This window comes from Miscanthus floridulus, chromosome 6 (genome assembly GCF_019320115.1).
Source record: "Miscanthus floridulus cultivar M001 chromosome 6, ASM1932011v1, whole genome shotgun sequence".
NCBI classification, from domain to species: Eukaryota; Viridiplantae; Streptophyta; class Magnoliopsida; order Poales; family Poaceae; genus Miscanthus; species Miscanthus floridulus.
The window spans coordinates 110,645,612-110,715,656 of record NC_089585.1 but is presented as its reverse complement, the minus strand read 5'-3'; the positions used below and the strand labels follow the sequence as shown (position 1 = coordinate 110,715,656).

General features: G+C 46.3%; 7 protein-coding genes across 7 annotated transcripts in view; 4 read left to right on the top strand and 3 right to left on the bottom strand.

The window, feature by feature from the left end:
• The window catches only part of LOC136459038 (la-related protein 6A-like), a 5,148-nt gene extending 4,187 nt beyond the window's left edge, over positions 1-961 (top strand). The window contains exon 10 of the mRNA XM_066458939.1: positions 523-961. Coding sequence (XP_066315036.1) covers positions 523-650 — 128 coding nt within the window. The 3' untranslated portion in view covers positions 651-961. The remainder of the gene's footprint in view (positions 1-522) is intronic.
• A 3,421-nt stretch (positions 962-4,382) lies between these two features.
• LOC136459037 (uncharacterized) lies at positions 4,383-5,384 on the top strand. The gene has a single exon (XM_066458938.1). It carries the CDS (start codon positions 4,411-4,413, stop codon positions 4,942-4,944), a length of 534 nt encoding a protein of 177 aa, XP_066315035.1. The 5' UTR covers positions 4,383-4,410; the 3' UTR covers positions 4,945-5,384.
• A 2,883-nt stretch (positions 5,385-8,267) lies between these two features.
• On the bottom strand, positions 8,268-11,621 carry LOC136459035 (basic leucine zipper 6-like). Its single transcript, XM_066458937.1, has 4 exons — positions 10,736-11,621; positions 10,498-10,588; positions 8,878-9,004; positions 8,268-8,657 (listed from the first exon to the last, which is right to left on the bottom strand). Exons 1-4 carry the CDS (start codon positions 11,191-11,193, stop codon positions 8,515-8,517), a joined length of 819 nt encoding a protein of 272 aa, XP_066315034.1. The 5' UTR covers positions 11,194-11,621; the 3' UTR covers positions 8,268-8,514.
• A 13,864-nt stretch (positions 11,622-25,485) lies between these two features.
• LOC136459034 (uncharacterized) lies at positions 25,486-30,702 on the top strand. The gene is made up of 3 exons (XM_066458936.1): positions 25,486-26,824; positions 26,909-27,003; positions 30,253-30,702. The coding sequence occupies exons 1-3, from the start codon at positions 25,558-25,560 to the stop codon at positions 30,358-30,360; spliced, it is 1,470 nt and encodes a 489-aa protein (XP_066315033.1). The 5' UTR covers positions 25,486-25,557; the 3' UTR covers positions 30,361-30,702.
• A 7,473-nt stretch (positions 30,703-38,175) lies between these two features.
• On the bottom strand, positions 38,176-39,248 carry LOC136459033 (RING-H2 finger protein ATL39-like). The gene has a single exon (XM_066458935.1). It carries the CDS (start codon positions 39,078-39,080, stop codon positions 38,346-38,348), a length of 735 nt encoding a protein of 244 aa, XP_066315032.1. The 5' UTR covers positions 39,081-39,248; the 3' UTR covers positions 38,176-38,345.
• Positions 39,249-45,107: 5,859 nt separating this feature from the next.
• On the top strand, positions 45,108-48,231 carry LOC136461008 (uncharacterized). Its single transcript, XM_066460495.1, has 5 exons — positions 45,108-45,484; positions 45,591-45,828; positions 45,913-46,091; positions 47,891-47,997; positions 48,155-48,231. The coding sequence occupies exons 1-5, from the start codon at positions 45,108-45,110 to the stop codon at positions 48,229-48,231; spliced, it is 978 nt and encodes a 325-aa protein (XP_066316592.1).
• A 17,180-nt stretch (positions 48,232-65,411) lies between these two features.
• On the bottom strand, positions 65,412-68,584 carry LOC136461007 (transcription factor PCF7-like). The gene is made up of 3 exons (XM_066460494.1): positions 68,530-68,584; positions 67,021-67,212; positions 65,412-66,939 (listed from the first exon to the last, which is right to left on the bottom strand). Exons 1-3 carry the CDS (start codon positions 68,582-68,584, stop codon positions 65,639-65,641), a joined length of 1,548 nt encoding a protein of 515 aa, XP_066316591.1. The 3' UTR covers positions 65,412-65,638.
• Positions 68,585-70,045: the final 1,461 nt, after the last annotated feature.

The window sequence follows — 70,045 nt, the reverse complement described above, 5'->3', positions numbered from 1 at the left end:
TTGGGTCGACCCAAAAACTTGCCATTTTATGTAATTTGGGTGAGGAGGAAATGAACTAGAATGTCATTCAACCGTAATTAGTTAACTGACCCAAAAAAACACCATTGGGTACCCCACTTGCATCCTTATCTATGCCATTGAAACTTGATGCTTAGTTAATTCTCATATTCTTTCTGCAGAGCACTGAGATGGTTTATGTTCCTGCTATTATTTGTCTAAACTACAGCTTGTTCTGTTTTGTCTAGAGTAATGACCTGGAATTCCATAGGTTATTTTTTTACAATGTCTTGTAGATGAATTTTTAGCATGGTTATCTTAAGAACACCTCCTGTCATCTGCACAAAACTTTGATTCTCCCCTGTGATTTCGACAAACATGTAAAAAACAGCAAGTAGCTGCTTGAAATTTCAATAATTCATAGCCATTCTCAACATATCCGAAACCAATTCCTCACATATATGTTTTGTATTTCTGCTAGTGTGGGATTGATATAATTTGTTTTCTTTATATTATGCATATCAGGAAGTTCTGGTTCTGAGTCATTAAACAAGCCTATTCCTGGACCGAGAATGCCAGATGGAACAAGGGGCTTTACACTTGGACGTGGTAGATCTCTTCCACTACAGAAATCTGAGAAGGCTGAAGAGTAGAGCTACCCAAAGGCCTGGTAAAGAACCTTATCCAAAGAAGCTGGGTAAAATCTAACAGAAGACCTTAAAAAAAAAACTGAAGAGCATCCAAGCTGTTCTGCATGTAATGGAACACAGAAGAAAGGGAATCTGGGAATGACTTGTTCTCTGCAAGGGATGGAACACAGAAGAAAGGGAATCTGGAAATGGCTTGTACAGAAACGCAATTTTGTGTGGGATAGTTCTGAGTTCACTCGTTTGGAACGCAGTATAACCTTTGCATGTTTCCCTGATTTGCATTTGTGTCATATTATCAATTTAGGCTTTGTTTAGTTCCTCCCCAAAACTTTACACCCTATCATATCGAATGTTATGACACATGCATGGAGCATTAAATATAGACTAAAAAATAACTAATTACACAGATTGTGACTACTTTACGAGATGAATCTTTTAAGCCTAATGGTACTATAGTAACACATGTGCTAATGACAGATTAATTAGGCTTAATAAATTCGTCTTGTGGTTTATCGACGGATTCTATAATTTGTTTTTTAATAGTACGTGAACATCTCATACGATATCTCCATATAATATCCGACGCGACATCCTAAAATTTTACATCTGCATCTCAGGCCTTATCATGCAGCATCGCCGCCCTGGCTGTTTGCAATTTGTGCGGCCTGGGGCCGTGACCCTGCACCATCCGGGTCTACCACGTGGGGAGCCTGTTCTGCCGTGAGGCGTCTGGCCCCTCACATGATTAGGGTTGAAAAAAATATGAATAGAAGACACGTAGGAATGCATATGCAGAACAGATTAATAAAAAACATAGGAATTTTTTAGGAATGTATTTGGATGTGTTGTAGGAAACAAGAAACAATGAGTTGGATGTTTATCTTTTAGCGCTTTTCCTCGCGAAAAAAAAAGTTTTCTAAGTTTGTCCTGCAAACGATTCCTGCGACTCAATACATAGGAATGATTGTCCTGCAAACGATTCCTGTGATGTAGGAATGAGATCAACCACACGGGGGTGTTTGGCACACCTCCTTGCAGCTCTGACTCCTCACTGTACAACACTGCAGTATCACTGTAGCGAAATGTCTTCTTGCTACAGTGACAAACAGTGATGCTACATGCTACGAGAGGAGGAGCCGGAGCCGCCCGAAACTGCACGGGGGCCTTAACAGCTGCACGGAGTCACCGGCGCACTGAGATCAACCACAACAGCTGCACAGCGTGAACATAGTCGGGATAATTTGCTGTCATCAGTCATGGTTTAATACCATGGGCCTGTTTGGCTTGCTGAAATTTGGCTGAAAGTAGCTGAAAAATACTGTTCTGAGTGAAATATTGTGAGAGAAAAATACTGTTCTGGCTAAAAAAAAACTAAACAAATTGAATATAAGGTAAGGCGAACGGGGCGGATATAAGATAAGGCGAACGGGGCATGTCCGATCTGATCTAGCACAGCCTGTGACCCTAGGGTAGTAAGAAAGCATTCACGTGATCACGTCTGATCGTTTCAACCTAGATAATCTAGATTGCAGCAACCAGGGATAGCCAGCAGCTACGTAACCTACACCCTACGTGCATGGCCGGCGCTGCAAGCCTGCACTGCTGCTGTTGTCGGCTACTATTATGATGTCTGGTGTGCTCGAGGTGCAGTTTTATTGAACATTTTCATCCTGTTGTTTGGTAAACTGGTGAATTGTGCGCGCGCGTGCGTGATTCTTGACACTTGACACCAATCACACCACCAACGGCTTTGCCTAGCACGTCCCTGCGATGTGCGAGCCAAGGCTGTCATAATTCGATTATGTATTTATTTATCATGCTATATGACTAGTCACTCGAATATATACAACAATTATGGTTCAAGCTTGGATCTGTTGCGGTCTCGTGATTTACGATCTTTTTATCTCACCATATGCCATGACTCTATTGACGACCAGCCTGTTCGGTTAGCTGGTTCGTTTTGTTGCTGGTTCGTGAAGAAATACTGTTGGCTAGCTTGTGGGAGAGAAAAATACTATTCTAGCTAGAAATTTACGATCGTTTACGACGAGCCAACGCCAACGAACAGGTTGCAGGCTGATTTTACGATTAGTCAGTGGAATCTACAGTCTATGTGATTATCTTACCGCAGGATAACCTCAATGCATGCGCGGCGCAATGTAGCAGTTTGCTGCCCGCCCACCACTTTTTCCCCGGCCCCGGCCGCGCCGCCCGGTCGGCGTCCCCCGTCCCGGTGAGCGAAAGCGAACGAAGAGCCCAGGCCCGCCATGGGTATCATCGCCCATGGCCCAAGCCAGGCAGACCATGTGCGGCACCGGAAAACACGGAAGATTTCTCTCTCTACAGATTGCCGGCGGATATGATTCCCGGTAACTATCGCAGCCGAAGACGGGGGTTGCCCATTGACGCACACCGGTGTAGACCATCATGACCCAAGCCGAGAGCCCGAGACCATGCTCCTACTACGTCGCCCGTACAGTGTCTGCATGCACTGCAAAGCGCCGCAGGACCGCAACGCGACCAAGTTTTCATGTGCGATCCTCACGTCAGCCTTTGATTGCTGTTCCGGAAGCGATCATTTGACCGCTGGCGTGGCAGTGCCTAGGACTGTAGGAGCACCAGCACAGTAACAGTAGTATTGAACTATTGATGCCAGCGGAAACATTGGACAGTCACTGTGCTCAGATCTACCCTGCTGGGTTCTTCTGGCTGCTGTTTTCACCATCCGGCCATCCCTCCCTCGTCCCTCCTTTTTTTTTTGACAACACTCGTCCCTCCTGTCTAGCCCCAGTCAAACACTGTACTGTATGAAGCAGTAGCAGCCGTCATCGGCACTGCTTGATCAATTATCACGATTCACGAAATGGAGCAGTGCCATTCTGCAATGGATAAGGACTGAAATTTCTCTCAGCGTCCTGAGAGGCTGAACCTGCACCCACACCATGGCAATGGCAAACAAGCCGACCCTTGGAGCTGCTAGGCGCCTACAGGGTACAGCCCCCCCTGCCTGTACCTGGACGATGCAGAATTGATATCGTACAGACCACAAAGACGAAAAGCAATTGCTGCTCAATCAATCAGCTCGGCTCCCTTCAGCAACAGAAGCTTAGTCTGAACGTCTCAACAGTTTCATGCTTTCCTCATCCTTAATCCATGCTTGCTCCCAGCAAAAGCAATCTCCGATCAGACCTATGGATGGCGCGATCAGGAACCATGAATGCTGCTGTCGAGTGGTGTCCGGTCCACATGCCGCGTAGTAGGTGCGAGACCGCCCGGTCACCTGGCCCTTGTTTAGATCACCTCCAAATTCCAAGTTTTTTTACTCTCTCTCCATCACATCAATTTTTAGCCGCTTGCATGGAGCATTAAATGTAGGTAAAAAAAATAACTAATTGCACAATTTAGTTGGAAATCACGAGATGAATCTTTTGAGCTTAGTTGGTCCACGATTGGACAATATTTACCAAATAAGACGAAAGTGCAACTATTCATCGGATTGAAATTTTTTGCAATCTAAACATGGCCCTGGCCCTCAACCCCTCATGGCCGACACAGCTCACTCACTGCTCCGGAGCTGGCAGCCTGGCACGTCCCACCCTCAAAGGCTATAAAACAGAGCTCCTCGCTGCTCAATCACATGCCCTGCCATGATCAGTGATCTCCTCTCTCTCTCTCTCTCCCTCCCACTCCGGCGCGTACCTGTAGTCTGTAGAAGAAAAAAAAGCACCTAGAGCTTGGCTACAATTTTGATCCAGACACGTACATGGATAGCAGCCAGCAGCAGAAACAAGACGGCGTCGACGTCATGGAGGTGCCGGAGATCCACGGCGACCTCCTCATGGAGCTCCTGGACGCGTCCCTCGCCGCCGAGAATGCAGGCCACCAACAGCTTGGTTTGGCGGCCGACGTCGACGACGACGGCGACTGCTGGATCGACGACAGCCAAGAGAGCTACGACATCCACGCGCACCAGGACTGCGAGGACTGCGGCCTCGACGGCGGCATACTGCCCGACTTCGACGAGTACAGGGGCTCGCGGCGGCTGAGGTCCCCGGCGCCGTACGTCGTCTTCGACCACGACGACACCCTGGAGTGGGCGGAGACGGCCGATGCCGACGACGCCTTGGACCCGTTCACCAGCGAGTGCACGGGGGACGACTGGTACATGGACGGCCTGGTCATGGCCATGGAGTGGGAGGAGCAGGACGACGGGGGGAGCGGCGGCTTCCCGTTTGAGCCCTGCTACGGAGGGGAGGCTGGCGCGGAGCAGCTGTATGCCAGCCCGTTGTGGGAGTGAACTCGGTTTTGTACACGTGTCAGTGTCTAGTAAATCTGTGCCGCACTGCCGCCTACTAATTACTACTACTTCCCCGTACTTACCTTGCGCCGTTTTTGCAAATTCAGCGCATTATGAATTTGGTGAAGAGAACAGGACTTGTGTGCCTTTTGTGGTTAGTTTTGTGTGGCTCAGAAGTATTTTTAGTTTTTTTTCTTTATCTTCTTTTTTTCTTAAAAAGCTTTGGACTAAATGGAGTGCATTCTCTGCATTCAGGTAGTATGCTTGACTGTCTGCAGTCAGTTTCAGAGCTGTGTTCAGATGGTTTATGCTCTCGAATCAAAACGGAGAATGCAGTGTATATATACGGTATCACCAGTCTTTAGACATTTTATTAGTTGTCGATATATACTTGTGTCTTGGTACAGTTTACTGTTTAGTGTTTCAGGTGGAGAACAGCTAAAACCCGAGCAGGCGGGCACACAGAGAGCCTGCAAGAATAACAGTAACTCTCGTAGCATACTTTGTAGCAGTAAAAGGCATAGCTTGACCCGGTCAATCGGGACTGCGCGTCTGCTCCACCGCGCGAATCGTTGTACTTGTACGTCGTCGGCCTGATTGGCCGGTTCGTACTGTTGATTGGTTTGTGTGAGAGAAAAATACTAGGGGAGGCGGCTGATTGGGTGGATGTTGTTTATGCTCTTGATGAGATGGGTGCCGCTGCCGAGCGTCAAGGGAAGCGGGAAGATGCTCTATTTGGCTCCGGCGCTAGTCGGCGGCGCCGCGTGGCGCGTCTATCCAGCGTGGCTTCTCGCATGTCGCTTGTATCCTCCGCCCCCCCCCCCCCCGAAAACCGTGAGCGTGAATGAACACATAGCACCCTGATGCAACAGAGTATCGCCTCTACGATAATGATACGTATGACGTACGCCGTCCTCCGCTCATTTCCGGCATCCGCTCAGTTCGTTCCGTCTCCTCCCCCCACCGCGGCATGTCCGCACCACGCCGCGACGCTCCTCTGCCGAGCCACACCCCCACGTCCCAGCCCCACGCACGTCGCACGAGCCGCACGCCCCGCTGCCTCACTCTCCCTCATCCTGCTCTGGTGTGGCGGCGGCCCCGATGCGACCACGCGGCCACCCCTGGAGACCCCTTCCTCTTCTCCGGCCAGCCACCCCCGGCATCAACTACGCGGGGACGGGGGCAACCCCCGGCGCGGGCGCAGATCCGACGCGGGGCGCGCGGCCCTGCTTCAGCATAGGACGCACAGCTCCGGCATGGGCGACCAGCGCAACCTCCTCCTCCCCTATGTTACTCGACCCCCGGTGGCTCCTTCCCCCACCCCAACGTCCTTCCTCCCACCCTGGTGGGGCCCCTCTCCCCACACCGGCGTCCTCCCCCACCGGGAGCCCTCAATGTCCGCGGATCCGGCGGCCATGGCGCTCACGACACTAGGCTCTCTCTCTCCCCCTATATTGCAATTATATGTTTCAATTGTTTCATACGTTTCAAAGGTATGTTGCATGTATTTCATATTGATGTTGCAAAAGTAGATCGGAGGATGTTGCATATGTTGCAATTGTTTTAGAGGCATGTTGTGAGAGTATGTTTCGAGTGTTTCAGCGGTATGTTTCATATGTGTTTTCCGGACGCATGTTGCAATTGTGTTTTATCTGAATGTTGCATATGTTCTACACATATGTTGCATGTGTTTTATTTGGATATTTGCATATAGTTGCAATGGTTTTCAAGTGTGTTTTCCAAGTGTTTCAACTGCATTCAGAAGTATGTTGCAAATGTTGTATTTGAATGTTTCAAAAGTAGATCGGGTGTTGTATCTCCCTCCTTGCTTTTTTCTGTTGCCTCGCCCCAGTGTCTCCTCCTCCCCGGCGCCGGTTGGGCATCTGCCGCCCCCTCCCCTCTTTTCTCGATGCCGGTGATGTTCGGGGTGGTGTGGGCCCCGCGTGGGTGCACATACGCAGGCGGGGCAGGTGACTGGGATCGGTCCCCATGTGCATGCGAGCGTGCGAAAGGGAACGGGCTTCCCGTGGGCGCGCGTGACGAGAGCAGGCACGGGTGCTACGTTCGGATGGAGCGGGTTCGGGTGGTCCCCGTGTACGCCTGATCGTGGGCGAGCGAACCGCGCGGGTGTACGGAGGTGGCGCGGGAGTGGCGTCCGGACGCGCCGTCTGTCCGAACATCCGGCCGCTAGGATTCTCGTCTCCTCTAATTATCAGATTAATCATCATTAAGTGAATTCAGACAGTGGCGGTGTCAAGGCCCAGCCACCCTAAGGCCTAAGCAGCCTGGGTTCCCTTGGCGCTAACACCTTAGGCCCAAGTGCCAATTAAGGCCGAAATCTCCTGTGTACAGAGAAGAGGCCGCCATTGTTTGTCAAAAAAAAAAAAGAGAGTGATAGGTCTTAGACTCCGTTGTTAGTTACTACTACAATGTCATAAATACTTGTTTAGTCTATGGCACAACACTTGCATGTTAACTTCTCTATACCAAATAATTATACGTGTTACAGTATTTCTATATAAAAAAGAATGTTTGTAGACAAAATACAAGTATTGATATGTCAAAATGTTTTAGTTAAAATATATGAACTTGTCTAAAGTAACAACTTATAAAATGTAATGGCATACGATTTAAATATTATTTAAAAACAACAAAACATATATTTGTCACTATGGTATTCATGTATACTAGGTATAAATAGTGACAAGTAGTATTTATGTTTATTTTGAATTTAATAGTGGTAAAAACGGGTAATTTGAACATATATTAGTATACTTAATGTTATTTGCTTCTTTTCCATAATAGCTTACATAGATAATCTAGATGTAAATTTGATGAATATTTTATTTTACTTTTTGTAACAACAAATGTGGGTAATTTAGATATAAAAATTAAAGGAGATACTTTATATTATCTTTCATAATGACAAGTGTGGGTAATTTAAAAGCAAAATTTGGAATGATAATCATATTTTGATCTTGAAAAGGTTGTACAAAATAGATTTTGACCCTTAATTTCTCCTACAATATGTTATCATTTGCTAAAAGTTCAATATTATCTTAGACTCTAGGCACTTTGAATATAAATCTATTGATGCAAGTTTTATGTTTTAGAATAGTATATAATTTGAATAATTGTTGGTGGAAATTTGTGAAAGTATTTTTTCCTGTATAAAATATGCTAATCATTCTGAGGGAGACAGAGAGAGTATAACCAACCAAATAAAAAACTATTTGCAAAATAATTTCAAGTAAAAAACTTTGATACAAATGTTAGTATGTTACAAAGAAAAAACCATACAAAAATCAAGAGCTATCCAGATTTCCAGAGATGTGACGCTTCAAAAATGATTTACATGACAGATCAGTTTCCCTGATGACTTTACCACAATTTGCACAGTAAACCAAATCCAAATTAACATACAAAGAATTAATGCACATGTCAATGGAAGAACCAGAAGAAGAAAAAGAAGAAAGAAGAAAACATCCACAGAATCTGAAAAAAGAAATCATGATGCAATGTTCCCTCCATGTTAATGATACGGCGGACTGCACAGCGGACAGGCATGGATTAGCTCATGAGTTCTTTCTCTGCGGGCACCGGTGGCGGCGGCCCGTGGTCAGAAGCAGCAGCACCGGCTGCCATCTTGAGGTTCTGCTGCTCGTAGACCTGGCGCAGCCTCTCGATCTCCTTCTTCAACGCCTCTTGATGAGCTGAAGAAAGGTATATATACTCAGTGTTCTTCGTTGAAGCATGCATGATGCATAAATCCATATATATCCCCTATCTTTCTCAGTTCTTTCTCAGTGGTACGAATCATTAGCTCACGAAGAAAAGAATCATGAGCGGACTCCTAGTAATAAATTATGATGGACTACCCTAAGTAAAGCATGCCATGCATTCTCTTTAAAAAAAAGCATGCCACGCACTTACCGTCCTTGAAAATCTTGTCCTGAGCAAGAGCTGCGATCCGCTGCTTGAGGTGGCTATTGCCGACGGTCAGTATGGTCCGTTGTTGATCCAGAAATGCCACGCGGGGAGACAGCACGGACACCTCGTTCTGCAGAGCAAGCAAACAAACAAACGATCGATTTACATCTTCCAGCAGAGCAAGCAAGGAGCAAGCACCTCCGACGAAATTCAGACACGAAACTGTTGGCGATCGAACTTAAAGGACCATCTCCTTTCTGCTTTCCAAAAAAATGAAAACTACTTGCTTGTTCATGGATTTGTCAAAATTTCCCCCCTTGGCTTTAGGTTCCAGGTTCAGCACATGTGCAGCTTAAGCCTAAAGCTGAATCCGGCCAGTCTTCTAGAACAAGCTCAGCGTACGGCCACGGCAAGTTAACAGAACCGGACAACTGCGGAACCTTTGATCTGTACCTAGCTAACGCCATGTGCGCAGCAATGAATAAAGAACACTACTACTGCTTCGACCCCATTGCTATTAACTATTTTATATGTTTCATCCAAGCATAAAAGCCATGCGAATTGCTAATTAACCAACCAACCAACTAACCAACCGGATCTTGCGCAAGGAGGCAAGGCTCGTGTTCTACCAGCTTGGTGCATGCGAATTGATCGATGGATGGATCGGTCGAGCAGCCACAGGCCACACAGGGACCACCACCAGGGCGGCAGGCCATGCAGATTGCAGAGGCATGTGCACTTGGATCATGGCACTACGTGGGGTTGGTACCGCGCTCCGGGCCGGGTAAAGACATCGGCGTGCTTGCACGGCCACGGGACACGGGAGGGCTAGCTTCCATGATCCATCCCGGCCGCATGCACGCCAAGGGCCGGCCTTCACATGCACATGGGTGCATCACTTGCGACGCTGTTGCTATTGCTAGCCAGCCTGTGCTGCCGCTGCTGCCGATCTATCTATCTATCTACCTCGCTGTTGGCTATGCATGTGCTGAGATGAGAAGTTAATCGCCGCCTCTCTCGCTCCAAAGTTAATATATATGATATCGATCGTGAATTATGCTGGTGCATCAAGTGAGCATGCATGTCCTAGAAGTAGGATATATGGTTTGTAGGTCTCTGGGTTTGAGAATCGGTGTTGCTTGGTGTTGGCGCACAACATTTTTTTTTTTGCAGTTTTTCTCCTTTCTTTCTTTACTTTAATAAAATGGCTGAATCTATTAGAATTTCTTGGTATGCAGAGACCGAAATAATGTTTCATCTCGAACCAAAGCTTCCATCATCTAATGAGAGAGTTTCAAACCACTTTGTTCCACAGCATATGAATGCAGCAAATGCATCATGCATGCGTGTCTTTATCGATCGAGTACGTTGACGGAGCTGGCAAATTGTGTTTACACAATTGCACATGTAATTTCTTGCGCAATTTTGTAACTGGGGGCCATGTGCAGTTCTTTCCACGTACGCATGCCTACATCGATCGAGTACATCTGACGGAGGTGCCAAATTCTTGTCCATTATATATGCATGCTAGTGTTTACGGTGAAGCTAGAAATTCTTGTGAATTATGCATGCTAGCAATGGTTTATTTATGCTGGACAAGAATCGTATCAGTTTCACGTATACCTGCAGTGTCGTGACGCTGCGCTCGAGCTCGGAGATGTACTGCAACTTCCTCACCCGCGACCTCTGAGCTGACTGCCGATTGGCAAGGATCCTGGCCGAGAATTTCCGCGCAAGCAAAGCCCGTTTCGATCAGTCTACAGATCAAGATGGATTTCTTGCAGAACGCATTGTTTGGCTGCCCACAAGGCGCATACATGCAATGCATGCATGGTGGGCTCGATCGATCGGCCTCACTCACCTCTTCACCCTCTTGGGGTCCCGGATCAGCTCCGTGGAGGCGGCGGCAGCTTGCCCCGCCGCCGGCGCCTGTGCGTCGCCCGCGGCTTCGTTCTGCTCGCCGTCGCAGGCATTGCCGTTGCCGGTGGGGGTGCCTCCCGCCGGTGCACCGCCGACACGGTTGTCGCCGTCGCTGTTCTCGGACCCCGGCGCGGACGACGACCCGCCGCCGCCCCCGGCCTCGTCGGGGAACATGGACATGAGCTGGTCGTCGTCCAGCCTGTCGAACTCGACGGCCGCGCCGTCCGCGGGCGCCACCTCGACGAAGGCGACCGAGTCGCTCAGCGACCTCCGGTGCGCGCCCCGCCGCGACGCCGCGAACTCGGCGAAGTCATCGGCCCACGCCGCCGCCGCGCCGTGCTGGCCCCCCTCCGGCCAGTGGTGCACCGCGGTCGGGATCCTGGGCGGCAGCTGCGCCATGCACGTCCGGCCGATCGATCCGCACCGCACCCCTCGCGCGCTCGAACAATGTGCACGGCGGCTCTCTCGATCGTAGCCCGCGCGGACCAGTGCGCGCTCGCTAGCTCTTGCGATAGGCGCCGGCGCCTGGAGCTTAGTTTTATAGTGGTGTAGTAGCTACGACGCACGGCACCACCGTCCTGGCCCCCCGGGTAGCTTGTGCCGGGGCGGGGGCGAGGGGATGGAGACGGATGGGAATTGGAATTGGAGGGTCACATGGGACGAGACTTTTGGAACATGAGGACAGCCTGCGCCAGCTAGCTCCTTCCCCGCTCCTCGAGCGAGCGAGCGAGAGCGAGGGCGATCCAGTGGAGTGGAGTGCGCTACGCCTACGCGTTGCGCGGGAAGCTGTTGGTGGGGTCGGCGGCTCGTCCGTTTCAAGTGGCAGCGAAAGCTGAAAAGGGGTAGGCGAGGCGCCGACCGCCGGCGCCGATCGAGCCGAGGCATGCAGGCAGTTATGTAGGTGGGCAGGGAATCCCCCCGTCCACGTGCCGCTGTCCGCCCGCCGCGCCCGGCGGCCGGCGGATCCACCGCTCGCGTCTTGCTGCTTGGGCGAGCGTGTCGAGACTGCGGGCGCTAGAAATGGATCAGCTAGCGGTCGTTGTCGCCCAAAAATGTCCGCGTCACTGTCGCCAACGACCGCGCGCGGTGCGTAGCACGGGGTGGGGGTCTGGGGGATCGTGTGTGTCCGATGCCGCCCGTACTTAAACCCATAGCGATTATTTAAGCGTCTCGAAGCGATTAGGCAATTAGCAAGGGAGAGCGATTACACGTCGTTGTTGATCACATGCCGGGACACGAGCTTCGTTTTCATGCAGGGCGTGTCACGAGGATGAGGATGCGCTCTGGACCACCATGGCCGATCGAGTGATGACCGGCTTGATTTGTTTGGTGGTGAGTGGTGAGCGGTGAGCAGGTGATTCTTCATGCGGGAGGTGAATCGGGGCGGCGGCCGGCGGAGATGGAGGGAGCTGCGTGGTGAGTCGTGAGTGCCTGCCGGTAGAAGAAGCAAACGATTCGGGTCCTCGTCGTGGCGTCGCCTGGAGGTTGGAAGCGCGCGCGCCCAGGGCTCACTTGCATTGCATCCCTGATCCCTCTTGTCAGATGGAGTTTGCGCTGCGGTTATGGCGCAGTTTGTTGGACCGTGTCAGAGATCTACGGAATAAACAACGTACGTGGAAGCTTTTGCGCCTAGAAACTACTGCGCGCTCGATCGTATCGCTCCGTCAGACAGCAGCAAGTTCGCAAATCCCCTCGGGATCAGAGATGTCTAGGGCCTTTCAGAAACTACCGTGACTCCGTCTTGTTCCTCGCCGCTCGGGCTCTGTACTGTATGCGCTTCTTTTTTTTTTTTTTGAAAAAAGTATGCGCTTTAATCTACCCACGCCATTCTTAGCTTCTTGATTAATCAAACTGCGTCAGAGATGTGGAGATACCATTTCACAGCGTTTCTGAAAGCCTGTGTACGGATGTTTGTGCTGGTGCCGCATACTCCGTATAAGTTAAATCCGTCTGATCTGTCGGGCTATTATTACTTGCATAAGCTACAGTACGCCAAAGTCGTGGAGCTGAGCAGGGCCATTAGTACTCTAGTTTTAGCTTTGGCGCATGGCTTGCGTAGATAGAAATGCGGAAAGGTAAAGGAATGATGGGTGAATATGGTTATATATTCCCTCCATTCTAAGTTAGTTCACTTTAGTTTTATTTACTTACTATAAATTGAGATTTTCTAATTTCTAATTAAACATATAGAAAACTGCACCAAAACTAGATGTTTTTTTTGTAATTAAACATCAAGTTAGTTCATTAAATTCTTTATGAAGTAAGTCTTGATGACGCATTTATTTAAAACCTGTGGATGTTAATATACTTTTTAAAAAACTTAGCCAAAAATTAGATGTTTTTGACTTAAAACAAAAGTAAAGTGAACTATAGTTTCATATGGAGGAAGTACTGTTGATACTCTCTCCGATCCGCCACTTCAGAGTTTAGAGTATGGTCAAAATGGAAAATTTGGAGAACTAAAAGTATATTTTGAATGTCAAGTTTTAAGTTGAAAGTCCCTTTTTTTTATGTATTTGTGAATTTGTTGCCATGAGAATGGTAAGGATATTATATTTCTAGTTTGAATTTGTGTTTGTGCTGTTATTAATCAACCTTACCATTAACGAAGTCATTACAAGCCCTATGCCTGTATCAGATGATCGTGAGTAGAAAGGATCTTGATTCATTAACTACTAGATTCATATTATGATGATAATAATGGTTCCTACTAGTATTTATTTTGGTGAGCTTCTTCTTTATGAGTCATGAAATTAATAGGCCGCCACATAACCGCTTTGATGATGTCGCAACATTTCTAAGAAGAGAGAGAAGAAGTGAGTTTTATGTGAATGAAACTCTCTTGGCACGATTATCAACTCTCTATGAGTCATGAAATTAAATGTCTATAAAACCATACAATGGAACTCTCCATTGAGAGTGTATGTTTCATCTGTGTTTCATTTCATTTCATATGATATAGCAGTCTTGAAAACAACGCGATGAAACTCCCAATTGAGATTGGCCTTATGGACAGATATAGCGAAGGACGTGAGGGAAGCATCAATACCTTGTGGCATCAAGGACAGGCTGATAGCCTAGTGGTTGGAGCGGCGGTTTCCATTCCACCCACCAGCGTTCTATTCCGGTTGGAATCAGCCGGTGTCTCACCGGAGCATGCCCCCAAGATTTACCTCCTCGCACGGTGCAATGGGTTAGAACGACGTGCTCGTCCTATATGAATCCCTGCGTGTGACTCCACGTGTAGTTGATCTCACTAGAGTCTAGAGATGTGATCTTCAAGCCACATATAGTCGTAGGTCTTGATATATGTGTAGGGGTGTGAGTGTGTGCGTGTGTGTTCTCTCATGTTCAGATACTACAACGGTAACTAGTTAGGAATGATAAAAAAAACTCCATCCCATAAAAAGAATCATTATGTGATTCGTGTTGGTCAACATTCTTATATTTGATTAAATTTGTAGAAAATATTAACAACTTTTATATATATATATATAAATTTATTATGAAATTATTAAATGATCTATCGAAGATATTCATTATGTATAAAAAATATCAATATTTTATTATACATTTGATCAAAGTTAGAATGTTGATCTTTTTTAAAAGCGGGAATGATATTTTTTTGACGAGGGTAGCTTGCAGCATCTCAAGCCGAGTAAAGATGCAGTAAGTTAGTTTAAAAAAAGATGCACAGTAAATTTGGCTTGCACCGCAGTGACTACACCTACCTGCTCCGCGTACTCCATATTGCATGTGTAGTCAACTTCTCTTCTGTCCCTTCGCATTCCTGTGTCCGTGCTACAGGTAAACTTTTTCATTAGAGGCACGGACCTGTTACACCACATAGACTCACTAACAGCTGGGCACTATCCCTACTTGTCAAAGTTAGAATGTTGATCTTTTTGAAAAGAGAGAATGATATTTTTTGGACGAGAGGATCTTGCAGCATCTCAAGCTGAGTAAAGATACACTAAGTTAGTTTAAAAAAGATGCAGGAAATTTGGCTAGCACCGCAATTACTACACCCGCCTACTTGAAAGGTCCTAATATGGCTAGAGGGGGTTAAATAGCCTATTTAAAATCTCTACTAGGCACTTGAGCAAATGATTAGTACAACAAACTGCGTAATCCAATTTTGCTCTAGCTCTACAAGGGTTGCAAGCCACATATCCCAATAATTCTAGTTGCTATGATCACTAGCACACACAACAAGTTAGGTCACTTTGCTCTTGGTGTAATCTCTTCTCTTTCTTGCACCATAGCCCTTCTTCTTTATGAATTTTTCCATCTTGCACACAAAGAGAGCCATAGCTTCATCATCAATATCACTAAGATCTTCATCATCACTTGATTCTTTTTTGGACTTTCTCTTGTTCTTGGATGATGAGCTAGCCTTGAATGCCACACTCTTCTTCTTCTTGTCTTCTTCCTTCACAAGCTCTTCACCATCACTATTGTATTGGTCCTCGGTCATTACATCACCAAGCACCTCATTTGGAGTGACATCCTTCAATCCACCTCTAAAGATGATAGTTCTCAATGTCTTGAATCTCTTTGGCAAACACATCAAGAACTTCTGAGAGAAGTCCTCATCCTTCACCTTCTCACCCAAACCCTTGAGATCATTGATGATGACTTGTAGCCCATAGAACATCTTCAGAATAGACTCATCATCCTTCATCTTGAAGTTTGATAGCTTGTCCTTGAGCATGTAGAGCTTGGCACTTTTACCGTTGAAGTGCCCTCATATGTTTCTTCTAGTCTCACCCAGACCTCACTTGCCTTCTCAAGATCTTTGATTTGCTCAAACACCTTTGAATCAATGCCGTTGTATATTGTGTTGAGTGCTATGGTATTGCATTGCTTATTGATCTTGTCATTGTCGGTGAGATTGGTAGGGTCAAGAATCACAAACTCATTCTCTACCACATCCCACACCTTGTCATTGATTGAACCAAGGTACATCTTCATCTTTCTCTTTAAATAGTCAAATGATGTGCCATCAAAGAACGGTGGTTTACCTCCAACATGGTTGAACACAATTTGAGCCATCTTTTGACACCGAAGGTTGTTAAGCCTTGATTAAACGGTGACCACGGCTCCGACACCACTTGAAAGGTCCTAATATGGCTAGAGGGGGATGAATATCCTATTTAAAAATCTACAAGATCACTAGAGCAATTTGATTAGTATGACAAATAGCGAATTGCAAACTTGCTCTAGCTCTACAAGGGTTGTAAGCTACCTATCCAACAATTCTAGTTACTATGATCACTAGGCACACAATTTGCTAAGTCACTACTCACTAAGAGCTCTCACACTTGCTACACTAAATAGCTCAATTAGATGAACTTAAACTACAAAGCAAGCTCTCAATTCTAGCTACACTAAAGAGCTTGCTACAACTAGTTTGCGGGAATATAAATGAGTGAGTAGGGTGATTATACCGCCGCGTAGAGGAGTGAACCAATCACAAGATGAATACCAATTCAATCACCGGGAGAATACCAAAGGGCAAGAGACAACCAATTTTTCTCCCGAGGTTCACGTGGTTTGTTGGCACGCTAGTCCCTGTTGTGTTGACCAACACTTGGTGGTTCAGTGGCTAAGAGGTGTTGCACAAACCTCATCCATACAATTGGACACTGCAGGAGCCTACCCACAAGTGAGGTAACTCAGTGACATGAGCAATCCACTAGAGTTACCTTTCGGCTCTTCGCCGGGGAATGCACAAGACCCCTCACAATCACCAACTCATACCGAAGCTCCTTTACTGCTCCAAGCCATCTAGGTGGCGGCAACCCCCAAGAGCAATAAGAAGACCCACAACCAACACGATCCCAAGTGCCACTAGATGCTCAAACACAATGAAAATGCACTTGGATCACTCCCAATCTCACTTTGGATGATCAAATCATAAGCTAGATGAGTGGGAGGTGTGGGAGTATGCTCACAAGGTGTATAAACAAGTCAGAGAGCCAAGAAAGTGAGCAAGAGTCAGCCACCACGCTTTTATAGAGACCCAACAACTCAACTAGACGTTATACCCCTTCACTAGGCTGTTTGTGAGGTGACCGGACGTGTAAAGGAGTGAGTAGGGTGATTATACCGCCGCTTCGAGGGATGAACGAATTATAAGATGTAGACAATCCAATCACCAGGAGAAATCTAATCACACAAGGGACATAAGTTTTTTCTCCCGAGATTCACGTGCTTGCCGACACGCTAGTCCCCGTTGTGTCGACCAACACTTGGTGGTTCGGTGGCTAAGAGGTATTGCACGAACCTTGTCCACACAATTGGACACCGCAAGAACCTACCCACAAATGAGGTAGCTTAATGACATGAGCAATGTACTAGAGTTGCCTTTGGCGCTCCACCGGGGAAGGCAGCATCTCAAGTCGAGTAAAGATGCAGCAAGTTAGTTTTAAAAAGATGCATAGTAAATTTAGCTTGCACATCAGTGACTACACCCACCTGCTCCGTGTACTCTAGATTGCATGTGTAGTCAACTTCTCTTCTGTCCCTTTGCATTCCTATGTTTGTGCTACAGGTAAACTTTTTCATTAGAGGCACGGACCTGTTACACCGCATAGACTCACTGACAGCTGGGCACTATCCCTACTTGTCAAAGTTAGAATGTTGATCTTTTTGAAAAGCGAGAATGTTATTTTTTGGACGAGAGTGGCTTGCAGCATCTCAAGCCAGAGTAAAGATGCAATAAGTTAGTTTAAAAAAATACAGTAAATTTGGCTTGCATCGCAGTGACTACACCCACTTACTCCGGTAGACACGTACTTCAGATTTTGTCTGTAGTCAACTACTCAACTTCTCTTCTATCCCTTTGCGTTCCTGTGTTCGTGCTACATGGAAACTTTTTTATTAGAGGCACGGACCCGTTACACCTCATAGACTCACTGACAGCTGGGCACTATTCATATTTGGAAAGTTAGAAGGTTGATCTTTTTGAAAAGCGAGAATGATACTTTTTTTTACGAGAGTAGCTTGCAACACCTCAAGCTGAGTAAAGATGGAGTATAATTAGTTTAAAAAGATGTAGTAAATTTGGCTTTCACCACCTACTCCGGTAGACGGGTACTGTAGATTGCGTGTGTAGTCAACTACTCAACTTCTCTTATGTCCCTTCGTGTTCCTGTATTCATGCTACAGGGAAACTTTTTCATTAGAGGCACGGACCCATTACATCTCATAGACTCACTGACAGCTGGGCACTATCCCTACTTGGCAAAGTTAGAACGTTGATCTTTTTGAAAAGCAAGAATGATATTTTCTGATGAGAGTAGCTTGCAGCAGCTCTCAAACCGAGTAAAGATGCAGTAAGTTAGTTTAAAAAAGATGCAATAAATTTGGCTTGCACTGCAGTGACTATACCCACCTACTCCAGAAGACGCGTACTCTAAATTGCGTGTGTAGTCAACTACTCAACTTCTCTTATGTCCCTTCACGTTCCTATGTTCGTGCTATAGGGAAGCTTTTTCATTAGAGGCACGGACCCATTACACCTCATAGACTCACTGACAGCTAGGCACTATCTCTACTTGGCAAAGTTAGAATGTTGATCTTTTTGAAAAGAGAGAATGATATTTTTTTGGGCGAGAGTATCTTGCAGCATCTCAAGCTGAGTAAAGATACAGTAAGTTTGTTTAAAAAAGATGCAGTAAATTTGGCAAGCACCGCAATGACTACACCCGCCTACTTGAAAGGTCTTAATATGGCTAGAGGGGGATGAATAGCCTATTTATAATCTCTACAAGGCACTAGAGCAAATGATTAGTACAACAAACTGCGTAATCCAATTTTGCTCTAGCTCTACAAGGGTTGCAAGCCACCTATTCCAACAATTCTAGTTGCTAAGATCACTAGCACACACAACAAGCTAGGTCACTACTCACTAAGCTAGTGTGCTCTCAAAGACTAACTAAAGAGCCACACTAACCAAACTAACAAGCTCTCAAAGACTAACTACACTAAAGAGCTTGACAACTAATTTGCAAGGAATATAAAGGAGTGAGTAGGGTGATTATACTGCCACGTCGAGGGATGAACCAATTATAAGATGTAGACAACTAATCACCAGGAGAAATCCAATCACACAAGGGACACAAGATTTTTGTTCCGAGGTTCACGTGCTTGCCGGCACGCTAGTCCCCATTATGTCGACCAACACTTGGTGGTTCGGCGGCTAAGAAATGTTGCACGAACCTCGTCCACACAATTGGACACCGCAAGAATCTACCCACAAGTGAGGTAGCTCAATGACACGAGCAATGTACTAGAGTTGCTTTTGGCGCTCCACTAGGGAAGGCATAAGACCCCTCACAAGCAACCGATCGAGGCCGAAGACAATCACCAACTCCGCTCAACGATCCTCTAATCACCAGGCCATCTAGGTGTCAGCAAACACCAAGAGTAACAAGCTCACAACCAGCCCAAATCACCCAGCTAGTGCCATAAGATGATGCAACTCAATGCAATGCACTAGAGGCTCTCCAATCTCACTCAAGATGATGAAATCAAGTGAACAAGCGAGTGAAGTGTGTTGCTCAGCTTCCAAAGGGTGTGCACAAGTGTAAGAGGTGCCAAGAGAGTGGCCAAGGCCGACCACACCCTCTATTTATAGCCACACAAGCAAATAGAGTCGTTATACCCCTTGGAGCTATCTGTGCGGGGGCACCGGACATGGTGGTGGCATACCGCCCTTAGGTGGCGGTGCCCCAATGGTCACTTCCCAACGGCTAGAAAACTAGTTGTTGGTCATCGGATGTCACGGGGTTAAAACCATGGCAAGCATGTTGTTCGAGTCAGTGTTAGAGTACGGGGTCTTCGGTGTCTCGGGTGGACTTAGGAACACAAGAATCACGGAGAGAAGATGCAACGATTTATCCTAGTTTGGGGCTAATTTAGTCCCTACGTCCAGTAGCCGATGATCCTCATACTCAAGAGCACGCAAAATCTAGGGGGTTACAACAGAGTGCAAATGAAGAGAGTTTGGTAGAGGGTTAGCTCGGTGCTAATCCTAAGGTTGCCTCGCCACTGGTGGAGTCTTCCCCTCGTCGGAGAGGAAGGAGACAACATGATGCGGTGGAGGGGAGGCTCTTGGTGCCCCTCTCCGGGTTACCTTGCTCTCGTTGAGAGCGGAGGCGGATGGAATGGAATGGAGTGTCTGGTGATCGAACTCAGATTCTCTCCCCTCTAGGTCCGACCTTATCCCTTATATAATGAGATAGGTTGGGTACAAGATGGTTTGAGGGTTCTAGTCTATGGTCTACGTGCGCCGGAGTCCAGGAGGGACTTGCAACGGTACGCTGTGGACCATCGAGGTGTCTTGGAGCCGAAGAAGCCTAGGTGTTATCCGGCTGCTCTGTTCTAACACTCTGCATGTCAGACGATGTCGGCTTGGATTGACCTCCCCCGGGTGAGACCTTCTGGAGTCTTCTTGGTGGCTAAGGAGGTCAGTTCCAGGGGCTGACGTGTGGGCCTAGAAGCACTCGAGCCCCCAGAGGCCGTGGGAAGGTTTGTCTTCTTGTGTCACGCCCCGGACGTGACCCTATCGAAGGAACAGTTGGTAGGGGCACGCCTTGGGAGCGACGCCAGGGATCCCAAGGCTGGAGGTGCCTTAGATCGAGAGCCCAAGGCTCGGGAAAGCCCTAGAGCCCTAGGTGGAAGTTACGGTCGAGTCAAGATTGGCCAGATCTCTTTGCCAGAGGGTGCGCGCGAGCGTGCCCGATGGGCATAGCCCCTAAGCCCCCAGGCCCTAAAGGGGTCGATCGGAGGGTTTTCTTCGTTCAGGAACCATTGGACCCAAGGTTTAACATACCTATATGTGAGGATCTCGTCACCGGACATGGCATGGCGGTGACCATCCTAGCCAAGTTCTCGAAACCAACCCTCTCTTGAAAAATAGGGCGGTGCACCGCAATCACCATGGTGGTGACCTCCCTCGTTAGCGCCCGTCTTTGGAGGAATACGCCGATGGCACCGAACACCTAGTGGCGGTGACTAGGCAGTGCACCGCTAAAAGCTTTAGTTTGGTTTTGGTTAATTGATGAAACCCTAAGTGCTAACCTAGTTTATCAAGATGATCATGAGATAGGTAGCACTACTCCAAGTGATGAAGCAATGATGAAGATCATGACATTGGTGATGATCAAATGCTTGAACTTGGAAAAGAAGAAAGAGAAAAACAAAAGGCTCAAGGCAAAGGTATAAAATGTAGAAGCCATTTTATTTTAGTGATCAAGACACTTAGTGAGTGTGATCACATTTAGGACAGATAGCCGTACTATTAAGAGAAGTGAAACTCGTATCAAAATGCGGTTATCAAAGTGCCACTAGATGCTCTAATTCATTGCATATGCATTTAGGATCTAGTGGAGTGCTAACACCCTTGAAAATATTTGTGAAAATATACTAACACATGTGCACAAGGTGATACACTTGGTGGTTGGCACACATGAGCAAGGGTGAAGAAGTTTGAAGTGAAATGGAGTTGGTCACAAAGATGCTGGCGTCGGTCAACTGACCAGACGATGGATCACCCAGCGACCGAACACTGAAGGGCTACGTCCGGTCGAGTTGTCGGATGGCACAGTGTCTAGGGTTAAGCACCGGATGCTGGTCTATGTCTGGTCAAGCATGACTGGACACGTCCAATTGTGTTGTCGGTCAGCACAGTAAGTAGTCACAGCGTGACCAGACACTGGTAGGGTCCGATCGGGCATGACCGGACGCGTCCGGTTGGCAAAAGTCGATTTTGGGAGCTTACTGGGAATGGCCGGACAGTGGGGTCTGAGCGTCCGGTCACTTGTGCCGGAGCGTCCGGTCGCTTCATAGCCGTTGAAATCTGGCGGCTCAGGTTTAACTTAGAATGACACGTGGCTTACATCGGGCGACCGGACGTTGGGTCCAGCGTCCGGTCAACATGACCGGAGCATCCGGTCAGCCTGCGTTGTGCCCAGTGAAGGGGTACAACGACTCTATTTCGTGGGGGCTTCTATTTAAGGCCCATGGCCAATTCAAGCTCACTCTCTTGCACATTTTCATTGACATAACAACCTTGTGAGCTTAGCCAAAGCCCTCCCACTCATCTCCATCATTGATTCATCATCTTTGTGAGATTGGGAGAGAATCTAAGTGCATTGCTTGAGTGATTGCATCTAGAGGCACTTGATATTCGTGTTGCGCTGTGGATTTCGCTTGTTACTCTTGGTGGTTGCCACCACCTAGACGGCTTGGTGCAGCGGTGGAGGATCGGTACGAGTTGGTGATTGTTCGTGGCCGCCCTCGGTGATTGTGAGGGGAGTTGTACCTTTCCCGGCGGAGTGCCGAAAGGTAACTCTAGTAAATTGCTTATGTCATTGAGTTACCTCACTTGTGGGTAGGTTCTTGCGGTGTCCAATCGTGTGGACGAGGTTTGTGAAACACCTCTTAGCCGCCGAACCACCAAGTGTTGGTCGACACAACGGGGACTAGCGTGTTGGCAAGCACGTGAACCTTGGGAGAAAAATTGGTTGTCTCTTGTCATTTGCATTCTCCCAGTGATTGGCTTAATCTTCATCTTGTGATTGGTTCATCCCTCTATACGGCGGTATAATCACCCTACTCACTCATTTATATTCTTGCAAACTAGTTGTGGCAAGCTCTTTAGTGTAATTAGAATTGAGAGCTTGCTTTGTTATTTTAAGTTCATCTAGTGGAGCTTTTTAGAGTAGCAAGATTGAGAGCTCTTAGTGAGTAGTAACTTAGCAAGTTGTGTGTTTAGTAATCATTGCAACTAGAATTGTTGGATAGGTGGCTTGCAACCCTCGTAGAGCTAGAGCAAGTTTGCATTACGCTATTTGTCCTACTAATCAAATTGCTCTAGTTGATTTGTAGAATTTTAAATAGGCTATTCACCCCCCTCTAGTCATATTAGGACCTTTCAACCGCCACGCCTGAGGCGATGTACACCGGTGTGTCTGGTGACCACCCTGAACCAGCCGCTCTCGGGCCTTCTCTACCGAGCCCAGGTGGGCATCGCCCTAGGAGTGGCGGTGCCACCTAACAGGGGGTGGCGGTGCCAACCAGGCACCACCACTAGCTCTCCGAGTTGCAAACTTTTGCCCGATTTGATCCACGTCAACTCGAGCTACTCCCTGCAAGCGATGTTAACTCTCAAAGTGTTTTCTCAAAATATATTAGAGTCAAGTTAGCATTTCTCAAATCATTTTTCATAAATATTTTTGCTTGCTCTCCAAATTGCACTAGGCCTAAATGCAATGCATGAAGTCCAACACCTAGTGGCACTAGATGACCGAATTGTCTTGTTAAGAAACCCTCTTAATAGTACGGCCATCTACCCTAAATATGATCACACTCTCTATAGTGTCTTGATCACTAAAACAAAAATCCCTATTTATACATTTGCCATGATCTTCATAGGGTTTTATTTTTTTCTTTCTTCTTTTCCAAGTTGAGCACTTGATCATCATCACATGTGGCCATCTTCATCATTTCATGTGATCAACACCACCATTTGAGTGCCACAATGCTCCTCACTTGGATTGCACCAACCTAGCTCCTATCATAACTCATGACAAAGGTTAGTGCATAGGTTTCATCAATTATCCAAAATCAAACTAGGGCTTTCACTACTCCGGTCGACGCGTACTCCAGATTGCTTGTGTAGTCAACTACTCATCTTCTCTTCTGTCCCTCCGCGTTCATGTGTTCGTGCTACAGGAAAACTTTTTCATTAGAGGCACAGACCCGTTACACCTCATAGGGTGTGTTTAGTTTCCTGGCCAACTTCTAGCCTGGCTAGAGCCTGGGCAGCTTTAGTCTACTTCCACCAAGCCAACCTCTGGTTGTTTGGTTGTCTATACTATGTTAGCCTAGCTAGCCCCAGAGTACGTTGGGTTGTTTGATTTGTTTTTGATATAGTCACCTCTTCTCTAAATCGGTAAGTTTACCTCCGTCGACAAATTTGGTCAAACACCTGGTGGGCAGTGAGCATCCAACGAACCGAGCATCCAATGAGCAGAGCAGGAAATGGGTGCACGGTGAGATCCAACAAGCACGGCCATCACCCCCAACGAGCAGCACGGTGATGAGAGAAGCACAGTGAGCAAGTGACGGTGAGCAGCACGCATCCATACTATAGCAACTGACGGTGAGCAGCACGATGTGCACCCATACCTGGAAGCAGCAGCTGACGCGAGATTGTATCGGTACGGGGACGGAGCCGAGGAGGTGGCTGGCGGGGAGGCTGGCATAGCCCTCGTCCATCGCTGGTGGCATCGTTGCGCTCGCTCCTCTCTCAGCAACTGTGCATGGGCGCATGGCCGTGGCACGCATTCGTCGGATACGAGATTGGGATCGAAGTGGTTTGGGGGCAGGGAGAAAGGGTCTCGTTGAGATCAAGCTCGGCGCGGGTGCGACGCAGGGACGGGGCGGATGTGGCCTGAGCGCCATTGCTGGGAGGAGATAGGAGGAGGAGGCGAGGCAGCGGTCAGAGTGCCATTGCTGGGCGTGCGTGAACCACGAGCAGAGTAGGAGGGTCTGCCGCTGCTCGGGAGCTGCGGGTGCGCGCCGCCGCAGGTAGAGGGGAGCATGACCACCGCTGCTGGTTCCGTCGGGGGTGATAGTGAGCGCGCTGTGAGACCGGAGGTGAGGAGAACGGGCAACCGGTGCCAGGCCAAGCCTGGCTCCAAAAGAACGACCGAATCCTACGTTTTCTGGAGCCTGGCTAAGGCTGTGTTTAGTTGGGTGAAATTTAGGAATTTGGCTACCGTAGTATTTTCGTTTTTATTTGGTAATTAGTATTTAATTATGGACTAATTAGGCTCAAAACGTTCGTCTCGTGATTTCCAACTAAATTGTGCAATTAGTTTTTTTCGTATATATTTAATGCTCCATGCACGTATCGTAAGATTCAATGTAATGACTACTATAGCACTTTTTGGGAAAACTTTTTGAACTAAACAAAGCCTAAAAGGTGGTGTGTGGCTTCCTAAACACCGGCTTCAGACTCCAAACAGGCAACCAAACAGCACGAAGATTGCTTCGTAGAGCCTGGTTGGGTAACAAAATAATTCACTAAAAGCCGGGCACTATTCCCACTTGTCGAGGTTATAATGTTGATCTTTTTAAAAAGCAAGAATGATATATTTTTTTTACAAGAGTAGCTCGCAGCATCTTAAGCGCAGTTAGTTCTTGTGTTCGTGCTACGTGAAACTTTTTCATCATGGGCACAGACCCGTTACACCTCCATAGATCACCGATAGCTGAACACCATCACTACTTAGGTCTACTACATGTCAGAGCGGAGAAAAGACTCTGAGCCAGTTGCCCCGTTGGTTTAGCTGATAACCTAAAGAACTGTGGGCTGATTTACTGTAAGAAAAAAATAATATTTATTGACTGAAAAAATAGACTTATAAGCTAAGTGAACAGAGCAATCACTCGCTGCTCAACTCAGAAGACGCACACGGCTTTAGAATACTATTTCCACTGACCGGTGGGACCCAGAAGTTACAGGACCCACTTTCAGTGAGAGAAGCCAGTTTGAGGAGCCAGGAAAGAGGAAACCGAGTGGCGCTGGCGCCCCTTCCCTTCCCACTCCCCAATCTCTGGTTCAAATCAATCAACTGCGTCTCTCAGTCTCCTCTAACCTCATTGCGCAAAAAACCCCAGTCCGGCAGCTCAAAACCCCAATAATCCCCGGCCTCCCCACCCAACCCTAGCACCAAACAGCATCCGATGCGGCATCTGAAGCGCGGCGGCTGCGGCGCCGACCCCCGCGACGCGGCGGTGCTCGACTTCGTGGGGCTTGGGGAGTTCGCGCAGCTCTACCTCCCCGACCACCCGCCCGACGAGCTTGGGCTCTCCGCCGCCTACGACGACGCTTCAGGCCGCATTATGGTATCCGTCTGCGGCGGCGCTGTCTCCGCCTCCCCCGCCGACCTCGCGGGCGCCCTCAGGCTGCCGATGGGCAAGGTTGGCCTCCCCGCGGGGTTGGACGCGGCCGTGTTCTCCACGGCGGAGGCGATCGGAGCCGTGAAGGGGATTGTCTGCGATCGCGTGCTGCTGGGATGGGGAGGGAGCGGCGTTGCTGTGTCGATGGAGGTCGCTGCCGCGCTGCGGTTGGTGGAGGAAGGCAAGGCATACGAGGTGGACTGGGGCGGCTTGGTTTGGGCAGTAGTGAAAGGGGAGGTGGTGGCTGGGACGCCATGGCGGTACGCGCCGTACCTCCTCCATCTGATGGTGTGCCAAAGGCTGGAGCTTTTCGCGGAGAGCTTACCGCTTGGGAAGCGGTTCAAAGATCAGGTATTGCAGCAGTGCCAGTTGGGAGACGAAGAAGAAGCCTCTTTGGTTTTTCTGGGCAGCCAAAACATTGGCGACTTAGAGGAAATGCCAATTTTTGGCAGTCAAAACATAAGTTTTTTTCCTCAACAGCAGGAGGTGGGGGGAAATTGCAGTTACCAAACTATTTCGCATTTCCAAGCCCTCATGCAACAAATCCAAGGTTATGTGTCTGGCATGAACAGTAAATACCTGGATAAGGAACAGACTTGCAGGGACATTGAACATGAGGTGGAGTGCATTAAGGATATGGTGAATGAAAAAGATAAACAAATTGAAGCTACTGTCAATGGTATACAACAGGAGCTTTTAGCGAGGAGAGTTGTAATGCGAAAATTCGAAGTGGACAAGGATCAGTTGTGCCGCAGTGTTCAACATTACCGTAAGTTACTTAAGAAGTCTTTAGCCAAATTTCAGGAGCATAGGAATATGGTAACACGTGGGGAAGGTGTTGACTCGTATTTGAAGGATCTTGGTATAACTGGTGGGCAGAATCTCACTTGGATGTGCCAAATGCGTTCTCAGCGCCAGATATTTGAAATATGTGATTCAAATTCTTCGAAGCTTCTCAAGGAGTTTACAGAAATGGAGAGGAGCATTGCAAGCCTCAATCATGAAGTGGAAAGGCTAAAGAATTGTAGTTCAATTCCGGACCTCAACAATGGCAAGCCTCAAACATGAACTATCATTACCCACAGTTTAGGTGAATGCTAACTTACATGACTCAAATCATGCACACTTTTTGCAGGTGTGGAAGACGATGGTGAGGGCAAAGCATCCCTAGCCACAACATTGGGTGCATCTTGGACAGGTGAAGGAGATCGTGTTAGCAACACCACACAAGTGAGTTGAGGTCTTTCTGCTCATGTTTGTTCAGGGGAATTTAGGGGTTTACACTTGGAGTTGACAGGTTCATACTGATAATTGGCCGTTTGATGTGAAGTCCAAGATTTTTGGAGATAATTGCTCTATCTGAACATATCTGCTGATGAACAAAACTAATTCTTCATGCTTGCTAGAGACCATGACTAACTTTTGTGGATAGGAGTGGTTTTGGCTGTGCAAATAAGTTGAATAGGTGCTGCTTTGTTTGGGGACAAGTAAAGGGATGCATGAATCATTTTGCAATGTGTGCTGAAAACTGCAGATTGTATAGTTTTGTTAGGGAGGAATGTTTCGTGTTTTAAATGATCCTTTCTGTGAATCTTGATAATACAAAAGTTGGAGAGGATTTAAGTATCTCTGCTGTCCTAAAATTTCATGATTTTAGGCCATTAGGTTTGGGAGATATAGATTTTTGAATTTTCGCTCTCAGGTTTGACTGTGTGCTGTACAGCTCTGGACTTTTGTGTATTTCGACCATGTTAACTTCAAAACTAGCTTCTGTTGATAACTAGGAAGTTGTAGTATTTTTCTTGAGCTTTCCAAATTGTTAAAGAGCAATATTTTTGGTTGGCTAGAACTCCAGTTATAAATTTCTGAAGTTCCCTGTCAGTTTCTGTCCATGTCTGCGCAGCAGTGCTTGTTTGTGTTTTTCGATCTTGTTAACTTAGAAATATGGCCTATGTTATAATTAGAAAGTTATAGACAATTTCATGAACTTTCTAAAATGTTAAAAGAACACAGTTTTTCATGGTCTATAGCTCCCGTTATGTTTTTCCTAATTGACTGTACTGTTGCTGTCCTACGATTTCAGATCTTGCAATTGCATGATTTTAGCTGTGTGTATAGCTTCACTTGAGTGTGTTTCCTGCATAGAAGTTGTATGTGTTCCTTAGCTTTAGTAACCAAACTTTCTTGCTTTCCATCTACTTGAGCAATAAAATAATTATGAAGTGAATGGAAAAGTGCTATTGTTTAATTATATAATCTATGCTGGTTGTGCTACTGTTGCCCTCGCTTGTTAATTTCCGAATGTCGTAGTGACTTGTGTTATATTTGTACTCATGTATGGTTGTTTATGTTTAGACCTCCTGGCGTGCTCTTTGCATATGAAATGTTAGATAATTGACTAACACTCTACTGGTGTTTAAAGTAGCTTGCTGGGATGAGTAGTGCATGTCCAAAGAACATGACCTTAGACTTAATTGCTTTAACTCTCATTGTTTAAACATGCGCATGTTGAAGACAAATACTGTCTCAGATGAGGTTGAGCCAATCTCCCTAAGACACCCTATGGCCTTGTGTGGTAATGATCATTCTATATAATTTTCAAGTTGCCTTGTATGCTTGTTGTATCCACAAAATCAAGAACAAACTTTGCTTAGCATTACAAAAGTACTAGGGCTGCTGTTGCTCACATACAGCCTAGCTATTACATTATCAAGGTCCAACAGGTTACTCATAGCATAGTTATAGTTACCAAATTTTAGTGATCTTGATTAACATAGTTGGAAACCGTTCAGAAACAGCATATGAAAAAGCGGATAAAACAGGTTGCATCAATCCTACATCAGTTTATCATACCAGGCTATATAAGTCAGAGGTGATTTAGCACATTATGTTTCTGCTCAGACCATTTGTTCATGAAAGAGCTACAAGCCAAACATGATTAACGTTCTAACAACCCCCGGCCCCGCCCCGATCCCCGAACTCAAATCCCCGCCCTGTCCCCGATAAGCTAAACGGGGACAAAACTTGCCCCATCCCGTTCCCCGTCGGATGCCCGGACCCCAACGAGGCCCGTGGAGGCTAAACACCCTATTTGAATAGGTATTTAGCCACAGTCCTAACTGACAGAATATAACTTTTTACAATAAGAAACCACAATTAAATAGAAACCTGCATCTAGATTAGCCTTAGTGATCCACCCGGCAGCACAGCATGGCTGCAAGGCAGAAGGCACTAAGGCACCAATCCAATATTCCAATTGCATGTCCAGGCATTTAGGCAAGCAAATAAAGTAGCAGTATTACAATTGCATGACACCACATGCATTCTGCCTTCCATTTGCCACCTACTTCCAACCTTTTAAACTCATCCCAAACAATAGATTTAAGCTTTTTGTTTTTTGCTGCTGCTGCCCCACCTCTGAATCAATACCATCAGTTTGTGAATCAATAACCTGCACTTCAGGTTGAGCTGTGACACCTCCCTGGAGTTGGTTGTCACTAGGAGGTGTATCAGAAGATGGTGCACCAGAAGCTGCCGCAGCTTGTGAAGAGCTTGCTGACCTTGTGACCACCATTGCTGTGCAAAAAAAGGAGCACAGTCAAGACAGGAAACACCAAAACAGAGATCTAGCTTCATTACTTCAGTGTGCTTCTAATGATTAAAGTACTAGCCGCATTTCTATTAGCTAATCAAGTAGCAGTAGTAGTTTTAGGTACTAAAGGATCTAAGTATAACTGTATAAGAGTACAATTTCTACTAATAGATCTGGTACGTATTAATTTCTACTAACTAATCATGTAGCAGACTAGCAGTAGTACTTGTACTAATGAATAGGAGTACTGCTTCTACTAACAGATCTCTGGTATCCACTATCCAATCTACTAACGAGTGACGAATCCAAGTAATACTACTACTCTAGCTAAAAGGATTGAGATTTGAGAAAAAGAATCAGTAGATTACCGTAGCACGTGGAGAGAGTGGATGGTGCTTGGTGCAGTCTGCAGTCAAGAAGATGTGCTCACAGCTCGAACTCCCCAACGACCGAGGTGCGTGCAGTCGAGCTCCGGCCTCTGGCAAGCCGCGAGCTACTATCCAATCTGCTGTCCAACATTTGTCCTGAATTGCTCTCAGCACTTTTTTGTGCTCTGAAGTCTGAATAATCTGTTATACCTATCTACGACAGCTGGGATCTTTTGGGAGTTGGGACAACGGAGCAATTTGGCTCACGTTGAGACAATGACAATTGGTCAATATATTGAAGGTGCATCTAAATCTGAAAACATCTTTGGCCATTCCTGATTTAGGAGATTCTTTCATTGCTTGGAATTTGCTGCAGAACTACTTGTAATATTGTTAGAAAGAAAGCCTTATGGTCCATCCAATCTATGGAACTTTTTTCTAGCTTACTGCTATGAAGCTTCATTGTGATTTTTTTTAAAAGCACTTCGGCATTGCATAACTCGTGGTATTGTGCTGCAGGGAGGAAAACGGCTTGTTGAGTTGATAGCAAACCCTGATAAAAGGAATGACACCAGGGAGAGCATGGATCTCAATGGAGCTCAGTTAGGGACGAAGCTCTGCAGATGAAGCATGCCATGGCGGAGCAGCCTCACCGGGCACAAGATATTTTGTTAACGGTTGATCGTGTGCTAGTATCATGCAAAAGTGCTGATCAGATTGCACCAGTGTTTTGTCATGTGGACCTAATATAGTTGTATTATTATACAAGGTTATCCTAACTTAGTAGTGTGTAAGAATAGTGTAACCAGTAGCAGTGATGGCGCTATGGTTGGACATGAATGGGAAGTTTCTGCAACATGCTATCTACCTTTTTAGCTCTGTTTAGTATTGACAAGCAATGCGTCCTGGCATTGCCATGTACATTGCTGAACCATACTTTATGATATGAATGAAACCAGAAATGCACTGGCTTTGTTCTATTGGTTTAGCTCAAGCATTTCTTTGTGATGGGATTTGGAGGTTGAAGTCGATTCTGGTTCACAATTTTCTCCAGTTCAGGCTCTCATACGCATCTGTTGTATTGGTTTACTCTGAAATAAGGAAAGGGGCAAGCAGCTGGGAGTGATGCTAACTTAAAATGTTGCCTGATCATGTTGACGGTTTATGATTTCAGTTCGGAGACTTTACTATGGGTGTTTTGATGTTTGACCCATGGTGTGGATTTTCTGTGTTCTGTGAGAAATGTTTTATTTTCTGTTTGCAGAGCTGCAGGTTTTGTTTTCAGCTCTTGGTGATGGGCGAGCAACCTTGACCTTGAGAGGTGGGGCTAGTCCTAGAGCAGTCTAGTTGTGATCTACGCTCTGTCCATTGTTCTTTTGGATGTGGATTTGGGTCCGGTGGTCACTGTCTACAGTACAGTGAGTGTTTAGCAGGAATTTGTATTGGCAAGAACGGCAGCAGTGAGCAATGTTTTTATTGACAGAAAGAAGGCATTGCAACCACTGGACATGTCCAGCTGATGGTTATCTGACGGACTTGTTTCTCTTCATGTAGTGTCACGCGTCGTCGTCATTGATGTTCAGATTATTTTGACTGACCCGCGATGGCAATCGTATTGGATGCTGAAGCCTGGAGTATACACGCCTGTAGGTGTTCCTAGGCTGACTGTCAGAGGAGGCTGGCTGGCTTGTTGGTTCCTAGCCATAATTTGCCATGGACAGGTCCAAAGGTGTGGCTGAATCTGAATGGCGTGGGGAGTTTGGGCCTAATCACGGCAGTTGGCGTCACTGCAACCTGGTTGCCTTCAGCTTCAGGTGACAGCGTGACGCAGTGCATGGCCACGGGGATCCATTCATCCCCAGAAGCAGCGAGCGCTTGGTTCGCGGGTGGGGCTGTGGAAAACAGAAGGCAGTCCATAGCCGTGGCGACGACGGCCAGGGAGGCAGACGGCGGCGAGCACGCGGTTGGGCTAGTCGGCGAGCGTGCTGGGGGCTGCCGCTGCTGGCCTGCTCGAGACTCTGCTACCACCTACCTGGCCTGCTAGGCGATTTTGTTCAAGTGAAACGAAAGAACGCGTTCAGATTCAGTTCAGGCCGACTCGTTGCAAATTGATCCCCGCCGTCTGATGCGCTTTGCAGAGGTCGGACGCTGACTATTCTAGCACGAAGCCGTGGGGTGGGGTGGGCTGGGCTGGGCCCGGCATGTCAATCGCCCTTAAAGCCTCTTCCTGATACGTGTGTGGCTTTGTGATGCGACTAATCATCGTCCCTTCAGTTTCAGTTTCTGGGCCACCTCTTTTGTTAGCAGTCTATCTCATACCTCTCTTTTGTTATACTCCCAACCGATAAGAGCTCTTGTCGTTTATATCAAGTTCAGAATCTGGACCATTGTTGTACAAGTTGGCCCAAAGCATCCGAGTCGTAGTTGGATTAGATCTCTCTGCGGAGTATGTGTGGGCAAATTTCTGTGTGTTCGAAAATAGCTATACCACTTCAGTCTATGAAGCCTGCATCTGCATATTTTGTACGCTTTTTCTGACTCTAAATATCTTGAGCATTTACCTTTTCTTTGAACTTGTATATTGTTGCTATTTTGCTTTACCATAGCCTTTTCATGTGACTTGTGAGGCATTTCTTTTTCTTGGCACTCTATCTCCGATCTCCCTTAGAGCCTGTTCGTTTGAGGCAGTTTGACACCAGGAATTATTCCGGTCAATAAAAGCTTATGTAAATTGACTAACGATTCCAGCCGTAAATTCTTCCAGGCGATCGTTCCGGAGGAAACGAACGAGCCCTTAGGGCTTGTTCGGTTAGTTCGGATTGAGGCCATGAATTATTCCCGCTGATCAATGTTGTATAAATTAGACAGTCGTTCCGGTCGGGAATCGTTCTAGGTCATCATTCCGAGGTAACCGAACAGGCCGTTACAGACCTCTAAGGGCATCACCAATGGAGGCTAACACTCCTACTGGTTCTAGTACAAATAAAGTGATCCACATAGACTAGAAAATGTTGAGACTAATATTCCCACAATGCAAACTATCACTACTTGTGGTTTGTAAAGAAACTTTTTTTCTTTCATGATACCTCAGCTTTATTTTCTCTCCCTCTTTTTTAGCATGAACCACTTTCTCTCTTTCTAAGCATACGTAGCTTTGATGTCATGTAGGAATGGATAAAAAAAGTAGGAAGCCCCATGTCGCCCCATGTCTCCAGCCTACTGCCTACATGCTCTGGATCCTGCTTTCATCATGTACACCGGCCAGCTAACTCTCTGTTGATGCGGCACCTGTGTTGGTGCTGAGTGTTACAATTGTTCAGTCCACCTCTCGTTTCAGATAAACTCGACGAGTTGTTCAGCGTAACAAGTTAAGCTGTCTTTAACATGTTGCTTTTAAGTACTACTGCTCTTTTCTTTTCTTTTCCGTTCATGGTGCTTATCTGATTCTCTGTCACTCTTACAGGTGGTCTTCCCCAATCTCTCTCTCTCTATCCGCCAGGTTCCAGGAAAAGAAAGAGCCATGATCTCAGGAAAAAAAAAGGTGTAATCTAAATGCAGATGCAGGCATACACCCATTGTCCCGACCGACGCTGTGAAGGTTATCCGCAACCCGATCTTCCGTAGTCCATGCTACCTCCTGCAGGCCGTTCAGCCTACAACAGGCTACAGAAAAGAGCTCGAAAATTGGCCTATCTTTCGCTACCGGATAGTCTGTACTGTACAGACTGCTTGTCCTGATGCGATGCCATTGTACCTAATTTAGCCCTGTTAGTGTTAGCCTAATAAGGTTAGATTACACACTAGCGGGTAGTACTATTAATCATGCGAAGCATGAAGCTGATGAGACTTATCTTGCTTTTATCCTTAACAAATCTTCCATCGATGGACGAATCTATTCCTGCTAATCCAGAGCGCTTAGTGTAGTGCCCTCGACTGGTCCAGATTGCAGCGCCGGAGCACAAACAACTTTTTTTTTAAATGTTCGGCGAGGTTCCATGCTCCCCTGATTCCCCTAATACTAAACCAAAAGAAAACACTCGCCATTGATTATCACGGTGCTAAATCGCATGCTTATCTTGCTCTGCCCCCAAACGCGGTGATTACTGATTAGCTAGACACCGGAGGCTGTATGTACTATCCCCATATGGAACTCGAGCTGAATTGCTCTCACCATTACGAATGGATGCTTGATCGTCAGGCTCCGGTCCCATCCAACTACCCGTCGGCTAGCTCGCACGCGCGGGGCTAGCTAGTCCGCCGGCCCGGCCGGCCGGCCGGAATCCCGTTGCCGTCACTTTTTCTGCTCCGGCGATCTAACCGGATTTTTCTCGGCACGGTACGGAGACGTCACCGGCGACTTTCCAAGTCACCGGCCGCAACTTTCGTGTTGGAGGAGGCAGCTTTTGCGTCGGACGGCCACTCTCGGCTGCCTGCTTTTTCTCCAGCAGATGCAAAGACTTGAAGTAAAGAAGTGCGCAGAGAACCGGGGAGTCCTTTGGGCGACGGCGACACGCGCGACGTTTACCTCCCTCTCTGACGCTGACCCCGGCCGGCAGCTGGTGCTTCCCTCTTTCTGTGTGTGGTCTTGACTCGTGTGGACACTTGCTCCTCTGAGCATTTCTGAGGAGCAGGACCTGTATGTACGTGATCAATTCACACCACCATATGGGAGTGGCAGTCTGGCAGAGCAGTGCGTGGTCGCCGAAATAAAAGAGGAATTGGGGCAAGGGTCAACTTGCGCATTCTCGCAGCTTCTATCACTAGTGCTTCCATACTATAGTAAGCTAATCCGGAATGCGCGCGGCATCATGTTCATCCACTGTCCTTTCTTTTTTAATCTCTGTAAAAATGACAGCACTAGCTGCTTTATAGGGCGAGTAAGGAACATTGTATGTGACCAACGTCACGTGCAATTTGTAGATCTTCTTTTTTGATAAACAACCAGTTTTTAGAGATGCGTGAGTCCATAATGTACGTGACCCATCTAATATATAAGAGCGTGCGGTCATGCACGATGCTACCACTTGCTGAAGTGACCTTAAAACTATCTGGGATACTGAACCATTTGTTTACTCAACAAACGTGAAGCATGTTTGTAGTTGAGTTGTGTTAAAATGAATTTTAAGTTCTTAGACCTCTAGGACAAGATCACGCCAAAATGTTGTCGGCAACAATTAGCTTTCAAGTGCATACTTTGAATTTTAAGGCCCGTACAAAGTGTGCACTCCCTTGATCCGTTTTTATAAGACACGTCTTTTGAATATGCAAAATCAATCTTATTTAATTTTACCTATAATATTGTATTAAATCCACAAGATCATAACCTTTTAAATCCAATGGTACCAATTTTGTGGCACATAACTCAGATTTGTTTTTTGAAGGAACATGAGGGGGTTAACCTTACTGATTATATTATATGTTATACTTCTTCAAAAAATATTATATGTTATATACTCCATCCGTTCCAAATTATAAGTTGTTTTGATTTTTTTTAGTTCATCCATTTTGCTATATATCTAGACATATTATTATATCTTAATGCATAGCAAAATGGATGTACCAAAAAAATCAAAGCGACTTATAATTTGGAACGGAGGGAGTATAAAAGAAAAAGAAAAAGTATAAGAGTTATGAAACAAAGATGGCCAAAAAGAAAATCAAAGAGATTACACGAATGCTCTTTCCTCAAGATGGCTTTCAGATTTGCAATTGACATAACTCACATATTATTAGATAGAAACATTGGTCAAAGTGTGAACTTGAACAAGAAAATCACACATGGGTACTTTAGTACAGCATGTGGTAGATTGTACACTCTATCCATCAAGGATCAAACCTTAGGTTTGATATCTCTTATGTCTTTTTAATGCGACTATTTTTCAAATGGTAGGTGACGTACCCATCAAAGGTAAGGTATCTATGTGTCGGATTCATAAACCCGGGGTCCCTCGAGGACCGGCTTCCATGCCAAAGCTCGACCCGAGAGTCTAAAAAACAACAGGGCAAAGGGACGGTCCAACAACCGACCGGAAGGCCAAGCCCAAGAAGAGCAACGCCCGCTCATCAGCTACTTTGGCCCACCTATCCGACCGGAGCGCTCGATTCGGGCTCCAGCCGCTTCCGGACGGCCTCTCCGATCGGAAAGCCTGCCCCGAGCCCTACTTCCGACTCCGACCCCGCGTCCCTCCGACTGGGGCTCGTAGGAACCCTGCTCACCGCTCTTCTCCGACCGGCGAACTTAGAGCCGACTGGAGCCATCCGACCGGGGACGCTCGCTCGATAGGAACCAGAAGACGTGCCGAGAAAGGCAAGGCAAGGCTCACAAGTCAAAACCACTGTACCAGGGACCATACCCTGCAGCCACCCTAACACAAACAGTATTGTAGGCGCCGACATCTCCCCCTATAGTATTGTAGGGGCCGCTAAAACTCCCATACGGTAAGACCCTCCACGTGCCTCTGGGCATCGATAGCGGTATGGGCGCCAGGATTTACCGTACCGGGTGAACATAGCGAGACTCCTCACATGCCTCTAGACATCAAACAGTATTTGCAGGTACCGACATCCACCATCCCTGAAAAAGGCTGCATGACCTCCCGTATGCATCTGACATTCTACAGTGACATCGACAGTGTTGTGGGCGCCTACGATTATCCAATCCTCATCGGCGTGGGCAACAAGGCTTAACAACATCCATACCCTCTCCCTCTCACCTGTAAAGCCATCCCCTTCATCTATAAAAGGGGATGCACTCCCTCCAACAAAAGAGACCGACCGAACCGGGCCGAATCATCCAAGCTCAGTTCCTTTAGATTCATTAGTCCAATAGCTTACAACCACAGAACCACTAGGTTCAGACCTCAAGCACACGCTTGAACACTTAGCTCATAGCGGAGTCCCCGTCGCTCTCGGCCCTTCCGACTGGAGCCAACCGGTACGGATATTTTCCGACCATATTCGAAACCGAATCCGTTTAGAGGGATTGAGATCTGTCCGTATCCGAGTCCGGATATCCAACATCCGATACCGTATCCGTATCCGAATACTCAAATCACATATTTATGATGTCAATATCCAATCGTATCCTATCCGACATAGTTGACACTATCCGTATTCGAATCCGAATCCGGACAGAAATATGAAAACAAATGTAATATCGGTGATATCCGTCCGTATCCGATCCGTTTTCATCCCAGCCAACCGGGCCTCTCGTACACCCCATCTTTCTTCTTCTCGTTTGTAACCCCACAACAAACTTCGAGCACCTGGGCTCAGGAATAAAGTCACCGACCGACCCCAACTGGACATAGGGCACGTTGTCCGAACCAGTATAAATCTTGTGTCATTGAGTGCTAGGCCACCTCCGATCACAACGTACAACAAAACTACAAATATTCACTAGTTGGTCACTTTCTATACCGACACTATGACCTTTTCAATTTAAAGACCTACCTGCCTAGTCGTCCATAGACTTTGATCGATGTAGGATGCTCATGCGTGCGTGGATTTGCATGTGTAAGAGTCTTAGCGTCTATATTGTGTTTTGCAAGGGGAAATCATGCAATGCCTTATAAGGATATCTCCAATAACAACACTAAAAATACATGACCCATTCGTCATTTGGGTAACACTGCAGGCAAAAGGTTCAATACATATTCGACATCTTCTCCAACAACAAGATCCAAAAGAGAACCATTTCTGCAAATGGGTTTTCAGGAGAGAGGATACCCATATTTGGGTTGTACCTCTCAGGCAACCCAAAATAGGTCTCTTGTATAGGTACTCTGTTGGAGGCTGATTTTGAGTCTCTTGCTACCTATTTTGGATTTAGGTGCCCATATGGGTTCCTTGTTGGAGACAGTCTAACAACGATCCGATGGGAGAGGTTCTACCTGGCTTAAGCCTTTTACAATATCGTAAAAGGAAAATGATAGAGTCATGCAAAAGAAGAAGAATAAGTTATTTTCATTACCTCAATCCTTGAGAGGGAGTGAAGTTTGAGTGACAACATCAAGTAATAAAAATGCAGACGTGCCAATTGGCAGAGTAAGAGGAGGAAAAGGGAGAGGGAGTGTTTTTCCCCCCTCAGTCATTATATGGTCTAGACTCTTTTTAGTGTCTACAGGAGGGTCTATAAATATCCGTCAAATAAAATGTTGCCACCTAGGAAAGTCATATGTTAAGACACATACTGGAACAAAAATACAACACATACTCTAATAGGGGCCACTTTGCTTTAACCTTTTTTTTTCACATAGCTTTATCCACCCCCTGGCTTACGGACAGCAAGGGTATATAGGGTAAATAAAACTTGAAGCTTCATCCATGTTTGATGTCTGCTAAGCATCAAAAGTTGAGTGTGGACTAGATTAAATTTTTTTTGATTGTGGACAAATATAGAAACTTAAGGATTTAGTTCAGATTTGAACTAAATTGTAGAGATTCGAACCATATCAATTCTTTTCAAACAGGCCCTTACATTCATCAAAAAATTTAAGAGCTCACAGACTTGCATTGTCTTAGTACTGCACCACTTACGCAAGTGTGGGATGTACACGTGATGTGGAAAACGACCAAACTAAAAAGGCCGTCATTTAAAAAAAATAGATTAATTAATTATTCACGGCAACAGCATACTGCTGCCGTTCCAAGTCGTCCAAGTCCCCGGCATCGGCGTAGGCGCCCTGTGGCCTTCGCGGCGCCGGCCCGTCCCTGCTCAACATCTTCATCAGCGACGCACAGGCACCGATCCCCCGCTCCGGCGTCGAGCTGCAGCTGCCGGCCTCCTCCTTCACAGCGTCCTGCACCTTCTCCTGCACGAACCGAGCTGAGCACGCCGTCGCCGTCGGCGGCGGCGGCTCCACCTCGGCGCGGCAGACCGGGCACGACGAGCTTGACGCGAGCCAGGTGTCGACGCAGGGGACGTGGAACACGTGGCCGCAGGCCGGGAGCTCGCGCACCACTTCGCCGTCCTCCACGGCGCCGAGGCAGATGGTGCACTCGTCGGTGCCGCCGGCGCCCACCTCGCCGCCCACGTCATCCCTGTAGATGGTGGTCGGCAGCGCCGCGATGGCCGCGGGATCCAGCCCGCACTTCGTCGGGGCCGCCACCGCCGTGGTCGGCAGCACGGCGGCTCTGGCCGCCGCGCGGCGCCGGTTACGGCGGCGGACGTGGCAGACGTAGAGGTGGAGAAAGAGGGCAAGCCCGAGCACGGACACGAACGCGGCGACCGCGGTGGTGATGAGACGCGCGTTGTGGCCCGTCCTCGCCGCCGACGGTGTCCGGCCGGCGCCGCTGCCGAACCACGCGGACCCCGGGTCGCTCGCCTTCATCGTCGTCGTCGACATGGTTTCTTCTGCCTAGCTCCAACAGCTCAGCCTCAGCTCGCGCGCGCTCCTCTAGCTCCTCGGCGTGTCGCTGGTATGAGCCAAGTTGCTCGGTTGGTTGGTGAGTGAGAAGTGAGAAGAGAAGACTGGGTGGCGCGGTTTGGTGGGCGGTTTAGTAGCAGGCCTCGCCTGCTCTTATAAGCTTGCAGCAGCAGCAGCCTGCGCCCGCGCGCCGCTGATTTGCGACGGGTTTGTTTAGTGGCTTGCTTAGGCGCATAGGTTTCAGACGTGACCGGCCGACTGGGGCCTGCCTGGGTGTGGGCGGGCAGCCAGCAGCACAGCAACGAGACGAGTGCTGGATTCGGATGTCTGTCAAGTCATATGTGGTGGGGCAACGTTTGGTGCCGGAAAGCAGCGCGGCCGTGTGGGTATTTGAAATTTCGACGTGGCCATTGGCGTTGCGCCCTTCCTCTCTTTCTTCTTCTTCTTCTTTTCTTTTCCTCGACTCGACGAGACGTGACGCCGTGACGGGACTGCGACGCGAATCGCGCCCAAAAACTTGCTTAGCCTCGGAGGTAAAGGTCCAGGCAGCAGCCGGAAAGGCTTCGCCGATGGTGGCAGGGGGGCGGAGCAACTCCGCGCGACGCTGATCGATACGGTGGTTTTGAGCACTACTCTGGCCGCGGAGCTGGCAGAAGCTCTTCCTTGGTCAGCCCCCACGCCGGCCGGCCGCGCGCGTCGTGGATAGATACAAACGAGGTTTCTAGGCTGATGAGTTCGACTGATGCTAGTTTATTGTAAGAGAAAAACATTATTGATTGACTGATAAACTCTAACTGAAACTAACGAGCGAACAAGCTGATAGCCACATTGGGATGGGGGAAGAGTCTCGGGGAATACTCGTGTTGCATGATGACAAGCCGTGACACTCGGCAGCCGGTGGTCGGCTACTGAAGGCTCACCGCGTGTTGGTGATATTGCTCGCCATCGACGACACTGACCGGTGTAACTACAGTACAAAACCGAGTTCGTAACTATGGGCCGGCCAGTTGTCACTCGCTCACTTGCCACGTGTTCTGGACACACATATCCAGTTCTCCTCCAGCTTTCTCGAGTCTACACCGACAGGGACAAGGCCCTTCATTCCCTTATCCGTTCGGAGTCGTTCGTGTCAAGAGTTGTTCCTCGCTTGGTCTTTGTTCTACCGACAATAACTACTGCTAGTGCAACGGAAGGATTCTGGTTCTCTCGTGCCCTCAGAAGTTTGAGCATAATAAAGCCGGCGTAGTGGGCAGGCAGCACACAGCACAGCAACGGCGAAATGTAGGAGATCTCACCACTCCATCATGGTCTGGCTGGCCCAGGTCTAGTAACTTGCAAGTAATCACGTCTAGATTTGGGCCTGCAGCCGCTATACTTAGTGCCAACCACACACAATAATAGGCCCGGCGCCAGATCTTCCTCTACAAAGAAGTACTGGGCCAGAGTTGGAGTGCGAAACAATTTACTGGGCCAGAACTGGAGTCTCCAATAACTGGGCCGGACTTCCATGGCGTCGGTTGTTGCGGTCATTCCTTAAAACATTCGCGTGAATCTGACCCGCGTACGGTGCCAAGGCCACTTCGCTTTTGAAATTGATTGAACATTTGTCACACGCAGCATCCCATGATCGGAGACAGACATGACATAGCCGCCAGCGCCAGTGGTCACCACCTTTGGGCCTCGGCGTAAGGATCCGTCGATATCGACGTGCGTTGCGGCGCTGGCAGTAGTGGGATTCGCAAAGCGGAATATGCCCTCTCCCGCTCCCTGATAAGCAGCCTGCCGAATCATCAAAAGAGCAGGGCATTTTTCCAATCTGGTTACCGCCGGTGCTGCTATTGCCGAAGCGACGCATACGTCGACAGACGCCCGGCACGAGATGCATCAACCGATCGAAGGGGATGCGGGTTATTCCTTGGAAAACCGAAAACATCAGCGCGCGAGGCCCGGCGAGGCGGCGACAGCACCGGTCGACCGAATGGAAAGCGCCACCGGGTCGGCCGGCCCTGTGCTCGTGAAAATGCTGTCGCATCGGAGACGTCGACGTGCTCGGCATGGGCGCGCTACGTGGACGGAAGGACTGGCAAAGGGACTCGCCGGACGAGATGCCGTTGCAACTGGAAGAGAGAGGCAGACAGGCCTTTCCGGGAGATGCCGTGGCGCGCGGGTTACAGGCTTGCAGCCTTGCAAGCAGCCACCTTTTTGGCGAGCCCTTCAATTCAAAGTCGGCATCTCTCCATATTGCGCCGGCTTAAACAGGAGAGACTACACAAAACATGGTGGCCTGCTAGCTTGGTATCATCCTTACTTCTTCTGTCCATCCTCACTTTCTATCAAGGTTTTAAATCTTTCGGCTAGCCGAAGATAGTTGGTGGGAAAGAGTACAGCTAGAAGAAGCAATTTTTAGCTTAAGCAACCGTTGCCGCTAATAGCAGGAGATAACTGGAGATAGCCGCTAATTAATGACCTATTTAGCTTCAGCTAAGAGTTTGACTGGCCAAGAAAATAGTCGCAGCCCATGAAAGCCCAAAATGGCAGCCCACTCTTCAATGTTCATACCTAGCCTCTTCTCTCTATTCTCTTCCACTCGCGTCTCTCCGACTCCTCTGTGAGACGATGGCGGCAGCGCCCGGTCCCTGGAGCCATGAGAGCAGCGGCGACAACAACTTTCAATACATGAAAAAATTGCTCTAGGCACACTTTCATAGTAATGCACACTAAAAGCGTCTCTACATATATATTCATGTAAAGATGCTTTTTGACATGATTTTATGAACGTCTCAACATAACATGGTATTAGACACGTTTTTATTTGTGTTAAAAGCCATCTAAAGACACTTTTTATAATGATATTGTAAGTGTCTCAAACTGACACCGTGCTAGACACACTTGTAATCGTCAATAGCTTCTAGACACGTTACAAAGTCGTCCCCGGAGGCATGAAAGCGGGGGCGCCTGTCCTCGCCGCTCCGCCCGGCCTCCACTCCTGCTCTTGCCGCCCCCACCTCCACCCGGTCATTGTGCTCGCCCCCACCAACACCGACGACCAGCTCGGCCCCACCGACGCCGGTGACCTACTTAGTCGCGTTGATGTGTTCCTCTAGGGACCGGCTCTCCGGCATCACCAATTCCGTGGAGATCGTGTTCAAGGTGCATGCAACCAGCATGCCCTCCCGCCTCGCCTCCTATCGCCTCTTAGGCGTCGCCGCTTCGCCAGCGATTCCATGTCTCGGTTCTAGCTGCAATCCGTTAAAGATATGTTCTTGTTTAATATATGCTTCGCTTTACTGATGTCTAATGGCCATGAATCTGCTATTTTGTTATGTTTGGTGGTCGTATGGTACTAATGGTGATGTTTTATGGTATATCTTATTGTCTGAAATTGATGTTGGATGGTCTCAGCAACCACACGACTTGTACTCTCACCGCCCTTCGGTATAAAAAGGTAGGGCATGGGATCCTGTAGAAAGGGAAGGATCGATCAAATCCCAGTAGATCAAACCCTAGAATAGCATAGCGCTCCCCTACACCTCTCTCTTTCTTCTCCATTGTAAGAACTCGATTGAGCATTCTCAACGCGAAGAACACCATTGCTAGACGCAGGGCTTAGATGCCCGACGAACCAGGATAACCCCCCTATGCTTTGGGTGCTTAAGCCGCCAAAGGCATACACATCATCCCATGTCGAACGACATGATTACTACCACGGAAACGACCCCACGACACTGCCTCTAAAGATCGTCTGCGGTAGTGCAACCTTACAATGCAACATTTTGAAATCACTTATGAAAGCTTATAAATGCAGAAGAAGTGTGGATGTGATTGAGTTGTACTCCCTCCGTTCCCATTTAACTAGCATACACCAGATTTTCATTTTGGCCATAATAGGAGGCAGACTGCAGGTATCAAGGGACAATTAATTACTTGGGAGTAAAAAAACAAAGCGGTGCACACATAGCTAGCAATAGTTTCGTGGCATGAACAAGGTAGTCAAAAACGCCCTTTTTTCTCTTGCATGCCGTTGTGTAATTACTTCCCTGCATGCCATGAGGTGATTATTCATGCTGAGTTAATACGTGTCTTGGTATCTGAAATGAAGCCCCTCAGGGCAGTCCCAATGGTGTATTGATGATGGTTTCTATCCTCATTAAATGACTTGCTACGTAGGCAAAACGCTGACATGGCAACGTAATTAATGAAGAAAGAGAGCAAAAATCCTAGAAATGATTTCCTCATGAAGAAATCAGGTCTTCTCTTGACCCAATGCACCAAGAAACCATGAAATCGCCATTGGGGAGAAACCACTAGTTTCTAGGGGGCTCGTGCCGCACTCCCATTGGAGGAAGAAGATAGAGTTAAGAGAGAGAAAGAGAAAATAATTATTACTCATAGAAACCATGGGTTGAAAAGTAGTACTTTTTTGGTGCGGTATCCTATGTTATAGAAGCTACTAGTTTCTTTCATTGGGACTGCCCTCACGGCAGTTAAATGGAAACGGAGGGAGTACATGCAAAGCATTTCTATATAACTGTAGCAATACTACCAGTTACACACCAGGTCACCTCCCCCCACCCCTGGCCCCTCGTTGATGTTTTACAGCACTGTCACGGTGTTCATACAAACCTAATAATTATTGTATTCATATGTAAGCTACCACTGTCGAATCATACAGAATGCAGAAGCAGTTATGATGATGAGTTTACCACCAATACATTGCAGTTTGCATTGATAATAGATATGAAAGTTTATGCTTGTGAAAGCTTTCAATAAGGGGTGGTTGCATTTGTCCGGTAACACCATATTTCCATTTCTATATAGAGAGAGTATATATGTAGACTCAGATAATGCATCATGTCACAAGCTAACTGGAGTGGACTACTAATGTTTTCATTAATCAACCCGTGTACACGACAAATTGTATTGGTTGCATTACATCACATGTATACTCCCTCCGTCCCTTAATGTCCGTCGTTCTAGGAGGGGAGCAGTGTCCCTTAATGTGTGTCGTTGGGCTAGTGACGCGGGTCCCACGCATAGATGCAGACTCCCACCGCACGTCGCCTGCAGCAGCCTTATCCCTTCACTGCTTTCCCCTCACACCACCGCACAGGCCGGGTAGTACTTCGTAAAAAAAATCCACCGATCCCCAATCTCACCCTCTTCGACCGCATCGTCGGTCTTCTGTCGCCCATCCGCATCCGCATCCGCATCGTCTCCGGTCGCCGCATCCTCATAGCTGCTCGCCCCATCGTCGTCGCCGGTTGCCCCATCCGCATCGTCGCCGGTCGCTAGGCTACAGGAGGCAAGAGCGTAGGCTCACTCATGCGGCGGTGCACAGCGTCTGCCTCCTCCTCTGGCTTGGCCCCTCCCTTTCATCCTGTGCCGGGCTAGGGGAGCCGAGAATGCAGGCCCTTCATCCACGTGACATCGCCGAGACTCATCCGACAACACAAGGGTGAAGCACGGCTTCCGCGCCGACCCGTAGAGGCTCGCCGCTCCTAGTCGCTGCTGCCCTCTACTGTCGTCACACTGCCTCCCACAACCTTGCCTCCTACCAGCTCAAGGTGGAGCTAGGCTAGATCTGAGGGCCTGTGTTGAGGACCCTCAAGTTTTGTCAAGGTACTCCTCCTGCTCCAAAAATCACATCTCTATTCTGAAAAAACTTCAATCTTTCCATGACCACTATAAGCAAATAAAAAAATAGGTCACCTACATCATGCACCAATGTGTGTGGAGCATGCTGAGACTTTGGACCGGGTTGTACAGGAATAATCCGTTATAGTGCTCAGAAAATTAAGTTAGGCACATCTAATCCACTCTGTTGATGGCCTAGACATTTATGAAAAATATGGCTCAGCTACTATTATGCTCAGAAATCCTATTGCTGTGCTAGTGCTTTTTTCATTAAGAAGAATGGCTTCTGTTTTTGTCATATTAGTTTATCATTTGCATGAGAATCAAGTGTTTTACTCTTATTGCAGTGTTCTTTTGTCAGGCAATCCTTGGATGGCAGGCGGCAACAGGGCACATGGGCCTAGCCGGTTCATTCACCACTTGCGAATGAAGCGTGCCTTGGGAATCCCTTCAAGCCATAGGATGTGGCCTGCAAAGCAGATGCGCGGTCGGGATCGTCGTCGTGGAACTTGGTGGGACCATAAGCTTAATTGCATCGCCATCGAAGGACAGGATTTTGCTCAAGATACACAGGAAGGGGGTGCAGATCGATTCGAGTTGATACCTGATTCGAATGAAGAAGAAGGGGTTAAGGGTTCATCTTTGCTTGGCGATGAGGATGAGTACATGCCTGAGACGCAGCCACATGAAATTGTTACAGTGAGCAGAATTGCTGGGCCGTGTGGCAACCAAGGTCGTGGGCGTTTGGGGTAAGCCAGCTTTATGTTGCTGATTTTATGGTAACTTGCTGATTTTGTGCTCTGGCTCCAAGCTCCGCCACTGATTTTGTGTATAAATTCTATCGTTTCTATGTAGTACTATGCTTCACCAGTGGCGTGACCTTATTTTTGAGCTGGAGCAGGAGAAGGAGATTTCCAAGGTAAACATGGAGAGCAACAAGCTGCAGATGGACAATGTCAAGTTTGAGAAGGAGAGTGGCAATGTGGAGATGGAGAGCGACAAGTCGGAGATGTTGTCTAGCAAGGTCCATGTTGATAGGGTCAAGTTGAAGAAGGAGAGTGCCAAGCTGGAGGTGGACAATGCGAAGTTGGAGGTGGAGAGCGACAAGTTCGACATGCTGTGTAGCACAGTGCAGATGGGTAGTGTAAAGTTGGAGCAAGAGAGTGGAAATGTGGAGATGGAGAGCGACAAGCTAGACATGTCGTGTGCCAAGGTGCAGATGGATACTAGCAAGGAGGAGGTGGACCATAAAGCTAGCTTCTCTGATCTGGAAACTGATGATGAGGGATGTTGGTTTCAGGATGGTGTGGACTTGCGAGGCCATTCACAAGTGGAAGATGTTGACTTAAATGAACAGGTAAGAGACATGTTCACTACCTTCATTCCTGCATATGAAGATGTTTTCAAGAGCTCCAAACGTTAGAACCATTGGGCTACAACACGCAAGATCGTAGTCAAGGTATTGGTAACATTTTGATTGTAACTCCACCCTAGTGCTGGTGGTACTGATGGGTTGTTGGTTGTTTGCACTGATGGTTTATGTTGGACTGGTTTGGTTCATTTTGATTTGTGGTGCTTGCATGTATCTATGTTATGGTATACTTTGTGAGTTGCAATGTTAAATGACACACTAAGGAATTACTAGTTTGTCGCTGCCACATGATACAGAGACTTTATACATGGTCATATGTATACAGAGAATTTATACATGATCATATATATACAGAGATGTTTACATGAACAGAAGCATCACAAGCGATGTTTACATGAACAGAACCATTAAGTGTTCAACAACTCAAAAGCCCTTTGAACTAGCTGGCTATCACAACTTAGAGCTGTAGGGAGCATGCCTTGTGCCTCTAGCCTCTCTTTGTTCATGTGAGGGATCTTGTACCTATTGCCTCCATTATCCTTCATAACTTGAATCATGCATGTTTGTAGTGTGAGGAATACCCTATTGGGAAGGATGGGGTTGTAGTTTTGATATTCAATGTACACATTCTGGATGAGCTCATCCATGTTTCTAGATGTCGTTCTATCCGTTAGCGACTGAAGAGAAGCAAAGAAACCAAGGTCAAGGCAGTTCATATCAGGAGAATTAGGAGGTTGGTTCATTAGGCGTATGTCGAGGCCTGTTCGGGCTACTGCTGCAGCAAAAACTACATCATCTACTAGTACATGAGAAGGAGCATTGTCCTGTTGTATCCATATTATCTCATGCCTTGCTTCTCTAGGCCAACGAGCTTGTATTTCTGGTATGAGTTTGTCGATCATATAAGTTCTCATTGTTTGTCTATCAACCTTCATTGACTTTGTGATAGGTGTGCCCCTTAGTTTGTTGCTACTTCTCCTTTTTGCTGGTTCCTGTAATTAAAAAGAATGTTATTTGAAATAACATAAAAGGGATTGCAAGTATTATTTAGACAAAGATTAGTACCGTTCGCACAAAAGCCCATATGCCTAGCTTCCCATCAAAATAGCATCTCCCTTCAGCATCAAACCTGGGCTTTCCAACAATAGAATAAAACATGACTTTGTGAATGGCATTCTTATTTTGCACTGTTCTATGTGGGTCTTCTTCATCTGGATGCATGTACATAGTCAGATTCTTCTTTGTCCCATTGAACCACTTCTCATCTGAGTGAATAATATTTTTCATTTCTTTGAACTTGGGATTGTCTGGTAGAGTACTTTCTTCTAGCATAGAGAGAACCCACCGCAGCCTTGCCTGTTTGTTTTCTTCCTTCAAATAAGGCTTCAATGAGTTGGAGTGTCGTCGTAGCAAGCCTTCTTTGAACAACCTATGTAGAGAGCTTTTATTGATATTAAGAGCAGTTGCTAGTGACCTTATGGTACCCCTTCTGTTTAAGGGAATATCAACAACCCTTGTGAGGTCCACTTGAATTTTTTTACGACCACAATTCTTAGGTCGCAAAGATTTGACATCTACTAGTATGCCTTGTTCCAAACATTTTTTTTTGCTCTCTGCCATACCCGTTGTATTGTACGCACATGGACATTGTACTTTGCAGCAATAAGTGTTGTGCTGTCTCTTTTTAATTTGCCATTATTGCTTAACCGAAGCAAATCTTCATAAATGTCTTGCCGTTCTCTTTCTGTCAAAATCCTGACCATATTTGTTGCTTCTTCTTGCTGGGTTTGCTGATCTTCGTCGTCATCCGAGTCGGACAACTCCTCTTCATCAAATATGATGTCAACATCATCCGTGTACACTTCGAAGTCTTGTATGAGATCGTCCAAGGTATCATGTTCTGCTTGTAAGGCAGTGTTGTCATTTCCTACAAAAAATGTAGATGCTGTGTGCTGATTGTCATTAAATAAATTATCAAACTTTTCATAGGGACAATTATTCTTGCAAACATGACTTGAACCTAAGGGAAATAATCACCTGCATGTAGGTTTCCTTGTTGTTCTACTAGTGGATCATTCAAATCAAATGGATTGCCAACATTGTCACCTGTATAGAAGCAGCTGATGAATATGAAAGGCATTGTCACCCCACAAGTGAGCTATTCTGCCCTCACTACAATTTCATTTTGAACCAGAAGCAAATATGAGTTGCATGCCTCACACATAAACCTAACTAATGTTGCTTAAATTTTTATGAGAGACTACCAGTTCATACTAATTTTAGGACGGATAGAAGATAAAGAGAAGCCCATGCTATTTTAGGATAGAGAGGTTACATAGAACAAGTGGTACAGAAAAGAGTTTCAGGTGACAAAAGATAGTAATGACTAAATTCCCTGATGTTGCTTATGATTTTTAGGACAGAAATAAAACAGCACACTAATTTTAGGAGAGGGAGAGGGAGAGGGAGAGGGAGAGGGTGTGTGTGTGTGTGTGTGAGAGAGAGAGAGAGAGAGCTTGAAACAGTACACTCAGATTTGGATACAAGCAAACGTGCTTACCTTGATGAATTTCTGCTTGTTCATGAATTTGATCAGGATGGAGACCAAAGCGACCAGATCCCCCAACTTCAATTGAATCCACTACATCTTCGAAGGGATTATGATCCTCTTCATGTTCATCAGGCTTCTTGTTGAGATCTGGCAACTCCTCCCCTCCCTCTGGTACTGTGTTCAAGTCTATTGCCATGGAGGATGCATGAGAAATGGTTCAAATGAGTGGAACGAAGGGTTACCAGGCTTTATTGGCACAGGAGTTAGAAAAATGGCGCTAGGAGCACTAGTTTCAAAATTTAGTTTGCCTCTTCTGTGTAAAAATGGAGCGCACTGATATTTTTTGGCGTTAAGTGCTGTTTGCCGCCAACGATTTGGTGTAATGTTTGGTTTCTTTAAATCCAAAATAATGCAGTGCATGTGTAACTGTACAAAAAGTTGATGTGACAACTGTGTTTTCTTTACTGTAAAAATAATGTCTGTGTGTGGCATGCCTGCATCTTTCAATCCAAGAATGAGCATTAATGACATGTCCATTCGCAGGTGAACGTACTCTGTATTTTATAGGGGTGTTCAAGTTTGTCGCTAGGTTCCTTAATTCTTGTGCCAAATTTTAGAACGGCACACATTAAGGGACGGAGGGAGTAGATTGTAATGTTTGGTCCAAATTTGCAAGCATCCCAAGAATCTTTATAAAATGACAGTCCGTACTAATAATGTGCCCAGAGAACTTCTGCACACACTGCCTTCCACTTCCATACCAACCACCAGCAGGCCCACTTGTGTTGGCGTCGTAATAGTTGTTACAGGCTTGCAGTAATAAGCACGCATGCCTTTTATTTTATTTTACTTTTTCTTACTACACACTACTACATATATCATTTGTAGGGGCGGCTCAAGACTATTTGTAGGAGCGGTTTAGCCAGCCGCCCCTATCAAACCATCTCTATAAATCATGCATTCGTAGGAGCGGTTCCCAGACCGCCCCTACAAGTCGATTTGTAGAGGCGACTGGTGTTATCAGCCGCCCCTACAAATCAATTTGTAGGGTAGCTATAGTACCAGCCGCCCCTATAATACCTATTTGTAGGGGCGGTTCAGTCTAAAACCGCCCCTACAGTACATTTTTCCGCAAAAAAAAATCAAATTTACAATTCAATTTCGACCAGAACCCTGTTTGTTTCCGCGTATTCCATCCAACGTTCGCATTGCCAAACGCCCCGCGACCAACGTTTCACTGAACGCCCCGCGACCAACGTGAGCGAGGAAAGCGAGATAATCCCACCGAACGCCCCATGACCAACATTCCGAACCGCGTTCGCTCAAAAGTATTATATAAACTACAAGGACAAGAGTATTATATAAACTACAATTACAAGTCCAATTCATAAGAATATATATAATCCATCATTAAATAGACATAATTCACAAGGTAAAACCAATGTCAAATTTCATACACATTATTATCAACGTCCTAGAGCTAACCTTTCAGTCTCACGAAGGTGTTGGTACTGAGGATTTCTACCTAAGTCAGACTCTCGGTCATGGTAGGTGCCTTTGACGTGTACAATCTGGTCCAATATAAAGTTGCAAAGGTCGCCGACGAGCTCTAAGAGTTGGTCATCCTTGTATGGGTCTCTTTTCATTTCTTTCTCTTCTTTCCACTACAAGAGAATAAGTTTCGGTTTAATATTTCATACCATGTATGAAGTTTTTATACTACGTGTGAAGAGGTTTAAACTTACCCTTAAGGGGTGTCTTCTGTAGGCACTGGTGTTACTCATCATAGAACATATATAGTATCCACAATGTACACTCCTAGGTTTCTGCTTGGGGCACTGTATTTTGCATATGAAAATATTAAGTAATGCTTTTGACAGCCATGTAATGGAGTACTGAAGAAGTAAGTTACACTTACCGCACATAGTGTTTTTATAGCCAGCTTTTCCTTCCTTGCTGGATCATGCCTTCCGTGATGTTTAGTGACATAGAACCTAAATGCCCTGTTCGAATTATTTTAGCAAATACAACTTGTTAGTATCCAAAAGTGAACGTTACAAGTATGTATATAAACATATAAGCTAATGAGGATTGTCGATATGTATACATCTTGAGAATTGATATGAAGTCTTTGTATGTCACCGGGTCCCTATCTATTGAATCAAAGACCCATGCCATGCTCCTCCCAACATTGATGCCTATACAAATCCAGTGGTTGCTGCATGAATTTAATCATAGAACTAGATAAGCTCTTTTGCATCGAATAAAATATATCGATCAAAGCTTTAAGTATAGAGTTGAACTTACTCGAAGTTGTATGGTAGCCATATAGTAGAGTGCTATTGGAGAATTTTGGAAGCTAGGGCAATGTATGCTGCAACCTTAAGGGACTCTTCCCTTAGTTTCATCGTACGGATGTGCTCTTTCTCTCAAAGAGTCTTTCCAGCAGCTAGCTTTTTAGCATCCAGTAGCCACTGTTTAGGGTAATTAAAATTTGTTTGTGCTATAGCTTGAGGGTCTATATACCCGGCTTTCACACTTGGCATTTGTTTGGCAATGTGCACTTGCATTCTACAAATCACGCGTGGGTTAGTTACAACAAAATTCAAAGATTACATTCATATCATATCGGGAGGACAAGGACTTACAAGCACCACATGCGAATTAGATTCATCTCCATTGCTCTGAGGTGAAAGGATGTCTGCATGTCATTGAAGTCAAAGACAATTTTCTCGGCTGGGCTTTCAAATGTGCTAGTGGAGAAGCATGCTTGTATGAGGTCTATGCTCGTTGGGAGAACACGCAAGTACCAATCATGGAACCTTCTCATTCCAAGTGGTAGGCGTTGGATATCCCGGTTTGGTAGGAAGGGCTTGCCTCTTTTATATGTTTTTGGACAATCCTTTGACTATTTGATGGCATCAATATTTGGATACTGCTTTGCTGTTTGGTGGAGTTTGCTAGTGATGGCCTCCTCAGAACCCCGTGATGTGACTTTTTAACTTGGTTCTCAGGCTTGAACTGGTCATGGGAATACCACTTGGACACCGACGAGACGTCTTTCATCAGAACATAAATTGGTCTTCTGGTGATTGGATGCTTCTTTCGAAGTTCCCATTTAGGCACGTCCTCATCTTCTTGTGCATCACCTTCTTCAGGAGGCACTCGTTGTTCATGTATTGGCTGTGCTTGATGAGAAGACTGTGGCATCTCATCATGCACTTGCTCAGTATGAGCTGGAGAAGGCACATGCTCGCTAGGAGGCAGGGAAGAATGTGGCATCTCAGGAATGTGGTGGCCGCGAGACGATGAAAATATCTCCCCGACCTCAACAACTCGCTCCAAATTTGGGAGAGGGGGAGGCGGCAAAGAAGCAGTCAATATAATGTCCTGTTTGTGCCAGAGGATGAACTGCCCCATTACGTCTCCGAGTAACACCAGCCCCTCAGGAGTTGTATAGTCTATCCTCCACTGCATGAACTCGAGCTTCATAGTATGCACCTCGACCCTAGTGTAGTCCAGCAGTATCTTATTATTGTGGTGCAAGCCACCAGGAGGATGTGCCACACCTGTTGCCACCTCCATCATAATGTTTTGCCTGCCGCTGAGAAACACCAAGGTGCAACTAGTTGGTTCCCATATGCGATCGATGAGGGTTGTGGCTGTAGTGGAACCTTGGCTACTAGAAACTTTCGGAGGACTGTCAACTAATGCCAGTTCTCCCAGCGGTGTCATTAATGTCCGTGGCTCCATAGACAGTCCTTGCTCCTCCAACGCCTTCACAACTAGAGCCTTTACTTGGAGCTCAAGATTAGTCTCCCGATCTCTGCCATGTTTCTTGTACATGTGCCTGTCCTCTTTGAATCCTTGCTTCCAGGTCGTCCTTTTCCGTAGCCCCCTAGTGTGGCCTGTGTGCTCCTTGTTTTCCAAGCCAAAGCTAAGCTCGTCCCTCTCTCTAGAAGGATTGAATGAGCCTTTCTTCTTGTCTTCAGCATATTTCAGTATCCTTGATACTGTCTCTTGGGTCTCCGGCTTATCCAATTCCTTGAGCGTACCTTCAAATTTGTCACATCGATATTCCCAGCAGCTGCGACCTCTTCGTCCATCTTCCTAAATTGCTCTTCCTTGACACAGTAGCCATCGGGGCCTAGATGATGGTGGTGTTTGTTCCTCTTCTCCAGCTCGGTGTTACGGGCACTGAGCTCTAATGCCTCCGGTGAAGTCTTCTCAGCCATGAGCTCCTCCCATTGACTAGGAGTTATTTTGCCGAACTCGTTGAAGGGAGTTAACCCCTTTTGGATATACTTCTTGTGGAGCTCCGACCTCCAATGTCGGAATGACTCTCCCATCATCCTAAAAGCATTTTTTACCAGTTCGTGCTTATCCTATGGAAATCTAAAATTGAGCTTCAGCTGCCTATCCCATAGTTCATCCTTTTTCTTCTCTGGTACCTCTTTCTAGTTAGGGATTGCTGGGTTCAATTTATCTCTTACTAGGGCCCCGATCGCATTACAGAATCGTCCTCTTAATTCCTTCGGCTCAAGGATCTCCCCTGCTGGCCCGACCTCCGTTATCACATAGCATACCTTATCTGTATATAGATTTGCTTTTCTATCCCCTTGTTTCCTCTTAGGCTTGGTAGTCATAGTTGTGTCTTGAGGTTGTGGAGTAGAGGCCTCAATGTCTGTCTCTATGGCTGTTGCCTTTGCTCACATTTCCTCTACTCCATCTTATCCAGCGAGATATTGCGGATGTCGATGTCGTCTTTTCCGAGTTTTAGGAGGGACCTGTATATACGACAGGTCAAAGTGTTAGCAGAGGTAACATAGCTAAAGCTTTAGCAAAATTTATAAGCTAAGGCTTTATCCCTACCTCCTCATTCGAGTCAAAATCCTTATCCAAATCTTCCTCTATTGGCCTCCTTCTAGCTTCACGTGGGAAAGGATCCTCGGGACTTACATATCCCTCTTCTGAGTCATAATCATCATCATCATCCTCTTCTTCTTCACCTTCAGCAACCTCTCCTGCTCTTCCTTCTGCTCCCCTTTTCTCCTCATCACACTGCTCCTGAGTAAGCACCACTTCTAGATCCTTTTCTAACTCGTTATTGAACTGCTCCTAAGTAAGCTGGTCCTCTAGTGCTTGCTCCTCATAGGTTGGCTGCTCATCATGCTCAGGGCATCGGGCTGCACTGTCTGGTGTCCACGACATTATTTTACACTTTGTTCTAATAGATACAAGAAAGTGTGCTTTAGGTACGTGAGAAGGTATAAGAAATCAAAAAGGTCTATAAACCAAAGTAGTCCTATAAAACAACAATATATCAAAAAAATGAGTAGTAGCAGTAGTAGAGGCCTCAGAAACATGTCAATCATCATTTGATCATGAACTTGGAGCATCAAGGCATCATAACAGAGAAGAGAGAAGGTAATGTAGGGGCGGCTGCTAATGATGCCAAGTTCCTCACAAGTTCTTGATCATCAGCTCATATTCCATATAATGTATGTACTTAGGCAATTTCATCATCGGCAAAACAAAGGAGAGGAGAGGAGAGGAGAGGGGAGATTTGGTAAAAACAGCAACAGCTGCTTAACAAACATAGAGAGGAAAAGGTGTAAAAAAGCAGCTGCTGCTTTCCAAACATAGAGGATAGGAAAGGTGGCAAAAATAGAGGAGAGGAGGGTAGCACAGGTGAGGAGCCAAGGAGGGTAGCAAGTTAGCAACTAGCGTGCGTCTGTATTTGCACGCCGTCTCTATCATCCCACCAAACCCCGCTTCGAAGCAAAACAAACACGGCGTCTCTGGTATTTGCACCAGCAGCTCTAGAGAGGGAGAGAGGAAGCACCAGACAGCACCAACAACACCAAAGATGGAGAGTAGGCACATCAAGCACCAGACAACAGCAGAGAGGGAGAGAGCAAGCATAGCAAGCACCTGCCTTGCCCTATGCTAAGTCCTTCGGCTGTTTCAAATCGACCCCAAAGGGCTGCCCGAAGCATAGAAGAGTAGCCAGAAAAGAGCAGTTCAGTCGAACCAGAAAAGAGTGAAATAGAGACATAGCAGAGTAGTAAATATAGGAAAGCAGAGTAGTAGTAGTTAGGTAGTAGTAGCTGCACAGAAAACCAAGCAAAAGAGAGGAATGGAGTATAGTACAGAGTAGTAGCAGTAGTAAGAGAGCAGTAGCAGTAGTAAGAGAGCAACAACAGCATAGTAACTAACCATAACTGGAGATTTACAAATCCAAATGACATGCAACAAGACAATTTAGAAATCTTATAAAATTGCCTAAAATTCATTTTTAGACCTCAAGGCATGATTCCAACTTTTACCAGGTCAAAATCACTTAACAACATAAATCTGTCTTCACAAGACAGAGAGCAGCCAAAACTGAACTCAAACTTAGAACAGCCATATCTCCTAAACTACTTGGCCAAATGCCACCAAATTTTAACACAAGCTAGTTTAGTAAGTTAACTACAACTTTGGTATCCACATGATTCTCAGCAAACACCATTATCAAAGCCTAATTCACCAAGTGCTAGAAACTATCCAGAATTATAAAAATGCTAAAATTAAATATTTACTTATGTGCCAAACATGATTTTTGACCAAACCAAGTGCATCACAAGTTCACACATGATATAAGATCACCATAAAGTAAGGTGTTCACCACCAATTCATTTCTTTTAATGCCTTTCTTAATTTATTTAGTTATTTAAGTGGAATAATGAATATATATGAAAACTACATAGTTTAATCTACAAAAATTACAGTTCATACTACATGCTCCAAATAGGCTACTACAAAAATTTCACCCAAAGTTACCAATAGAAATATCCTACACAAAAATAACAAGGCAGCAAGACTGATTTTGGCCTAACTTAGAAACCCTATTGAAAAGTGTCAAACAACAGAAGCAATATTTTTCCTAGCTTCATATTAGTGTCATGGAAGAATGGAAATGAAAACCATAAACTGTATACATTTGAAGATGGAAATGAAAATGGTCAGTGACAAGATTAAGGGCAAGCAGCAGCAGATAGCACATTTAGAAAGGCAGATTAAGGGGAAGCTTGACCAGTTAGAACATACACCGATATATTATCTGCAGTCAATTAGTTTTCAATTACTTTATCTCTGAATTGATACATATTAAACTGTTTGCAATAATTTCCCAGTGTCACACTAAGCTACTGGAGCAGGTCAATGAGAAAGCATTTGAACTTGAGGTACCTAGAGTAGAGAACTAAAGTCCCAAATGATTCATGTTTAATTTTCTCACTCTTGCCTATCCACCACACAACTAATTAGGAGTATTTAAGCTCATCTGCACGCTGGTGGTGATGAGCTTGCGTTGCCACGCGGCGTCATCCTAGGCGTGCACTCCACCGGCAGCGTAACTACATGACGACGTGTCAGTTTGCTGGGGCCTAGGTGCAGTTTTGGTTTGGTGGCAGCGATTGAGCGTGTTTTTGGCGTGTAAATGCGTGTGATGGGGCCGCTCTCGCTCTAGATCCTTTTGGGGTACGTGAAAGTGGAGGGGCTCCAACTTTTGGGACGATCCACTATGGAAGTCGTCGTAACTTGTAACTTGTTGGCAAACGACGCTGCCATCCGACTGTCCAAGTTGGAGGCCGTGACAAGTGTGCGCATGATGCTATGTTCTCCGTAGCTAGGGCCTAGGAGTAGCTAAAAGATACAGAGTACTACTGATAAGCTGAACTGAAATGATAGGTTTCTGATACTCCATGTCGTGTCCTTGTGCATGTACAGTATGTTTATGGCCTCCTTTTCATGTGCATTTATGGCCTCTTTTTGGTAGAGCAGCTCTAAAAGTGTGCGTCTTAGAGAAGCGGGAGGCGGTACGAGCTCTACTAAACAGGGCTTATATTAGAAAGTGACCACTCTAAGCTCTTGTTTTGACAAAAAAAAGTACAGAGTATACGTCTGCGCTAGATAGCTGCTGCATCAGTCGTCCAGACGTTTTTGAAGTGTAAAAAGATCACTGGCTTGTTAAATCGAGAACACCTGCCTACAAAGTAGTAATTGAAGATTGTACCTACAAAGTAGTAATTGAAGAGTGTATAAAGATTACTGACCTGCTAAATCAACATTTTTTCATGATCCATTTATCTAATACCATCACCCCAGTTGACTGATTTGTTCAATTATATCACTTATTTTGGTATTTTAACTGATTAGATTAACATTATCTATTCTCTCGTCAGTCAGATATTGATGAACTGAAGCAAAGATTGTGTGAGCTCACTAAGGCCAAAGCTCAACTAGAGGCCCACAATCAGAAGCTGCAAGAGGAAAGCATGTACGCAAAAGGCCTGGCCTCGGCTACAGGCGTGGAACTGAAAGCACTGTCTGGGGAGGTCACCAAACTCATGGACCACAACGAGAGGCTTGCGAACGAGTTGGCTTTAGCAAGAAATTAAACACAATGATAGAGCAGATAGTGGAGGCATACCTAGAGCAGAGAGCGAGGGCATTCAGATAAGCTCGCTTCGCCGAGAAGTCACGGACTGAGACAGGACGCGGTCGCTAGGGGAGTTGGCACCACCGGGGGAAGTCGCGCTGAAGACAGCATGAGGGGATGGTGCCAGCCCGTCTTCCTCAGCGCTAGGAAGGGGAAGCGGGAGGGGAAGGAGGCGGGCGACCTTCACTGCCGTCGTGGATTGTGAGCTCTCGAGGAAACCCTAGCCACCATGGCGGCCGGCCTTGGGAAGGCGACGTTTGGGGGAGGAAGCGTGGCGGGCAATGGAGGCTGTCACAGGAGGACGGTAGAGGTGAGAGGAAGCAGTGCGAAGAGAGCGGTGGCTACGGCACGGAGACGGTGGCGGCGGCGAGACACAGTTGGGTAGCCTGACGGCGTCGGGAAGAAGAAGAGAGCGCCCAACACCTATTCACCCGAGCGCCAAGGATTTATACCCAGGATGATTTGTAGGGGCGGTTCCTGATTCAGCCGCCCCTACAAATACATCTCTAGGGGCAGTTCCTGATCCAGCCGCCCCTACAAATGCATTTGTAGGGGCGGTTCCTGATCTAGCCGCCCTTATAAATATTTTCTATTTTATTAATTTTATATTTTTTAAATTACAAAAACACAAAGTAAATGTATATAATATTTTTTATTATTCTATATATGCACAAATATATATAAAAATATTTGTAGTCATAAAAGTTGTAAACATAACTCAATCTTGTCATGTGACTACAATTTGAATTTTACAATTTTGAATTTTAAAACTTTGACTACAATTTTAGGACATTAAATGACCTAAAATGAAAATATTGTAAACATAAAAGTTGTATAACTCATCAACGTATCCAACTTTTATTTTGGTCATCTTGTCATGTGACTTTGTTTAAATGATTCAAAATTTAAAATTCAAATAATTTCAACTTAAAACAATATTTTGATAGAGTAAATGATTTCAGCTGAAAAAATTATGAATACCAAAGTTGTAGAACTCATTAATATGTACAACTTTTATTTTTTATCATCTTTTTATTTGACCAAATTTGACAGTTGAAATTTTGAATTTCAATAAATGGCAACTTCAAACAAGATTTTGAAACCTTAAATGATTTCAACAATAAAAGTCGTGAATATAAAAGTTGTTGAACATATCACTATCTACAACTTTTATTTTGGTCACTTCTTCATGTGCCAAAGTAATAGTAAACATTGTTCACAAATTCACATATGACTCATAGTTTCATGAACTATACGAGAGACATGTTGATTTGTGAACAATGTTTACTATCACTTTGTTAGATGAAGAAATGACCAAAATAAAAGTTGTAGATCTTGATGAGTTATACAAATTTGGTATTCATCACTTTTTCTGCTGAAATCATTTAATGGTTGAAAATCTCGTTACAACTTGTCATTTTTTAAATTTGAAAATTTGAATTGCTCAAACTTTGTCAAATGAAAAGAATGACCAAATCAACACAGTAACTTGATAGGGCATGATTTTAGAAAATTTTAGGAAAAAAATCATCACATTTGGAGCTAGTATGAGGAAGAAAGACTAGTTACGAATTTTACCTAGAGATTAAAAAGAAAAATAACAACTGTTCATAATGATCAATGATGAACAAGTGTGATTTCTCTTTTTAATCTATGGCTGAAACTTGTAACTTGTTTTTCTTCCTCATACTAACTCCAAATGTGATGTTTTTTTTCTAAAATTTTCTAAAATCATGCTCTATCATTTTAGTCTAGTCATCTATCTTTGTCACTAATTTTGAATAATTTAAATTTTGAATTTTAGAAAATGACAGCTTCAAACCTGATTTTCAACCGCTAAATGATTTCAGCTGTAAATGTGATGAATATAAAAGTTGTATAACTCATCAAGATCTCCTACTTTTATTTTGGTCATTTCTTCATTTCATAAAGTGTTAAGTGAATTCTTAAAGTTTTAGTAGTAATAGAGTGGATGTTGAAATAGATTCATCTGGATGTTGCAAAGGGTAGTCTCACACATATGTATAAATATAGTCTCACACACATACATAAATATATAGTCTTACACACATACATAAATATATGGTCTCACACACATGCATAAATGAAGTCTTACAAACACACACTTACATAAACACTCCACGTTCAACAACTAGCTAGCCCGTTGTAACAACTTTTCCCTTGACACCTTTTCGTTCCCATGGCAATATGTCTTTGGGTAGGTTCTTTTCCACAACACTGATCTTCTTAGGAAAGTCTATAAATAGCGGCATCTCATCGTAGTTATTGTAAGCTTCAACATCGTCCACGCCATCAACTCCGATAATGTGCTGTTTCCCGGAGGCAACCACGTGCTTTGTCTTCTTCTTCGAGGGAAGGTTACTTTGTGAGTCAGACATATAGAAAACTTGTGCGACATGTGAAGCGAGCACCTAAGGGTCATCTTGGTAACCTAGATTCTCGAGGTCTAGGACTCTCAATCCGATCTCGTTTAGTTGGTGTTGTTTAATCCAGCAGCATCGAAACAGGGCCACCGTTATATCCCTTCCATAGTCAAGTTCCCATATCTCTTCAATGATGCCAAAGTATTGGATCTTTCGCCCCAATCCATCGAGAGCCTATATTCGAACGCCGTTGTTTTGGTTCACATATTTACTATCCTTTACGTGGGTATAGTACGTATACCCATTGATGTCATAAGCATTCCAAGATGTCACTTATCTCGATGGCCCCTCCGCCAACCTACTGATGGTAATAGTCTATGGTTTCTCCAGGCGGTATGTTTTGGTCCTTCAACCATGTAGTTAGTCATTGCTTATGCTGTTTCATGACCTAATCATCCGAACGACCATTTCTCTCCACCATAATGATAGCCAAGTGTTCATTAATGTACGATTGCATCAGTTGTGTACTCTGCAAGACACTATAATGCGCCCGACTCACCTCTTTGTAATCATGGTCGATGAACACTTTTATACCACTAGTGCCCTTCCCAGCCAGCCTACCCTTGTGACGAGAATTGGGTTTACCAATCCCTTTTTATACTTTTAGGTACTCTTGACAACACTCGATGACTTCTTTAGTACTATAACCCTCTATCATGGAGCCCTCTGGGTATGCTCGATTATGCACGTATCGACTTAGAACCAACATGAACCGCTCATAGGACCATATTTCATGCAAGTAGCAAGGGCCCAGCGCCTGTATCTGATGAACCATGTGAATCATGAGATATGGCATTATATAAAAAAACGCAGGAGATAAACATATCTCTAGTTGGTTTTGTGTCTCCACCACAAATTTATGTAGGTCACTCAACTCTTGCTTGCCAATCGTCTTCTATGAGATCTTCGAAAAGAAGTAGCACATGCGGGTGATGGCCATTTTCAAGAACTCAGGCTTTATAGCCCTGATAGCAATAGGTAGAAACACTGTCAGCATCACATGACAATCATGAGCCTTGCAGTGTGTTATTGACAAGTCATTCATCGACACTAGCTTCTTCACATTTGTTGAAAACCTAGTCAGGACTTTGACCCCCCTCAGGAAAGTGCATATAGCTCTCTTCTTGTCTGATGTTAGGTTGAAGCACACTGCGGACAAAGTGTATTTTCCATTAGCCTCAGGTACCGGGTGAAGTTGTGGCATCACGTTTAGCTGCACCATGTCTTTTCGTGCTTTCAGACCATCCTTTGACTTGCTTGTGTCCATCAAGGTAGCAATGAGACTCTCAAAGACATTCTTCTACATGTGCATAGCATCAATGGCATGGGGGACCTCCAAGTCTGGCCAATAAGGTAGATACTGAAAGAAGATCGATTGTTTCTTGAAAGGTACGCCTTCGATAGGAGGTGTGCTTCTATCTCTGTTCGTCCCATCCGGATTCTTCTTTCCATAGACGACACGTATGTTTTTCACCATTTTGTATACGTGTTCTCTGTTATGACGTCTCTCCAGAAGGGGTTCAATCTCCGGGGTGTTGTCATAAAATCTAAAGAACAATTTACTGCGGTACTTGTGACTTATCTTTAAGAAGCATCGGTTCCTTAGGTAAACTATCTTCTTGGATGCATCTAGGTACACCCATGTAATACCATCCAAGCAAACCAAGTATCCCATCTTCCCTTTGATCTGTCTAGACAAAGCAAACAACATGGGGTATTCATTGGTAGTAACAAATATTATTGCTCTACATATAAAGTCCTCCTTTCAAAACACATTGTACATCGGCTCCCCATGCCTCCATAGCCTCTCCATTTCTTGCATCAAAGGCTCGAGGAACACGTCTATATCAATGCCTGGTTATTTAGGGCCAGAAATAAGAATAGTAAGGAGAAGGTACTTTCTCTTCTGACACAACCACATTGGGATGTTGTACATGGTCAAGATCACTGGCCAAGTGTTGTGGTCGCTCATCCTCTCATTGAAGGGATTCATTCCATCGGTGCTAAAGCTAAATCGTACATTCATTGGGTCATCGCTGAATTCTTTGTGCTTCTCATCGAACCTTTGCCACTGACTACAATCAGCCGGATGTGCAATCTTATCATCATCCACCTTGCGTTCATCATCCCACCATGCCAAGAGTGTGACTTCTTTAGGGTTTAGGAAGATACATCTCAAGCGGTCGGTCACTGGCAGGTACCACATTACCAAGGCAGGAATTCTTCTCTGCTTTGCATCATTGCCTAATGGAGTGTTCTCTAGGGGCTGAGATTCTTATACCACCTTTTTTGTACCCTTCTTATTCCTCTTTTTCCCTGTGGAGGCTTCGTCCCTACTGTAAAGGTCATTGTTCTTGTACCGGCTGGCCCCACACCGGGGACATTTATCTACTGACTTGAACGTTTCGCCACGAAAAAGTATACAGTGGTTGGGGCATGCATGGATTTTTTCAACCCCCATTGTCAATGAACTTATGACCTTCTTCACTTGGTATGTGTTGGTGGGAACTGAGTTTGGTTGTGACAGCACCCATGACAGGAGATGCAATAGATCATTGAAACTACAGTCTGACCAGCCATACTTAGCCTTTAGGATGAGTAGCTAAAGCACAAAATGTAGTAATGTCCAATGTGTCGGACAATCCTTTTCAACACCATACACAGTCTCCTTCGATGCTTTTGTTACCATTTCCAAATTTTCTAGATCTTTTGGGCTATTTAGTAAAATCTCTGGTCCAATGGATCGAATCATGTCTTCCAAATCATCTTTATTCCCGACACGTGCTCCACCATCATTATTAGCACCACCTTCGTCATTACCATCCCACCCACCAGCATCACCACCTTGTTCATTGCCAAACTCGGAATCCATTCGTGCATCAAGCTCTGCTGAATATTGGGACAAGGATTCTATGGTTTCGTCGTCGTATTCCTCCTCATCCTCGTCGTTAACAATAACCGTTTTACCATGATGAATCCACACTGTGTAGTCCTCAACAAATCCTCGTATAATCAAATATGATCTGATGATAGTCACATCTGTCCATGCCATACGATTCTTGCAATCTTTACAGGGACAAATAATTGTATTCTTATTCTCTGTCAATGTCGTTACATGCTTCTTTGTGGCTTCAATAAATTTATCCACCTCTTCACAGAAACCTGCCTTGAACCTTAACGAACCATACATCCAAGAGTTCTTGTACTCCATCTTTTACAACAACAACAAAACAAACATTAAAGGACTACTTATTCAGATATATATAAAAATGAATCAAATTAATAATTACTTAAGAATAATTGTATATACTTAAGATATATATGAATATAAATCAAATATAATTACATGAAGCATACAAACACACCATGATAGAGGAAAATTAATTAATGATCCATTTATCCATAAATAATTAAAATACATATTTGTTGATTACAATAAATAATTTCAAAGACAACAATTAGCAACAATTATATTTTACCCAATATCTTTCATAGAAACCCTAGTCCAATTTCATCAAACATAAATTTAAAAAATGAAATTAATAAAAAATCCAAACCCTAGATCTAGATCTACATGTACATGAAACATTCATAAAACTAACTAATTGTTCACTAAAATCAAGAAACATGGACCAAATAAGGGTATGATCTTATTTTCCTACCTAATTTATCCTAGTACATTCAAAACTTGGGTCTAATTTGCTTCATAAGTGCTCAAGCACCATAGAAGAGAGAGAAAAATAAAACTCTAATTACTCACTAATCAACCATTAAAACTTCAAAAAAAGTGTGGAATAACATTTTCTTACCTTCTACAACCTCTCCATCAAAGAATTTGAGACCAAAACCTTTTTTCCCTTAGTAGAGCAATTTTTGGGAGGTGATCAAGACCTCCCCACCTTTCTTTCACGGGTTGGAGTGAGTGACCCGAGGAGAAAGAAAGTGCTGCAGTTTTTTTATATGTGGGTTATTTGTAGGAGTGGTTGGTGATTGAGCCGCCCCTATAAATACCAACACCGGAGGCGGCTGGTGAGTGAGCTACCCCTACAAATCAGATTTATTTATAGGGGCGGCTCGTATCACCAGCCGCCTCTGCTATTCTATTTGTTGGGGCAACTAGTCTCTGAGCTCCCGAGCACGCCAATGTAGGAATGGCTCTATCACCCGTGGCCCTAGAATTTTTTTTTTGCCCCGTGACAGGCTCAACGACGACAAAGTACAACGGTCTGCGAGCACTATATATATGCAAAAGAGAGTGGCCATAGCTAGCGACTGAGGATCTGCTCTGTGGCAGTAGAAAGTGACCTATCCTCAGCATCTTCAAATGGGAAAGAGAGCCCACAATCATTGTGTGCCATACTTTTATCTACCATGTTCTCGGTGTCTTCTGAGCTGAGCTCCGACGGCGCAGAATAGAGGGGGGAGAGAGAGAGAGAGATGATACTGGCAAACGACTACTGCAGTATAGCCCTTCATATGCTTTTCTCTAACGGCAGCTTTCCCATTCCACTATACGTCCTGCAAGTCTGCATACCAGTAGGAAAACAGCTAGCGTAGTGCGCAAAAAAAAAAAGGGAACTTTGTTTGAGAAGAATTCGGATCTATGCATGAAGCGTCGTTGTTGTGTTCCCCGTTGGTCGAAGATAACATATATACGATGACCTAATGTGGATTAATGGGGGTTATGTATGTTCCATCAATCTAGTAGAGTTGTTCGGCTGATGGTTTCTATGGTTGATAAGCAGGCTGAAGCTGATTTGTTGTGAGAGAAAAATACAGTGTGGTACTGTGAGGCCAATGACTTTTTTTTTTTTGCAAAGGTCAATGACAGATTGACGCATCATGGGAATGAGCAAGATATGCTTCCATGAACTGGCGAAGAAAATTCAGAGGAATATGGAGGATGACATGCAAAGCAGCAAGTCCCTACTCGATCCCTAGGGCTAAAAACAACCAGAAACGAACACCGGCGCGGCGAGCTGTCTGCGCCCGCCGAGCCACTGCCAAATTAGCAGGACGTTGATATGCTATTGTCCCAGCGCCCCCTTTGGCGCCTTTCATGCAATTCGTCAGGGGTACCGGTACGGCATGCCATACATGCAATTTTCAGAAGATTCAGAGTCTCTGGTGAGCGAAAAGATACCCCCACACAGCGAAAGCAAAGGAAAGAGGAAAGTGGGAAGAGGGCAAAGATACCACACTCACCACTTCCAATAATAGAGGCATGCAATTCATAGAGCGGCGGCCGCAGTCCGCAGATCCCACCGCGGCTGCCCGCCCCCGGCCTCTTCTTCCTGCTGCCTGCCCTACGCCCAGCCCCGGCCCCGGCACCGGCACCGGCACCGGCCCCCTATCATTATCGGCATGGAGAGGAGACATCAGAAGAAGCGAACAGCACAGCACTTGCACTCCTAACTGCTACAGGGGACTAAACTGATTTTAAATTCAGCTGCCCCTGCCTGCCGGTGCCGACTCGTGTTCTTTGTTTATTTTGCTCGATCCCTTTTGCCGCCGCCGCTTTCTTCTTCATTATACGTATCATTATTGGAGGCTGCAGTTGCATCGGCTGCTGCTTTGCCTGCTTGCTTTCTGGAATCAGGATCTAGCAGGGGCGACAACCTTCAAATTGCGGCTAAAGGCCGGCCGGAATCTTCCTTAGAATAATGAGGTGAGAAGAGAAACATTAAAAGGTCCAAAGGGGGAAACCCATCGAGATCACATCGTCTCGTCTATCTCATCGTCACCACATCTTGTCCATGCTGAGAGAATCATGGAATGGAAAAAAATGTTGAAATAAAAACAGAAGTAGTAGTAGCAACTAATGCAACAGTAGTAACGGCTGTCTAGTTCCAAGGGAACGACTTGATTAAACCTTAGTTATACAGGCATGATTGAATATAGCAGCAGCTAATAATTAATAATGCGAAATTCCATCACCTAAATTAAACAGACTCCTACATGAAATGACATACAGCTGACCAACCAGATCAATGAAGAGTAGCAGTGTGTGCGTTAAGCTCGCACACCGTACCTCATAGTTAAGCACGTTCGTCACTCTCTCATTGCTTCGCTCCCTTGCTCCTCCTCGCCCTGGAGCCGCTGGGCCGCCGCCGGCGCGAGGAACCCCATGAACCCGCCGGCGCCGGCGCCAACCAAATGGCTGAAGCCGCCGACCTGCCCAGCCATCGTCGATGGCTGGTGGATCGCGGCGAGAGGGTCTAGCCAAGCGCGGGCAGACGGCCAGCCGCCACTGGACTGAAGGGGTTCCCCTTGGGAGAAGAGCTGGCCCTGGTGGTCTAGCCCTTGATGCCGTGGGGGCATGCCGAACATGTAGCTGTCCCCATTGCCGGCGGCGCCGCGGCCGTCTCCCGCGCTGCTGTTCTCCGAAGCAGCATGCCACGACGGCATTCTTTGGCCGTGCTCTGGCCAGCCTTGGACGCCTGCACCAGAGATCATACCGTGGTGGTTCGGGGACACATGATGGCTGAAGATCTGGTGCTGCTGGTTGTTAGTAGACTGGAGAGTGAGGCAAAGCTCCTGCGGCTGGTGGCTGCTGGTCGTGCGGGACAGGAGGTCCGGCGGGGAGCCCCTGTAGTCGTCCTGGGTCGGGGTGGTGCTGGCTTTCGACGACGAGGGGAACAAAGACTTGACGTTGCCGGAGCCGGAGAAGCCATCGGCGGAGCCGACAGAATGCGGCATGAAGGAGTCGGCCACGCCACCGATGGCGCCGCCACCGGGGTTGCCAAACCCGTAGGACGACGTGGAGGTCACCTGCTCGGCCGGCTCAGTAGCATCTGCTGCCTCCGTGGCAGGCTGTTGCCCCTCTGCCCGGTCGGCCGGAAGCTCGTCGATGGCGGCCTTGGCGTTACGGATGAGCCAGTCGACGGCCTTGCTTGGGCGGTCGTAGCCTAGCCGGTCCTGCACGTCGTAGAACCGGATGGCCGTGTGCGCGGCGAGGCGGACGCGGCGGTCGCGCAGCCCGCGCGCGGTGCACACCTTGCTGTGGCGGTCCTTGCGGCCGGCGGCGGACCGCACGATGCGGCCGCCCCCGAATGCGGTCGACAGGGCGTCCACGGGCGTCGACTCGCCGCTGCTGACGCCATCGCCGCCGGCGCTGGCTCCTGCAGCCCTCGACTGCTGCTGCTGCCTCCGGTGGTGGTGCTGGAGGTAGCTGAATCCTTGCTGGTGGTAGATCTGGAGCTGCTCCTGCGCCTGCGCTCTCTCCTTCTCCTGGAGCAGGTAGTGCAGGGTGCTGGCCGTGGCGGCGGTAGGGTTGCTCCAAGGGTCCAAGCCCTTGGAAAACTGGTTCTTGTCCTCCTCCAGCTTGAGCAAACTCACTTGTCCTCTCCTCCCTACAGCCGGAAAGAATGAAGAAAGAACAAGCTACTATGCTAGCTAGGAATCAAAAGAGAGAAACTAAACTAATTAATCACCTAATAATGAAAGAGACCGAACTGTTTCAGCTGCATGCGATGCGATTCCCCCGCGCCAAAGCTCACTCGGCTGGCCATATGCTGGGCGCAAGGAAGTTGGGAACCAACCCCACACCGTCCACAACAAGCACAACGACTCCGGCCGTCCGCAGGAGGCAGGCAGATAGAACCACACCACACCACACCAAGCTGCTGCTTAATACTGCGCGCGCTGGTGGCCTGGGTGCATGCAGCCGGCCGGCCTCTCTTTTGTGAAAGTGACAAGCAAAAGAGGGCGGCAGTGCAGATCTTATCTCGGCAATCTCTCTGTGTGCAGCTAGCTAAGCTTACACTGGCCGTGGCCGGGGGGAGGAGGGAGGAGGGAGGAAAAGAAGATCTCGGTTCGGAGCAACTAAAGAAAAAAAAAAGATTAGGACCTCTCTACCAAAAGGTGAGATAATTATGATTCTACTAGTCTGCTACTCCTTCGATCTTACCTACACCTTGACAAGGACAAGAGCTACTTCTCCTAGTACCATATATATTGAACTGATGAGGAGAAGATCAGCATGTCTCTTCTCCAATTTTCTGATAGATATGGGCCTGTTCGCTTGCAGGAATATTGGAGGAATTTGGATGGTTTAGAAGAATGCTGGAGGAATCTGTGAGAGAAAAATATTGTTCCGGATGAAAAAAAGAAGCGAATCAAGCCACGCAAACGAGGCCTATATCCCTTCTTTTAATTTTATTTTTGTGTGGGTGAAGTGTTGAGAGAGAGCCAGAGAGGCGGCCGGCTATAGCCTGCTATAGATAGATTGATAGGATGATGCAGGGTAGCAGGGAGAGAGGGGACGAGCGAAGAGAGGGTGGCGCGGACAGGCAGGCAGGCAGGCTCAGAAATTTGGTGAGTGAGATCACGTTTCTCGCTCTCTGCCTCAGTTCCAGATTTCAATTGATTATTTGGAGAAGCCACAATAAATTCTTCCCCTCGCTCTTACTGCACAAGACTCTGCTGCTCCAACTGGACAGCCCCACAACAGTGCAGCCACCACCCGGAATCCTCAAATTTACCGAATATTTTTATGTTTGCCGAGGATATTCTCTCGGGTACTCGGCGAACAAGATCTTTGTCGAGTGCTGCTCTAAAAACACTCGACAAAAAAAAAACACTCGGCAAAGAGATGGTTTGCCGAGTGTAAAAAAAAACACTCGCAAATAGGAGGGTTGCCGAGTGTAAAAAAACACTCGGCAAATAAATAAAATCTTTTTTTAGAAAAAGAAGGAGAAGAAAAAAAACTTTGCCGTGTGCTTAGATCTAAAATACTCAGCAAAGAAATAAAACATTTTTTCTGGAAAAGAAGGAGAAGAAAAAAAATAAAAAAAACTTTGCCGAGTGCCCCGATCTGGGACACTCGGCAAACAAAAAAAAATCGTACTTAACCCATCCCTCCCGTCTCCCTGTCACGCCCTCACTTCTCTCCCCGTCTCCTCGTCTCTCCGTCACCTCTCTCACTCTTTCATCTCCCTCACTTCTCTCGGTGGAGGGCACGGCGGTGCGGGCACAACAGGGCTGCTTCACAGCCATGGTGGAGGGGTGGCCCGACGTTGCGGGCGCGGCACAATGGCGTGGCTTTGTGGGCGGGGCGTGGCGCGGCCTCTCTCCCTCGCCGGTGCTCAGATCCACGGTGGCAGCGGGCGGAGGCGGTGGCCGGCGAGCACGGGTCCTCGCGGCAGCTGTCTCCTGCGACGCGGATCCAGGGCGGGCCGGTCCCCACCAGCGTCGGCGGTGCGGATCCATGGCGGGGTGACCCCCACCCGCGGAGGCGGCGGCCAGCGCCGGTGCGAGCGGGGTGGCCGGATCCAGCTCCCTCCCTCGTTCGCTCAGCACAGCGGCGTGGATCCAGGGCAGAGAAGGTGGCCGTGGATCCAGTGCAGGGAAGGCGGCCACGCCGTCGCTCAGCACGGCGGTGCGGGCCCAGACTCCCTCCCTCGCTTGGTGACGGCGCGGATCTGGCTCAGTGGCTTCGACAATGGCAGACACGGCGGGATCCAGCACGGGAGCGACAGATCCAGCATGGGAGGACGACGGGACCGTGGGGAGGTGGCGCAGCTGCGTCGGGCGTCGTGGGGAGGATGGCGCGGCTGCGGGGAGGCGGCATGGGTGGTGGTGGAGGTGGTGGCATGGATGGAGGCCTCCTGGTAAGTCATCCCACCTACCCGGCTGTCTGTCATAGTTCAGGATACTGCCTGTCGCGAGAATCGGCGCGTCGTCGCAGTATCAGGATTTGGAGTCAGTTTGAATCTAAATCATTGTTTTGACTCAATGCTGTTATATATGCCAATGATTCAGTAGTGATTAGCAGCTCTTTCTAGATGCGGATGTGCCATAATTTTGTGCCAAAGGTGACCCAGTTTTAGTTCATTTACTTCTAGACAATTGTTAGCTGTTGCAGCTCAGTGTGATGAATGATCATGGAAACCGTGCCAACCTTTAGCTAATAGTTGATATTCAGATTACTTCTCAGTGACGTTCTGTGATTCTGTGCCTGGTCATTATTCTTGCTTGTAACCTTGCCAACAGTGATTCAACATGGATTCTGGTGCCATCATTCTGATTACCGATCAGCATGATTCAACATTAAGTTTGCCTGCCTATATATTTTTGAATTAACAAGATGGGGAGTTGACCTTTATAGGATTGTACATTATAAAGTAAGTAGAGTTTTTGGTACTGGTGAAGTACATGGGGGTATTTGTCTTCGCTATTGCTTTCAGCTGACCAATGAAAGTTCTTTTTTCTATGGTTGATGGCTGAATGCTGGTTTAAGCCAAACAGTATCTTGAATATCTTGCATATATCAACCTGATCAATCATTTTGATATGTGATATTTGCGGAGCTGAGATGATATGGAACCCTAGTCTCGTGCCGCGCTGCTCTCCGCTTCCCTAACTATGCCTTGTGACTTTTTTTGTTTTGTACTACTCTTGAGTGGCTGTGATGAATCAAGTTTCCATTAGAGAACTTCTGCACTTTAGCATCTTATG

Coding starts and splice junctions, on each gene's coding strand:
- LOC136459034 (XM_066458936.1), top strand. CDS start 25,558: ATGCGGCATCTGAAGCGCGGCGGCTGCGGCGCCGACCCCCGCGACGCG. Junction 26,825..26,908: donor AATTCCGGACCTCAACAATG/GCAAGCCTCAAA, acceptor CACTTTTTGCAG/GTGTGGAAGACGATGGTGAG. Junction 27,004..30,252: donor GTGTTAGCAACACCACACAA/GTGAGTTGAGGT, acceptor ATTGTGCTGCAG/GGAGGAAAACGGCTTGTTGA.
- LOC136461008 (XM_066460495.1), top strand. CDS start 45,108: ATGGCAGGCGGCAACAGGGCACATGGGCCTAGCCGGTTCATTCACCAC. Junction 45,485..45,590: donor CAAGGTCGTGGGCGTTTGGG/GTAAGCCAGCTT, acceptor GTTTCTATGTAG/TACTATGCTTCACCAGTGGC. Junction 46,092..47,890: donor GATGTTGACTTAAATGAACA/GGTAAGAGACAT, acceptor CTTCTTCTTGCT/GGGTTTGCTGATCTTCGTCG.
- LOC136461007 (XM_066460494.1), bottom strand. CDS start 68,584: ATGGCTGTGAAGCAGCCCTGTTGTGCCCGCACCGCCGTGCCCTCCACC. Junction 67,213..68,529: donor CGTGCCCTCCACCGAGAGAA/GTGAGGGAGATG, acceptor AGTATTAAGCAG/CAGCTTGGTGTGGTGTGGTG. Junction 66,940..67,020: donor TCGGTCTCTTTCATTATTAG/GTGATTAATTAG, acceptor TTCCGGCTGTAG/GGAGGAGAGGACAAGTGAGT.
- LOC136459035 (XM_066458937.1), bottom strand. CDS start 11,193: ATGGCGCAGCTGCCGCCCAGGATCCCGACCGCGGTGCACCACTGGCCG. Junction 9,005..10,497: donor GCAGCGTCACGACACTGCAG/GTATACGTGAAA, acceptor CTTGCTCTGCAG/AACGAGGTGTCCGTGCTGTC. Junction 8,658..8,877: donor GGACAAGATTTTCAAGGACG/GTAAGTGCGTGG, acceptor ACCTTTCTTCAG/CTCATCAAGAGGCGTTGAAG.
- LOC136459033 (XM_066458935.1), bottom strand. CDS start 39,080: ATGTCGACGACGACGATGAAGGCGAGCGACCCGGGGTCCGCGTGGTTC.
- LOC136459037 (XM_066458938.1), top strand. CDS start 4,411: ATGGATAGCAGCCAGCAGCAGAAACAAGACGGCGTCGACGTCATGGAG.